The sequence below is a fragment of the Phaseolus vulgaris genome, chromosome 8 (assembly GCF_051622355.1).
Source record: "Phaseolus vulgaris cultivar YP4 chromosome 8, ASM5162235v1, whole genome shotgun sequence".
Lineage (NCBI taxonomy): Eukaryota > Viridiplantae > Streptophyta > Magnoliopsida > Fabales > Fabaceae > Phaseolus > Phaseolus vulgaris.
Window position 1 is genome coordinate 35,639,046 of NC_143505.1, and position 72,089 is coordinate 35,711,134.

The 72,089-nt window shown below is 38.0% G+C and overlaps 4 protein-coding genes and 1 pseudogene across 9 annotated transcripts; 3 read left to right on the forward strand and 2 right to left on the reverse strand.

Moving 5' to 3' along the window:
• Nucleotides 1-9,402: 9,402 nt before the first annotated feature.
• LOC150025569 (uncharacterized) lies at nt 9,403-10,008 on the reverse strand. Its single transcript, XM_090294105.1, has one exon. The coding sequence runs from the start codon at nt 10,006-10,008 to the stop codon at nt 9,403-9,405; it is 606 nt and encodes a 201-aa protein (XP_090150231.1).
• Nucleotides 10,009-12,278: 2,270 nt separating this feature from the next.
• UVH3 (5'-3' exonuclease family protein) lies at nt 12,279-24,273 on the forward strand. 6 transcript variants are annotated; one of them, XM_068629085.2, is made up of 19 exons: nt 12,279-12,432; nt 12,517-12,767; nt 13,438-13,589; nt 13,670-13,759; nt 13,914-14,028; nt 14,272-14,349; nt 14,592-14,770; nt 14,844-14,967; nt 15,624-15,701; nt 15,790-15,843; nt 16,139-16,323; nt 16,490-18,176; nt 19,971-20,165; nt 20,250-20,335; nt 20,781-21,072; nt 21,176-21,312; nt 21,919-22,003; nt 22,183-22,731; nt 23,429-24,214. In XM_068629085.2, exons 1-19 carry the CDS (start codon nt 12,345-12,347, stop codon nt 24,077-24,079), a joined length of 5,076 nt encoding a protein of 1,691 aa, XP_068485186.1. In that variant the 5' UTR covers nt 12,279-12,344; the 3' UTR covers nt 24,080-24,214. The 6 variants fall into 6 exon arrangements, 5 of the variants coding, with proteins under 5 accessions (XP_068485186.1, XP_090150079.1, XP_090150080.1 ...); XM_090293954.1 differs by having other exon boundaries at nt 12,307-12,432; nt 16,198-16,323; XM_068629086.2 differs by having other exon boundaries at nt 12,307-12,432; nt 13,678-13,759.
• A 6,652-nt stretch (nt 24,274-30,925) lies between these two features.
• On the forward strand, nt 30,926-33,344 carry LOC137825671 (putative inactive receptor kinase At2g26730). The gene is made up of 2 exons (XM_068631401.2): nt 30,926-32,462; nt 32,646-33,344. Exons 1-2 carry the CDS (start codon nt 31,139-31,141, stop codon nt 33,194-33,196), a joined length of 1,875 nt encoding a protein of 624 aa, XP_068487502.2. The 5' UTR covers nt 30,926-31,138; the 3' UTR covers nt 33,197-33,344.
• Nucleotides 33,345-42,541: 9,197 nt separating this feature from the next.
• On the forward strand, nt 42,542-44,879 carry LOC137825703 (RING-H2 finger protein ATL46). Its single transcript, XM_068631442.2, has 2 exons — nt 42,542-42,785; nt 43,077-44,879. Exon 2 carries the CDS (start codon nt 43,189-43,191, stop codon nt 44,359-44,361), a length of 1,173 nt encoding a protein of 390 aa, XP_068487543.1. The 5' UTR covers nt 42,542-42,785; nt 43,077-43,188; the 3' UTR covers nt 44,362-44,879.
• An 8,610-nt stretch (nt 44,880-53,489) lies between these two features.
• Nucleotides 53,490-54,828, reverse strand: LOC150025570 (uncharacterized; annotated as a pseudogene).
• Nucleotides 54,829-72,089: the final 17,261 nt, after the last annotated feature.

The following is a 72,089-nucleotide window of genomic DNA, read 5'->3' on the forward strand; positions in this document are numbered from 1 at the left end:
AAAATGATTGTAAACGAATTAAGAAACTTATATCACAATGGGCGATCTAATGTTTTAATGCACAGTCATAAACAAATTAAATAACTTATGTCATATTGGGTGATCTAACGTTTTCATGCACGACAATAAATCAATTAGGCAAAACTTACGTCATAATTTATTTTCGAGTTTTTCATTGGATAAACCTCTTCACCTATACAGTATGAGACCAAGGGTTGTGTACCGGTAGTTAGTCTGATCTCCTACTAAGAGGGAATGTAACTTATCTAAAGTCAGCTATATGGCCCATTAATCAATAAAAGAGAGATTCAATAAACACTACCCAAAATCTTAGCAAAAAATAAAGTGATACTTAGCTTAATGACTATTTTATGGCAAGTGTACCTTGTCAAAAGTAATAATTTGTCCCTAAGAATGGATATCGAACCCACAAGGAACGGTTGAATTCTCAAGTAAAATATTCACTAAGAAAACAATAATTAAAGTTTGTTGGATGTTTGTTGTCAGATTGCAAGAATTGTAAATAAAGCAAAGTAAAGAGTTGTTGATTCAATTGGGAAAATTGGGATTAGGGTTCATCCTTTTCACTCTTTTTTATTTTGAAAAGCGTAATAATGTTCTATAATTTGATTGATATTGATGCCCATATAAAATTCATTCATATCGATTTCTTGCATATAAAATTATTAAGATAGTCTCCTAAATATCGATTCCTCGTATATTTATAAAAACTCTTTATCCTTACGATTAGATGTTGATAGCAATTAGCATTTTAAATCTATTCCTAACATTCAAATATGTTAAGCATTATCATTTAGGTTAGAAACTTAGAAGTACTTTTCAGTCAAATCTAAGGATCAAAATCATGACAAACAAGCGTTACGGATAAAATGACCATGTCAATAATCAATCAAGAACAAAATATTATATTTAAATATCACCTTAATACATAAGAGTTTGAACAAATTACTCTAAATCCCAAAGGGTAGAATTAGCCACTCATGTTGGCCACTACAAGCATGAAAAATAAGAAAAAAAGATCTAGGATGTTTCTCCTTGATGACTGTCTCCTCTAGGGTTTTCTATCACCTTCTAATTTTCCAATGATGTCTAGGGTTGTGTCTCACGCCTCATATTTAGCCTAGTTGGGCTTGGGCTAAGTGACTTTTCGCCTGGGTGTAATTAGGCTCGTTTGGGCGAGTTTGACGAGAAAAAACCCAACTTCTCTGGAGTGATTTCGCTTGGGCGAGATTGAGTTCTCTTGGGCTAGTTCCTCTGGAGTGCTAATGGCCTAGGCGAGTTTTTGGGCGAGTTTTAAGTGTTCCAACCTTCCCTTCTAATCTTGTCTATTCTCTTTTAGCCATTTCCTCTCCATTTTCTACTAGAATCATGAATTAACACAAATTATGGAATAAACCGTTCTTATTCATATTATAATAACAAAATATGTAAACAGGTTTAAATTCATAAATTAGGAGTTAAATTATAGTTATTTTATCAACAAATCCATAAGTGCCTGTATTTTAATATGAAATATTTCTGAAATATGACACTTCTCACCTACATGGTTTGAGGCTAGGGGGTTGTGTACTGATTAGTCTAATCTCCTATTAAGAAGGAATGTAACTTATCTAAAGTCAATTATATGACCTATTAATCAATAACAGAGAGATTCAATAAAAACTACCTAAAATCTTAGCAAAAAATAAAGAGATACTTACTTGTGGTCCTTGAAAATAGTTGAGAAAGATACAAACTTTAAATATTAAATAACATCAATAAAGATTCAAAGGATAACAAACAACTAACTAAGACTTATAAAATATATCTCACACCATGAACAAGGAAAAACATTTTTTTTTAATTAGAAAACAATAAATAAATATAAATATAAAAGGAACACAAAAGGGTTTTCCAACCCTTATACATGAAGGAATCTGAACAACATTTCTAAGCATCCGAACAACCAAAAACCAAAGCAAGAACAAGAAACAGAACGCACACCTACCGGGTCGAGCAAAAGGAACAGAAGACCAACATCTCATTCCACACGACAATCAACGTTTTGCTGCCATAATAATACAAGTAGTTGGGATTTGGACCCAATCCGAAAAAGAGAAATACACCCTTAGAACCTTGTTTTTTAACCAAGTCCATGACTGTACTTGAACCAAAGAGAAGATTTCACTTGTGTCCATTTTTGCTTGGTTGAACAGTATCCCATTCCTATGTTTCCAAATGCACCAAATGATGGAAACCCACACTCCTTTCCACAACTTATTACCTTTTTTGCTAAACCAAGTACAATGAAATTGTTCCAAGTGTTCCTTCATAGCAAAATGGTTTACAGATTTGACCTCGATCTAGTTGTGACATAAATTCCAAACAGCATCCGCAATTGGAGAAGATATCAATAAGTGGGAAGTTGTTTCCTCCTCCCTTTCACATAAAACACACAAAGAATACTTTTCTTTGAAGTCATTTAAACTTTGAACCAAAACACTTTCTATGCATGTGTTGTACATACATGAAATTCATGTGACAACTTTCATATGGTTTTAGAGGAGGTTAAATATTGCTATGTGATAACTACTAATAGAAAATTTGATAAATGAAATAAATTGCGAGAAATGTAAAGAGTTGAAATGTAAACTACAGGAAACATAAATGAATGGAAAGTAAAGCGCGAAAACTTAAATTGCAAAAATTTAAAGACTAAAAATGTAAAACATAACATGACTGAAACTGTAAATTACAATTGAATTAGCATGAATTGAAAATGAATTAGATCTATAAATTGAAAATATAAATTGTAGAACTATAAATGAACACGAATTGAAAGGATTAATAGAGAAGAAAAGTGAAACTCAATTCAGGAACATAAAACAGATACCAAAACCATGGTTCAATAATCTTCCACTTTGAATGCAAGGGATCCAAATCCTTTTGTGTGTTATTAGAAACCCATTATCAATCGAAAATAGAATTCGAAAATAAATTTCGAAGTGGAAAACACTAAAACAAAGCATAATCTAACATGAGTTTTAATATAGTGTTACCTAATTCCATAATTAAATTAACTTCAAAGATAAAACACATAATGTAAATCAATACAAAATGTAAAGAGAAGAGGATCCGTGAGACAATGAGAAGAAGAACAAAGAACTTGGATAGAACTCGAAATGTCAAAAATAAAATAAACTAAAAATAGAGTAAACTAAAACTAACTAAACTATTGTCACAAAATGTCTAATCTACTTGTTGTCTCCTCTATATCTCTTTCGCTAATCTCTTTTTATAGAGTTTCGTAGATGTAGAAATGGGTAGGCCTTGAATCGGACCCACAAAACTAATTGAAACTAACTATTCCAGCTTATTCTTTCAGCACAAAGTTGATCGTCTAGTGTCTGTTGATAGCTTTTTACGACAAGTGCATCGCGCTGTCAGAAGTAATAATGTATCCCTAAGGACAGATATCGAACCCACGAGGAACAATTGAATAATCAAGTAAAAGATTCACTAAATATAAAACAAAATAATAAAAGTTTGTTGGAATTTGTTGTGATGGCAATGATTAAAAAGAAAACAAGTCAAAGAGTTTGTTGTTTCAATTGGAAAAATAGGGATTGAGTTTCATCTTTCTGACTCTTTTGTATTTTGATTAGCATGACAACATTGTGTCTTTTCATTGATATTAATTCCCGTATAAAAATCATTTATATCGATTCCTCGCATATAAAATTATTAAGATGCTTCCTAAATATCAATTCCTCACATATTTATAAAAACAACTTATCCTTAAGATCAAATGTTGATAGAAATTAACATATCAAATCTATTCCTAGCATCAAAATATGTTAAGTATTATCGTTTAGGTCAGAACCTTAAAAGTACTTTCCAGTCAAATTTAAGATTCCAGATCATGGTAAACTAAGCATTACAAACAAAAAAATAATATCAATCATCAATCAAGAACATAATATTGTGTTTAGATATCACCTCAATACATAAGAGTTTGAACAAATTACTCTTAGTCCCAAAGGGTAGAATTAGCCACACATGATGACTTTTACAAGTAGGGAGAGTAAGAAAAGAAGATCCAGGATATTTCTCCTTGACGACTGCCTCCTTTAATGATTCTCACACCTCCTATTCTCCCAATTGGGTTACAATTCACTCAATGGTCTTTTCCTCTCAATATTGCACACTAGGGTTGTGCCTCAAGCCCCCTATTTAACCTAAATTGTTTGGGCTTAACTGGATTCTCGCTCAAGCAAGAATGAGCTCGCTTGAGCGAGTAAAACGTCGAAATTAAACAATGTTGCTGGAGCATTCTCGCTCAAACGAGAATGAGTTGGCTTGAGTGAGATGCTCAGTGATGAGTTGGACTTTTGTGAACTTGGCAAATGTCGGGCCTTCCAGCTTTCCCTTTTTCGCTTATATTAATCTTTTTTTTTTCCAATCATCTCCATTCTCCCCTAAAATCCTAAAATTAACACAAAATTTGGGAATAAATTGTTCTTATTCAAATAAAAATCACAAAATATTTTAAAAAAGTATAAATTAATTAATTAGAGATTATTTTATACTTATTTTAGCAATTAATACTCATAAGTGCCTAAATTTTAATATGAAATATTACTGAAGTTTGACACTTATCAACTATCCCGAACTTAGATTCTTGCTTGACCTCAAGCAAAAGAAATGAATATATTTGAATTTAAATATCAAAACAACTTAATTCACTAAACAACAGATAAATTTAGAAACTTATGATGCTTCCAAATTCAAATATAGATACAATCAACTTCGAGGATCAAATCAGAACAAATAAATGACAATTCATCAAGGAATCTCTTCTCATATGCTCACAGGTAAGTGTTTCTCTGTATTTTCACTTAATCATAACAAATCACAATTGTTTTTCATTTCATCTTCATATCACAAACATATTAGAAACATGAATCTTGAGGTCCTTTCCAGGGTTATAATGAGGTTGAGCTTCCAAAAAGTATTGGTTTTTCAGATAAAAAATGCACATCTTAAAGAAGAAGAACATACCTACAATCCAATTATGGCACATATGAGTTATCTAATCACCATTTTTCTTTTGACTTCACACTTTTCCTCATTTTTCTTTTTTTTTCTATTTTTTTCTTATTCATGATTTTCAACATGAATTTTATTTTTCTTTGAGATTTTTTTTTCATCAATAGGAATAGATTCTTCCAATATTCAACTTTTTCAACTTTCAACAATTAGAACCTACCATTCCTTTTTCTATGCATATTGCATTTATGTTCTCCTTCCTTAAACATGGTACAGGGTAGAAAAATATATCATTAAAGGTTTAGGATGCAATAATAAAAAAAATTCTTGGCTCAAAGGGGATATATAAAAAATATGAATTCTAATAAGATAAAAATTGACTATTTGGCCATGGTTTCCTAGTTAACACAAATGCGTCAATCATCTTCATGCTCTTTTATGATGTAACAAAGAATAAAAATAGGCAACCTCAATCACCAGTAAAACTCTCAAAACTCTTTAAGGATCACACACTCACTTGGTTTAATTGGTCTCATTCCTTTTTATTTTGTCATTCTCTGTCCTAATCAATTATCATGTTAAATTTTCATGTATCACAATTTCAAATAAATTTATATAGGGATTCAATCATTTTTTCTTTTCTAACATGTGTCTAATTCATCTCACTATTTAATATTTAAACACACATATTTTTTTTTTCATAATTCAAAATTAATATTCTAATTCTTTTTTATTTCAGAAAAATAAACTAGAAAACAAATTAAATTAAAATTGACAATAATTCAAGAAAATAATTTAAGAAATAAAACTAAAAAAATAAAAAATAAACAAAAAATTATTCAAGAACATAATACAAAATAAGCAAATAAACAAACTAAGCAAATAAAACATAAATAAATAACTAAAAAACCGAAAAGAAATAAAACTAGAAAAATAAACCATATTAGTCCTCCCTTCCTAAGAAGTAATCCAACTCTGTGTTGAAATCATCATCTACAACTGTAGATGGTCCTGCTTCATTTGTTGGATTTGTCCCCCTGAATAATAGAACTTGTTCCCAGGCCAAAATACATAAGCTGCAAACTGATCGGGAGACATATAGGAAGTGGGTTACCTTTGAGATTTTAAAAAAAATAAAATAAAATTGGCAAATAAATTTTGCTCAAGCGAGATTCCCTACAAGAAAACTACATTTTTCGGTGTCAAACTCGCTTAAGCGAGATGACTCCAGAAAGCACCCCTTTTTCGTCGTCCAACTCGCTTAGGTGAGATTGGACTTGCCTGGGCAATAATCCCTGCAAGAAAACATGGTTTTTGAAATGTAAAATCAAAACAAAGATAACAAATCAACATAAAACTTAAATTTGTAATGGGTTGCCTCCTAGTAAATGCGCATTTAACGTCATCTAGCTTGACGCTTGTTTATCTCAAGGTGAACAATTTTCTTTGGAATATGATGATGTATAACTTCCTCAATTAAGTTTGAGAGGTCCAATTGCTCTTTAGTGTTAGGAAAGGCTTCCTTTGGTGTATCCTTTTGCAAACATTCCTTCCCTGCATTAGAAATTTTCAAATCATAATAAAGATTAAAAGTTACCTTATCATCTTGAGTTCTTACTTTAAGCTTTCCCTTATCAACATCAATTATAATTCTCGTAGTCTTCATGAAAGGTCTGCCAAGAATCAAGGGAACCTCCTCATCTTCATCCATGTCCATCACCACAAAATCCACAGAAAATATGAATTTATCCACCTTGACGAGAACATCTTCAACCACACCATATGGATACTTGGATACTCTATCAACACGAAGTGTTGGATCTTGTAGGTCGTGATCTGCGCCACTGGCTCAGCTTCTATCCACTTCGTGAAGTACTATATGGCGACCACGAGGTACTTCATCTGCCTTATCATCAAAGGAAAGGGCCCCAGGATATCGATTCCCCGTGTATGGAAAGGCCAAGGGCTGTAAATTGACCTGAACTCCTCTGGCGGCGCCTTGTGCTAGTCAGCATGCTGCTGACACTGCTTGCACTGTTGTCCGTACCTCGTGCAGTCTTCCCTTACGATTGGCCAATAGTATCCCGCACGAATGGCCTTTGATGCTAGAGATCGTACACCGATGTGACTCCCACATATCGCTTCGTGGAGCTCTACTATTATCCGTACGCATTGGTCTCCGCTTACACATACCAGGATTGGATGGGTGAACCCATGTCTGAACAACTCCCCGTTAATGATAGTGTACTTGGCAGAATTTTTCTTGATTTTCCTGGATTTTGTGGGTTCCAGCGAGAGTATCCCATCAGCCAAGTAGCGCTTGTAGGGCGTCATCTAGGTGTCTCCTCCTTCGACCAGGCAAATCTGCATTGATTCCTCCCCCAGGTTTGTATATAGGCTTACCTTGGGAGTCTGCAGTGTCTCCCTAGTCAATGACCGATGACTCCTCGCCCCTCCTCTTGTCGTACTGACCTGGTGCACCCCTACCCAGTTATCTGTGGTGAATGTTCGAGGTGTCTTCAGGGTTTCCTGTATGACCATCCTCTGTCTGTCCCCCTTGCATGAACTGGCGAGCTTAGCTAGCAAGTCAGCTCGAGCATTCTGCTCTCTTGGGACGTGCACCAGCTCGAACACTGCGAATGACCCCTTCAGAATCTGGACGTACCCTAGGTATGCGGCCATCTGGGGTCCTTGGCCTGATACTCTTCAGTCACCTGACTTGTGACTAATAGGGAGTCGCTCTTCGCCAACAGACTCTGCGCTCCCATCTCTTTTGCCAACAACATGCCTGCAATGAGAGCTTCATACTCCGCCTGATTGTTGTTGGCCTTGAAGGCAAACTGTAGGCCTTGCTCGATCAACAACCCGTTCAGTCCCTTCAAGATGACACCTGCCCCGCTGCCTTGTTGGTTAGAGGACCTGTCTACAGAGAGCACCCACCGGAAGTTGGCTTCCTCTTGGTGTGCATCTGCCGAGGAGAGCTCTACCACAAAGTCTGCATAGACTTGGCCTTCGATAGGACCTCGAGGCTCGTACTGGACATCAAACTCTGAAAGTTCCACTGCCCATCTTACCATCCTTCCCGCCACGTCCGGTTTCTGCAGGACCTTGCGGATAGGCAGGTCTGTCATCACCACCACTGTAAAGCTTTGGAAATAATGGTGAAGTCTCCTAGCTCAGAACACCACTGCTAGGGCCTCCTTCTCTAGGGTCTGGTATCTGACCTCAAGCCCTTGTAATACTTTGCTTACAAAGTATATAGATTTTGCAGTTGGTCTTGCTCCTGCACAAGGACTGAGCTGATCGCCCGCTCCGTCACAGCGAAGTACAGGCGGAGTGGAGTACCCAGTTGTGGTTTACACAACACTGGGGGACTGGCCAAATACTCCTTCAGCTTGAGGAACACCTCTTCGCACTCCCTGGTCAGATGAACCTATTGTTCCTCCTCAAACACTGGAAGTAAGGATGACCCTTGTCTTCTCTAGCTGATACAAATCTGGAAAGAGTGGCCATCCGCCCTGTTAACTGTTGCACCTTCTTCACTGAGATTGGGCTTCTCATTGCGAGGATTGCAACGCACTTCTCGGGGGTCAACTTCAATCTGTACTTAGCTATTATCGTAAATAGCTCTTCTAAGTCAACCATATGCTGATCTTTCACCTGCGAGGTCATCACCATGTCGTCCACATAGGCTTGCACGTTTCACCCTATCATGGGTGCAAGGACTTTGTTCATCAGCCTCTGGTAGGTGGCGCTTGCATTCTTCAGCCCAAAGGGCATCACTGTATAACAGTAGCAAGACAGCTATGTCATGAATGTTGTCTTGCACTTGTCCCTGGGATGCATCTTAATTTGGTTATACCCAGAAAAAGCGTCCAGGAAGCTGAGCATCTTGCAACCCGAGACACTGTCTACCAAGGCGTCGATGCTTGGTAGGGGATATGAGTCCTTCAGGCATGCTTTGTTGAGGTCAGTGAAGTCAACACACATTCTCCACTTCCCGCTGGCCTTCTTCACTAAGACCACGTTTGCCAACCACTCAGGGTATTAGATTTCCCTTATGTGGCTAGCGCTCAATAACTTATTCGTCTCTTCTTTTATGACCCGCCGTCTCTCTTCATTGAACTTCCTTCTTCTCTGGTGGACAGGCCTGACCTTGAGGTCCATGGTAAGGCAGTGGCACAGGAAGTTTGGGTCTATGCTTGGCATGTCCGAGGCGGACCACGCGAAGGCATCCAGATGTCGTGCAATGACCTCGACGATCTGGTCCTGTGCTGCTTGGCCTAGTGATTTGCCAAGCTTGAACGTCCTCCCCCCAATCTCCCTCTCTAGGACTTCTCCTGCTAGTTCGGGTCACCTCTCCCGGGCGAGCTCTGCAGGGGCGATCCCTTCTTCACTTGGTGCCCTGGTGGTGACCATGAACACCCCTCTCTTGGTTTTGAGGCTATTCTTGTAGCACCTCTTAGCCTCCTTCTGATCTGACTTGATGGTAATCACCTTTCCTCCCAAGTCAAGCAACTTCATCTTCATGTGCCTCGTCGACGCCACCGCCCTCAGCCTGTTCAGCATAGGTCTACCTAATAGTACGTTATATGCGGATGGGGAATTGACGACGAGGTACCTGATGTTCTTCGTACGGGACGCGACACCATCTGTTAAAGTGGTCCTCAGCTCCAAGTGCCCACGCACCTCCAACTGGTCTCCCACGAAACCGTACAAGTAGCCTGTATAAGGCCTCAGTTGATAAGGGGACACCTGCAACTTGTTGAAGGTCGTCCAGAACATCACGTCTGTCGAGCTTCCCTGATCCACCAATACACGGTGCACCTTCCTCCCAGTGGTTACTACTGAGATCACCACCGGGTCATTCTCGTGGGGGACGACATCTTGGAGGTCGGCCTTGGTGAAGACAAGGTCGACGTCAAGGGCCTCATCTGCCTCTTGCGCCTCTACCGACATCACTGCTCGGGCATACTTCTTTCGCTGAGAAGCGGTACACCCTCCACCCGAGAAACCCCCAACAATGGTGTGGATTTCGCCATGCACCGCTATCTCGTGTCCCTGATCTCCTCCTGGCGTGGTCACGTTCTGGTCTTCCTGTGACTCCACCAAGTAATCTTTCAGGAAACCGTTCTTCACCAGTTCATCCAACTGGTGTCCCAACGCCAAGCAGTTCCGTATTGGGAGGCCAAACGCTTGGTGGAACTCTCACCATGCGTTCTTGTTAGGCCCTAACTTCTTGTCGGACTTAGCGGGTATCTTCATTTTCTCCGCTATATTGGGAATGGCGATTAGGTCCTTCAATTCTACCACGAAGTTGTGCCTTGGCGGCACATTCTCCCTTGCGCGCCCCCTGGTCTAGGGCTTTCTGGGCTCGTAAGGCTGCTGCTTCGCTGGAGTCTTCTTCTCTGTCGTTGCCTCATGTACCCTTAGGGGTTGAGGTCGACCTGGTGCTCGTGGGCGCGTGGAAACAACGCACGTGCGCTTCTCGTTGACTTCTCCCTCCACGGCAATGTGAGCCACCGCTCGACGCCTTATCTCGCCGAAAGTTTTTTGGCGGTTCCTGATGAGTGACTCGCTGGAAGGTCCTGACACGATCCCCTTCCTGAACGCGTGCACCATCATTGTTTCATCCTTGGTGTTTAACCTCACCACATGTGCCCCAAAAGGTTGAGGAATTCCTTCAGGGACTCTCCTTAATACTGCCTTACGTCAAAGAGATCGTAAGAGATGGGTGGGGGGGCCCGATTTACGATGTACTGCTCTTTGAACAACTTAGAAAGCTGCGCGAATGACATTATGTGGCCATCAGGGAGGCTGATGAACCAATCCATCGTCGTGCCCACCAGCATGCTAATGAACAGCTTGCATCGTACCGCGTTAGACCCCCCAACCAGCATCATCTGCGCATGGAAGGCCGTGAGATGAGCCTCTGGGTCCTCTACACCTGTGAAGGTGGCTTTAGGGCCCAAAAACGTGGTTGGTATCACGACGTCCATGATCGCCTGCGAGAATGGCATTGGGAATTCCCTGGGTGGCGTCGTGGGTTCTTGATCTTCCACCTCGCGTTCCCTCCCTGATTGCGCAACCCCCTGCGCAATTCTTCATTGGTTCTTTGCAATTCCTCATTTCTCGCTAGCGACGCAGCCAGATCAATCTGGATGCGTTCTTGATCTGCTCTTGATGCAGCCACCGTTTCTTGGAGAGCCTGCATCGTTTCCATGATCTGCTGCAGGGTGAGGCTTTTGCCTCCATTCGGTGCAACGAATCCTTGCCTCGTGTTTCTCATCTTTCTCGTTCTTGCGAATGGGACAGTGTTTTAAATCGTGCCCCACAGTGGGCGCCAAATGTTCGTGCTGGTTGACTCGATTGCCTTCGTACGTCTACGACGATCACATACCCAATTGTCTCTGCCTTCGTTCGTGCCTTCCTTCGATCAGACACCTGAAATCACAAAGACAAAGGGCGCCCTAGAGGTCGTTTGCACTCCGACGCTCAAGTCACTATGGGCTAGAAAACACCAAAGTAAGCTGTAAAAAGCTCTCTGTGCGTACCTTATTAGGTTTGATACTACTTTTTATATACTCTAGGGTTTTCACTGTTTACGCTAACCATAATTAGGTTTACTGAGGGTGTGCCTTAGCGCCGCTATCACCAACTCTTAGGGCAATCTAGCGCGTAAGGCTCCCTTACTAGAGTGCAACCTCTGACAGGATGACCACCTAGGTACTAACTTGTGCACCTAATCTCTGGGGCTATCCGTCTTGGAATGCCCTAGTTATTCACGTGCCATGCATGCAGTTTACCCTTGAAACGTGACCCTCACATGTCGTATCTCTTTCAATGGCTCTTTACTCGTATTATGCCTGAACGCGTCATCCACACCACACGCATGGACCCCTGTGAACTAGGCTTTCTCCCTAACTGATAACTGGTGTGTGGTCTGTGATCCTCCTTTCGTGGCCCAGCTCTGCTGTTTGACTCGCCGATGTCCGACGTCTCATCGCCCTCACTATATTGTCGAGGACACATCAACGCATCATAGTAACCGATGTCTGACCACTCTTTGACACCTTGGCTCACGTGTCTTGCGAGACACTGACCCACACTGCTCGTGGGACTCAGCTTACGTGACCCCTCACCCGAGAACTGGTTAGTACAAAAATAATAAAATTTTTGAAATAAAATTTTTTTGTATGTTTTAATAAGAAAAATATAGACCGACTTAAATGCCGAACAATATTGATATTGAAGGCTGGCTGTTTGGCGCGGTAACGTAACTGACCAGAAGTACAATGGGAGTTCACGGTCTCTGGGAACTACTCTCCCCCGTCGGTCGCCGCGTCTCCGTCGAAACCCTCGCCGGGAAAACACTCGCCGTTGGTACTCCTCAAACCCTATCACTTTCTTTCTCTCTCTCCCCCGCATTAAGTAATACATCCTTTTTCTTTATTTCCCTAATTGCAGATGCGAGCATATGGATGGTGCAGTTTATGAAAGCGATGCGCGACGAGAAGGGCGAAGTGGTTCGCAACGCCCATTTGCTGGGCTTCTTCCGTCGCATTTGCAAGCTTCTCTTCCTCCGCACCAAACCGGTCTTCGTCTTCGACGGCGGGACCCCTGCCCTCAAGCGCCGCACCGTCGTTGCCCGCCGCCGCCAGCGCGAAAACGCCCAAGCCAAAGTCCGCAAAACTGCGGAGAAAATGCTGCTCAATCATGTATGATCTTTTGCTTTTCGTTGTCAACTGTGAAGCTATGATCACTTTTTTGTTCCTATTTTGTGATTTAATTGGTCGTTCGGTTCCAATTGAAAGAAAACAATTATCTCAATTCGCATTGAGGTATAAGAGTATTGGAGGGGTTAGAATTTTGTGCAGTTTATTTATTCAATTTTTGGGTATTTCTGTAGGAAGATAACGAGTAATAACTTGTAAATGATTTTGCATTCTTTGCTGTGCCTCGATGAGTGACGAAGAACAAAAACTTTTCATCCACTGAATTCTCACTCTCTTACATAATTGTCCATGTGATGTTGCTGGTGCAATGTGTTTATGTTTCTTTGTCTCTCTTGTTCTCTTGCATGTTGTGTTTATTGTAGTGTGGTAAAGTGTTTTGATTCTGTAATTTTGAGGGACGCTTGTGCTCATTTCTGTGTTACTTTCAAAGTGAAAAGAATTCAATTACATTAAACCTTAATGTTGGGGTGGTTAATTTGGATTGTCATTTTCCACTCTGTTTTTCTACTATACTACCAAACAAAGAATTGTTGTACCATTTATGCTAATGGGTATACAGGTATAGCATATTCGTACGTTAACATGGTGCGTTCTATCTTGATTTTGGTTACGTGTTGCAATCTTAATTTTTGTTTTTCTACTTCGTTTACAGTTGAAGACACTAAGGTTGAAGGAACTGGCTGATGATATTAAGAGCCAGAGGATGCAGACGAATAGTAATACTAAGGGTCAGAATAAATCTAATCAGAAGGACTTTGTTGGTAGTGATTCAAGAGGAAGTCACGTGAAAGAGCTAGATGAAATGTAATCTGTTTATGCTGTTGTAAATTATAGATGTCTTCTTCTATCAGAGTTATGTTCATTGTTTTGAATTATTTATTTAGGTGTGCAGCTAAATATGCAACTGAGGAGAACATAAATTGTTCACAGGCAACAGTATCAACAAGTTACAACCAGGAGGAACTTGATGAAATGTAATCAACCTTTATTTTTATTCCTAAATTAAAGGGACTAAAAGCTGTGAAGCGCTGAAGTATCTTTCATATAAGTTGCATAAAATATTATCTTAATGTATTTGATCTTGAATATGACTGATAGTTTGTCTATAATGTGGGTGAGTTCATTTAGGTTGGCAGCATCTATAGCTGCAGAGGAAAATGGAAAACATGCCGGAAAAGGAGTGCCTTCTATTGTAATTAATCCTTCAGAGGAAGAACATGATGCAGCAGAACAGATTCTACTGGTAAATTTGCAAATGTAGAAGAATGGAATAGTTGCAAGTAGCCATTACTATGATATGCTTTTCTATTATTTGTGTATATAATTTTGTTTCTTGATCAAACCCATGGATTTTTCCAGTAGTGTAACAATAGGCCATTGTTGGGGAATGAGGAAATATTTCATCTTTTGTTGTTGTTGCTACATCCTTATTTTCTTGTTGATTCTTCACCTCTCGTGGCTGTATCTATTTTTTTTTTCTCCTCAGCCATCAGTAAATTCCGAAGTTGATATAGCTGTATTAGCTGCTTTGCCACAGTCTATGCAACTCGATATTCTTGCACAGGTCAGATTTTAAATATAAATGATATTACCTGTTGCCGTGCATTTGGACATTTCTCTTTCTTGTCATTATAATGAAGTTTTCTCCCACTTCAAACTAATACATCAATGGCATGAAATAAAGGATCAGATAGAATGCTTTCAAGAGTATTTTCTCAATTTTTGGATGATATGTGTTAAGGCATCATATGATTTATTGGCCTGCTGAAAACTCATCTACATATGATACATTGTCTTTCGTATCAGCTAAAAGGAAAGAAAACAGAAGGGTTAGTAAAGGAAGCTTACAACCATGAAGAACCTGATGTCAATTACCGAGGCAAGGGTAAAGGGATTCTGCTCAGTGAAGCTGGCATGGCTGGTTGTAGCTCCAGACATGACAATGTTGCATCGAGGACTGACAATCAAGACTCAATTGACGAAATGTAGGCTTCATATAATGTCATAATTTTGCTTTTGTTATGGTATTTCTTATTTATTACTTTTGATGGATATTAGGTTGGCTGCATCTATTGCTCTGGAGGAAAATGACAAGTTAGTAAACAATGCATCAACTTCTGTTGCGGCTTCCACTGTCGAGGAAGAGGAAGTTGACTATGACGAAGATGAAGAGATGATACTGGTCAGTCTATATTTTGAGACATCTATAACTTTCAGACTCAGTTAGTTAATTTGGTTTGTGCTGAGAGTTTAGGTGACAGCTCTTTGTCATTTTCCGTCCTTATAATCTTAATAGAAACCACAATGATTCCTGACAGCACTAGTATCAATCCTTGTGTTAGACTTGAGTTTGAAAATACAATCTGCATGATTTAATTGAAAGAGTTCAAAAATTAATCCATATTTGTAGCACGGAACACTAACATAGGCATAAGCCGCAACAATGAGTCTCCTCTTTCGAACACATTTTATTAATTTTACACAATGAATTAGAAATCTATCACATGGCCCTTTTAAGAAATGCACACATAAGTGTCGGACAATACATGATATAACTGTCATACAATAAATATATAACTATCATACAATAAATTATATAACTGTCATACAATACATGATATAACTGTCATACAATAAATATATAACTGTCATACAATAAATTATATAACTTTCATACAATACATGATATAACTAACCTACAGCTACTGAACACACTTAACTGGCGTATTTCTTTCGCCTTGCTTCCCCAACTCCATACCTAAAAGGCGTGATTTGATTTTGTGTAATCTCTGCATAAAATATAAAAAAAAAATAGTTTATTTCGTTTTCTTTTTTCAGCCAGCTATGCATGGTGAAGTTGATCCACTTGTTCTAGCGTCATTACCTCCATCAATGCAACTGGACCTTCTTGTTCAGGTAGTTGAATTCTTAAAAAAAAAATTTTTTAGCTCAAGTGCCTCTTACATTTTATTCTGTCACCAGTGATTGAATAATTGTTCTGCAGATGAGAGAGCGTTTGATTGCAGAGAACAGACAAAAGTATCAGAAAGTCAAGAAGGTTTGTGGAAAGAATTCATATGCAATTTTGATCTGTTGAAATGTAAAACTTGTATCTTTTTAAAATTGATTTTTTTTTGGATAGTTGTGTATCTATTTAGAACTGCCATGGATAGTTAAAAATGTCAAATCTATGGTTCTTAATGTTCTTTAAGTTATTTAGTTTGGCATTATACTGATTCTTTATGACATTGATACTGTTATTTTATTTCATTTTGGCATGACAATTACTTTGCCTTTGTACTAGTTGTGATTGTACACTGAACTAAATATGTCATTCAATTGGCTCCTTCCAGGATCCCGCAAAATTCTCTGAGCTACAAATACAAGCTTACCTTAAAACTGTTGCTTTCAGACGCGAGATAAATGAAGTGCAGAAAGCTGCAGTTGGAGGAGGAGTAGAGGGTGTGCAGACTTCACGGATTGCATCTGAAGCCAACAGAGAATATATATTTTCGTCATCTTTTACCGGCGATAAACAGTGAGTAACCTTATTCTCAATTATTTTTTCCGTAGTTGAATAAATTGTCAGTCCTAATAAATATTAGTCTTAAAAATGGTTGGGTGCTTTTCCTGTGTATTTAGTATGATATTTTGTGAAATTTAATTGACAACTTCCTTGGCCTTTGCATTCCTAAATATGTCAGTGAACTTACCTCCACCAGCTTCGAGAAAAATAAAAGTACTCAACAGAAGGAACAGGGAGCACATCCTTCCCAGAATCTTGCAAATAGCATTGTGGCCGGAAATGGTTTTAATAAATCAAGTGAATTGGTTTGCAATGAACCTGGTGAGCCTGCTGAGGAAAGTATTCAGACATATCTTGATGAGAGGGGTCGATTTCGTGTCAGTAGATCGAGAGCAATGGGGATGCGTATGACCCGTGATATACAAAGAAATTTGGATTTGATGAAGGAGTTTGAGCAGGAAAAGGCACAAGTGAACAAGGCTTCAAATATTGGAACAATGAAAAATGTTGAAAATAAGGGTTCATCAGAAAGTTCTGGGATCCAGCTTGTTGGTAAATCACAAGAGGCGAATGTTGACTTAGTTCGAGAGAATGTGCAAAATGAACAAATTATGCTTGACCAGAATGCTTCTATAGATATATCTTTTGAATATGGATGCGAAAATAAGTTTGCAAACGGTGAAGATGATATATTTTCTAGTTTAGTAGGAGGAAATCCAGTGGCGATCTTTGGCACTAATGATACTGCAGCAACAGTGCAACCTTCTCATTCTGATTGGGAAGAAGGAATTGTTGAAGGTAAGAGTACTGTTTTTCCTGAACATGATAAGGTGGAATTGAAGTCTTCTGTTGCAGAGGAGGATAATAATAATGAAAGTGAAGTAGAATGGGAGGAAGGAGATTGTGATGGTGCTAACAGCAGCTTATTGTCAGAAAAATATGCATCTCGAGGGCAGTTGGAGGAGGAGTCCAATTTGCAAGAGGCAATAAGGAGAAGTCTTGAAATTGAAGTGGATGAAAAACGCAAATGTATGTCATTGGTAGATGGGCATTCAAATATGTATGAGAACAAATTGGATCATGATTTAGAACATGGTGATGACCCAATAGGTTTAAATGAAAACACTGGGTTCCGGAATAATAAAAATAATATGGAGGGATTCACTTTGTGTACGGAAGATGGTACTGAAAAAATCGAATTACATGAAATTGAAGATGGAGATAAAAAGGATGATTTTGTTTCTGTAAATAATGCACAAACTAACCATTTTCATGGAAGTTCGTCAAAGCCATCTGTGACTTTTAGTTCGAATAAAACTAAGATATTGATTGACACAACTTGCAGATGGGATAGTCAGTCTTGTTCTGAAGATTCAATTTCAGATACAAAGATAATGATGAAAGACCAGATCCCTGTGGTCGCAGAGAAGCTATTTGATAAACGTGATAATGGTAAAGTGTCTCTCAATCATAACAATACATCTGAGGCTGTTCCAGTTGGTGCAACTGAAGATGAGAAAAAGAACTATATTAATGAATCTGAACCATTTAGTAATTCTACTGACAATACCAAACCCACTATTCATTTGGTGGATTCATCCTTGAAAGAAGCAACAGAAGACCTTCTTATTGAGCCAAAATTTGCTTCAGATGACAATAATGGAAATTTCTTTGACAAAAGGAACAGGAGCCGTGGCAGTGATGTGTTTAATACCCCAGGGGATTTTCCTGCTCTAGCAACTGAGGTTAGCCTTGAGGAAGAAATTCAAATTCTTGGTCAAGAATATATTAACCTAGAGAATGAACAGCGGAAGCTAGAGCGGAATGCAGAATCTGTAAACAGTGAATTATTCACTGAATGTCAGGTGCTGAACTGAGTCTGATCTATAATACATCAGTGATATCATATTGTTACTAGTTATTAAATTTCTTAAAACCTATTACTTTGATTTTCATTCTTTTTCATCCATTTTAGGAGCTTATTTATTGTAGATTCTTGTTGAATTTATTCTAAATGAATTGATTTTGAAAAAAGTTTGTAAAAAACTGTGTTTGGGAAGGATATTTTAAAAGTGAGGTTAGAAGAATTGATGTTGTTTGGATAGTAACTAGAATCACTTTTAGTGGGTAAGTGCTGATGTATTTAGCGACCCACAATCAATTCTTTTATTTGAAAAAGTTAAACATTTCCAGTTCTCAATATCAATTTTACTTGCCTCAAAATTCGGTTTGAAATTTTGGAAGGCACCCAAACAAGAAATGTACTAAAGAAAGGAAGTTTACGTCCCACAACCAAGATTTTCAAGTGCTACCCTAACATACACTTAGTTTTCCCGTCAAATACTCACATCTGCTAAATTCTTGAAGATGTATATGGTAGTCAAAACATGAAATGTAGTATGTATTTTGCATTTTCGTGGTGCGTGATTGAATATGAAACTTTATCTTGTATTTGATTATTTATTTTTATTTCTACTTTCAAGAATAGAGCAGAAGTTAATCAACATAGATAGCATAAAGGATGGAACTTGTATTTTTCAGAGAATAACAGAGAGAAACGTTACCTGCACACATTGAACTAGAATTTTAGGATAGTTGTTATATGTGAAGGTTCTGCTAAAAATTATGTCTTGAAAGAAGGTAGACTTAAAAATACGAATACAAATATTTCTTACCTTAGAAGACTATTGGACTAAAGATAACTATTATGCTTATATATCTTATTTCAATCAGGAAGTAACATCTAGATGCTGCATAAATAGGCTCCACGAGGTTAAACTTATCTACAACATAAATGAACTTTAAGAATTTGGGTTTAGGTCCAGTTCTGTCCTATAAAATTGGTTTCTAGGTTAAGGGTTGATCCTACTTATATATTTTTAATTTTACAATATCATTGGATGATGTCGAATCTTTAATACTTCCACTCACATTGAGGATTAGACATTTCAAATGTGAATTTTCCAGAACTGAAACATCTATGGATGGTTCAATAATAGTCTAATAGCGGATGGTCCAATAAGTCTGATAACAATTGCTAGAATGTACTTTAATACTCGGAGAATTGGGTTTGTTTGTAACTCGGGATTATCCCCCTATGTATAAACTTTAATTTGGCCATATCATTAATCAATGTGAGATGTCCAACATGAGTACATTGCAAGAGCTTAAATTCTCATTTCAGTAGTTTGTTCTCCACCCTCTTCTTCACACATCAGTTGACAAGTAGTGGCCTGGATTCTTTAAAGAACATGACAAATTTACTTTGGCATCGTCCTTCATTTTACATTTTATTGTGATGGTATTGAAGTCTATAGCTCAGACTTGGCATTGTCCTTCAATTTTACATTTTAGTATGATGGTATTGAAATATTTAGTTTAGACTGATGTGTCAATTGGATGAAGTCAGGATCCTTGGAATGGATATTAATATTTTTTATTATTATTGTTATTTTTATTTCATTGTTATTATTATTATTATTATTATTATTATTATGATTACTACTACTACTACCTCACAAACCCATTTGCAAGCTTTTTGGATTACACAATGGCTTTATATATCATTTATCATTCACAAATGCCATTGATCAGTAGTGATTTTCCATGGATTAAGTATGTTGATCCCATATGTTTCTGGTGCATTTGACACTCTGTAGGAACTACTGCAAATGTTTGGCTTGCCATATATTATTGCTCCAATGGAAGCAGAAGCTCAATGTGCTTATTTGGAACTTGAGAAACTAGTTGATGGGGTTGTGACCGATGACTCTGATGTCCTTTTATTTGGGGCACGCAGTGTTTACAAAAATATATTCGATGACCGCAAATATGTAGAGACATACTTCATGGAGGTCTATATTTGCTAAATACTTTAGCTGTAAATAAATTTCAGTCGTTATAGCATTTTTGTTTTCATGCTTTTATGATTGGTTCAGGACATTGAAAAGGAGCTTGGACTGACCAGAGAAAAAATAATACGCATGGCTCTACTTCTTGGGAGTGATTATACTGAAGGTGTAAGGTGTGACAATTCTTACCTCGTTCTAGAGTATGCTTTTGGCTAGTAAGTGGTTATTCAATCTCATTTGATAGGAGATGTTGCTATACATCTATATCTGACATTATCTAACTCTTAATAATAAGACATTTGCTAGATGTCCTTCTATGTATTTCTTTCTTGTAGGGTTGTATATATTTTAGTTTCTGCATCTATGAACTTGATTAGTTAGTAGTGACCCAATCCCTTTGGGCTAAAGATGTTGCTATACATCTCTATCTTACTTTTCTTTTGTCCTACTCTTCATAATAAAATATTTAGTAGATGTCCTTGTATATATATATGTGTGTTTATGTGTGTATATACATATATATTCTGCATCTATTGGATTGGTATCTGGATTTGATGAGGGTTGAAATGGAAGTTGGTTAACTTGACTAGATATGCTTGTGTTGCTGCATGTATGTAGTGGGATTGGCATTGTTAATGCTATTGAGGTTTTGAATGCATTTCCTGAGGAAGATGGCCTCCTGAAATTCCGTGAGTGGGTTGAGTCACCGGATCCCACCATCCTTGGAACGTTGGATGCAAAAAATGGATCAATTACCAGAAAGAAATGGTCAAAAGTTAAAGAAAAGATAAATTCCATAAATTGTGATGCTAAAGAGTCTACATCAGAGCAGAACCTCCCCTGTGCTCCGGAGCAAAATGAGTTGCCAGATTACATCCAAGAAACAAAGCAAACTTTCTTCAATAAGCATGTAATTGATTTCAACCTTTTGTACTCTCCATTAAAATAACGCAGTATAGTTTTGCATTTATTAGAACATCTTTGCTTATGACTTCCTTTTTCTCATTTAATAGAGAAATATTAGCAAGAATTGGCACATTCCTTTTTCTTTTCCAAGTGAAACAGTTATATCTGCTTACTGTTCTCCACATGTTGATAAATCAACTGAGCCTTTCACATGGGGGAAGCCAGATCATCTTGTTCTTCGGAAGTGAGTTTACATGTTAATTTATTTTCCATAACTTATATGTTAAATCAACTGGCCAGTCTCTCATTTCTCTTCATCTTTTAACCTATTGGTGCTTCTGTTCCTCAACTGATCACTTTCCCATTTGTAAAATCCACCTTGCCTGATACAGTACCAGGGCCTTTTACAGGGTTGGGATTAGTTGAGAGTTTTAAGTTTCCTTTAAGGTATTTTGGTGCTTATTTGGATAGTTACTTTGTACATGAATTTGATTTGATTCTTTTAATGGGTTTGAAAGTTGAAACTTTACACCATGCGTGAGTGGTATGGCTTGATAAACTCAGTCTTCCCTGGTATTGGTCGATCTTTTCTTTGAAAGCTATTTTTGATTTTTTGAATGGGTTGATAATTTTTGTATGTAAGCACTATGGCTTGATAAACTTGCAGTCTTCCCCGATATTGGTCCATGCTTTTCTTTTGAAGTTATAAATCTAAATATGATTATAGTCTATATTGACCTTTGAGACACTATTGATCTCTCTTTTGGATTTTACTTAATCTTTTTCTATCAAACCTGTATTTAATATGTTTGTATATTCTTGGAAATTTTGAGTTACTTCCTGTCCACAGATTTTGCTGGGAGAAATTTGGCTGGATTGGCCAGAAATCAGATGAATTGCTATTACCTGTGTTAAAGGAGTATAATAAACGTGAGGTTAGAAATTTGTTTTAAGAATCTGCTCCCGGTTTTTATTGACAATTTTTATTGTACTAAAAGTTGAAATTAGTTTGATCACTAAATAAGCAAGCTTTCCAATTGTTGATTGTTTAGTGTCTTCTCAAACCTTCATATTATTATGAATATCCTGATATCACTTTAACCTTTTAATGCAGACCCAATTACGGATGGAAGCATTTTACAGTTTTAATGAGAGATTTGCGAAAATCCGTAGCAAAAGAATTAAGAAGGCAGTAAAAGGAATAACTGGTAAGCAGCCTTCAGATTTGATAGATAATTCTGCAGAGTTGTCCAAGAATAGGACGATTGGGAGACAACCCGAGGATAGCACGTTAGAGATTTCAGGGGGAACAGACGAAAGTCTTGAAAGTAGAAGGAAGTCAAAAATAAAACAGTCAACGAAAAGGAAGAATGATACTGTTGCCAAGGAACAGTCAAAGAAAAAGAAAGTCAATGATGATCCATCTTCAGCACCTAGTACATCAGAGATGGAGAATTTAAAGCCAAGCACGCAGACAGAAGAACAGTGTGATGGTAAGGCATTAACTCGGAATACAAGTGGCCGAGGAAGACATAGAGGTATGGGAATAAAAAGAGGAAGGGACAAAGAGCATCTCAGTTTTGAATCCTCATCAACTAGCAGTGACATTGATGATCAGGGGCCAAGAGTGCATGTGGATAAGGTTCCAAAAGACGTGAGAAAGGTAAACCTTCATCTTTTTTTTTCTTTCTAATTTATGAAATGAAAAGTATATAAGCTCTATTTGGATAAATTTATCCAGTACATGTAGGAGAAGTTAAATGAAAAGGACTTCTATAAAAGTTAAGCTTGCAACTTGATTTTAGCTTATATGAGAAGCTCTATTCGCTTTACATTATTCTCTTCTCTTACAAGTACTTGTCGAAAAGTATATTCAAACAGGACAGTATACGGTGATCAAGTTGTTTCGTATTGACAACCTTCCTTTATTCTCTTAATCACTAATAATAAAGTAATAAACATACAGCTGAGCTTTGGTGCTTGCAGTCATTTCAACTTTATGAAGTTCAAAATGTAAAAGAATAGGTCCACACTTTTGTTCGGTGGTAAATCAAATCAAAATAAACAAAAAGAAAGTAACCCTGATGAACTAGATTTAAACCTGTTGTTACTTGTCAGTTGTCAGTATGTAATCATAATTTGGTTAATTATATTATAAGTGTTTCGTTAAGAGAATGAGAATGAGAAATTTTTCAAGTAAAACAGAATCATCATCTTAACACTGTCAAAAAACAGGGAATGAGACAAATTCTATAGTATGTTGAGAACATTTTGAAGATGACTGAATGCGATCTCATTCGGAAAAAAATATATATGAAAAAGAATAAGAATGTTTCACTTACAATTTGTGTACTTTCCAGTCATTGAGATCTCGGAAACCTGTCAACTATTCATTTGAAGATCCTGAAGATGAAGATGCTGATGATGCATTTGACCAGAGTAATCAGACTGGTCCAATAGAAGAAAATTTATCTCAGATTCATGGTGCATCTGAAGATGGTGCAACATATTTTAGTGCAATGAATTTTCCTTTAAAGGATAACTTGCCACCAACCAGCTCTCTCAAGTCAGAAGGTTCGTTTCGCATGCATGCAGGTGAAACTAATCATCCTAGTACTGGCAATAATGACTCTTCTGATGTCTTTAAAATGGGAGGTGGATTCTGTTTAGATGATGGTGAGACAGACAAGCTGGATACAATTGATGATGTCAATACTTCCACAGTGGATTCTACTCCAGACTTTTCACAGTTTTCTGATTGTTTGGATGAATCTAACCGTGATAAAAATAGTTCAGATGTGTTATTTTCTGGCACTGAAAAGCCTGAAAATGGGATGGAAGGTGGAGGTGCCCATAATAAATTTGGTATAGAGCCAAATGACCTTGTAAATACTAGTAGTTATGATCATTCTGAAACCATTTTGAAACCAGAGAATGCTCATAACAATAGTGGAGCCTCCGCTGGAGCTTTTAGTGCTATGCCTTTTCTGAGGAAAAGAAGGAAAAAGTGAAACTTATCTGACTTAGAGTCTGACTTGTGCACATATTGGTCAACCCTCCAAATTGTTATCTTTTTAGAGATGTATAAACTTTTGCTTTTCATTCATGGTGCCTCTTATGTAATATATATTTTGCATATTCATTAACTTGTTTTCCAACCAAAACTATCAATACCTTAAATACTAAGATGTGTAAATGTGAGTAATGTATCTGTTTTAGATGACCACCAATCCTACCATTAAGAGCGTTTGGGTCTCAATTAGGGAGTTAAAAGAAGGAATTCATTGTAGTTTTTAATTCCATAAAAGTTGGTTTGGGTCTTCAAACACACTTAAAAGGTGTAGAGTATCAGCATATTTATGAAATTGTGCCAGAAATTTCGCAATTGAGATTTGGATTTGGGGATTTCTGTTTTGCATTCTCATAATTTTTGCCCGCACCACCGTAAATATGAAAATATTTTATTTTGTCATTTTATTTTTAAGTTTTTTTTTAATTGTAGAATCTGAACTTTTTTTATATATATAAAAAAGCTTCTAGATCGTGTAATTTGAAAATTAGTTCCGGTAATTTGGAATTAGGATTGTATAATTTGGAAATCATTGTTGAAAATAGGAAGGGTTTCTATCAGATTGTAATGTGATATTTAAAATATGATATTTTGTGCCCTCTTTTTAAATGGAGAAAGTAAGAGGTAGAAAATATAAGACTAGAATAAAACACAACAAGAGAGGCAATAAGGGCAATGGTGATGTAGAGACTATGAGTGCTTTTATATTTTTCACATTTCCATAAAAGTGATGTAGAAGGAGATAGTAGAGACTATGATGCTTTTATCTTGTTCACATTTCCATAAAAGTTCACAAAGAAACAATGGCGCACGAAAAAATTGTTTCGGATTTATTCTCATGACAAATTCTTTAACTTTGATCAAAGTCTTTCAGAACCAACAGTAATCTCATAAGAATTACTAAAACGAACACAAAAGTAGTAACAAACTGATAAAAAAAATCAATTTGAATCGATATTTTTTATTTTTTACATATTTTTATTTTTTATAAAATATTTAGAAAATATTATATTTAATAAATACTATAATTATTATTTTTTCTTATATAACACCAATTTTATCATTTATATTAATTTTAGTTTTTAATATCTTCACCATAGATTTTCTCTAATGGTTTTGAAATTTGTTTAAAAAGTTTCATGGACAAATTAATTAATCATCTCTTGTAATAATAATGTATTATATAATCCATTATCACAAGTTAAATATTCCATTATCATTAGTAATAATGGTTTAGTCAAATATAAATCCTCTTAAAACATAACTTTCGCTTATAATCAATTATTCTTTTGTGTCTTGATTACGTGCAAATACATATTTTGAATTTTATTTAGTTCTAATAAAAGTATCTTGCGTTATAGGACGTTTTGATGACATTATATAGATAAGACATAATAAAGGATTATGAATTAGGATATAAATTTTTTATATTGTTTTAATCTTTTGTATTTATCTTTTATTAGGTTTTATAATTGTTTTTTTTTCTTTTGTAATTAGAAACGTTTTAGAAATTAGTTTCTTCAAAAGATTTGTTAATATGAGACTTATTATTGATTGAGTACAAGCTTCATGGTATATAAGATTTTTTTTTAGATTATTGTATTTAAAATTATTCATCTTGGAACTTGAATAATTTTCTTGAGTAAAAATTCTTTTTTAAGTTTTTCATTAGAATTTTGGTTCATATTTTTAAATTTTCAACCATTCAAAGTGATGAGTCTTTCTTAACTCATTGGTATCTTTTGATTGTGACATTAATTAAGATAGATTAGAGTTTCTCTTCCATATTTTCAATTTTCTTGATTCTTCGGGTGAAATTTTTGAAAATAATCTTATTCGTTAGTAAGTCCTCTGGTTGATTTAACAAGGCAATAACTTTGTTTTCACATTTGTACTAACAAAAGTGGAACTTCATAAACCCAAGTCAAAGCCAAAACAACTCACTCCTTTTAGAGGGACATTGATAAAAAAAAAACTCACTAGTATTTGCAGACATCATAAACCACACACTGGGGATGGATCTCAATCTCATGAAGAGGAAAAATGAAAAATGTCCCATATGTGTTGCATATTTTTGTCTTAGGCTCATGAGTTGTTTGTTTTTGATAATGGTTGTTTTACAATTGTGGTTGTGAGTTGTTTAATATTTTTTAGTGCAAGCCTTTTTATTTGAAATAAAGTTTAGGGTTTAGGGTTTAATCCCACATGTGCAGTCCATACACATCATAGTTACGGTGGTTGTGGCATGCTGGTACATCTTTATGGGAGCTGCTCTGCAGCTACAGGGGGCTGTTTTTGAACAGGATTTTAAACCAGTAACTAGCTTTCTAATATCACGTGCTGCTACATATTCTATTTTGGCTGTGCTGAATCTGTGGTCTAGCTTAATATCCTTTGTTGTGTAGAGTGCATATGTTTAGGTTTTTTCCTAGGAATGTCTTTTCTCTTGTTCAGTAGGTTTTGTGAGTTTTGGTTCTTGTATACGGGTTGAGGACACCCTGAAGTGTCCCTGTAATTTCATTTAATTCTTTGCTGATAAAAAAAAATTTGGAATAAAGTTAATGAAATCTGGTTATACCTATCATAATCTTTTGCATATTTCTTTTTGCTAATGTCGGAGGTTCTCATATGCAGTTTTTTCACCAAGTACTCACATATGAAATCATAACACTATAAGAACAAATAGACATAAAAGAAACACAAAATTTGGTCGTCATAAAAAATGTATCATATGAAGATACTTGAAGATTTTGATGATGACGACTTAGTCATTGTGTTCTATGTTATAGGATTTCATGATTGAATGTGTGCTTCGTACATATAGCAAATGTTTGATCTATGGTTAAGAGGCACAAGTCATAACAACCTTTACACAATTTTTAACCATTTTTTGAAAACTATGTAAAAAGGTTTTATGAACAAATTAATTGATGATTTTTTGTAATAATATTATTATAAGTTGGATACTTGGTTGTCGTCATTAATAATAAATTGTGATTTGTTCAACACAAATATTTTACTAAACAAAATAATCATCTACTAACAACAGTGTGGTGGAAAAAAATTAAGACTTAAACTAGATCAAGAGTTGTGGTTGGTTTTTAAAACTTCATGGAAAGATTAATCCCTTCTTAATTTTTTTAAAAACAAGTTTAATTAAAAAACTTTAAGGTTAATAAAGGTTATATATAGAATATCAAAATCACGAGAACAAAATATAAAAAATGAGAAAGGATGAGAAAGATTACACAAAGTTCTATATTGTTCAAATAAAAAATGGATCCTACATCCACTCTTAGAACAATCAAAATTTGGTATCTTTATAAGTCTATTACAAGTACTCAACATGATGAAAACTCATTTAATCACAAAATTCATAAAATAAAAAGATTAAAGACCTAGAGTCTTGTTTAGGGACTTATTGGCCAAATGAACCTAATTGAGATTTTATCTATCTTTTGTAGGTCTAATAAAAGGACAATTCTAGTAAGAAAGTGTTGGACATCTCAGGGTCCAACCTATGTGTTTGATGATGCCTTGTTGAAGACATCTTATTATTTTTGTGTTTGTCTTGTGTATGTGGTTTATCTTTTTCTTTGTATGTGATTTATATTTTTCTTTAGATAATGAATCCAAGAACAAGTTTATTTTAACTGGTTAAATAGTTTTTGCAACTGGTTTTTAATTGATTTATGAAAAGATTATTATTAGCATGTAAGAAAAACTTGGATTAGACTAGTTATTTTACTTTAACTAAAATCAACAGGTTAATTAACTTATGTAGTTTTTCAAAAAGTTGATTTTCTTAATAACTAAATGCACTTTTAAATTTCTATAAAGAGGGACTTTAATGTTTAAGAAAAAGTGACATACATTTTTTCAAAACAATACTATGTGGAAAAGTTTATAAAACTGATCTTACAAGTTTTTGAAAATTATTGAGGTTCTTTGAAGTTCTTGGAGATTTATGTTCATCATCTTGCAAAGTGAAAGGTTTTTCACTGTTGTCGTGAGGATAAGAGACCTTGTTGTGTTTCTTAACTCTTTGCTTTAGGTTTATTCATTTCATTCTCTTAGTTTGACATTTCTTGTAGTGTATTTTTGTCCAAGATAGTGTTTCTTAGAGGTGTCTTGTGTTGTAGTAGGGTGTTACAATGGTGGTGTTTGTTCTTGTTGGCCTAAAACAAGAGGGGGAGTGAATTGTTTTTAAACATTTTTCGTAAACTTTGAAAGTATGGAGAAATCCAATGAAGAATCAAAGCTAAAGGAATGAAAATGCTCAAGTTATAAAATTGTTTTAGTTGATTTCCATAAAATCAATCAGTTGTTTTCGCGATTCAACCGGTTGTTTTTATCAGCAATTTATAAAAACAACTAAAAATAGATACAGTAGATACAATTGAGATTAGGGAAAGAGAGAATCACACAAACAAATTTATATTGGTTAACTCTTACACCAAGAGCTACATCCAGTCCCTAGAAACCACAAGGTATTCCACTATGCAATCAATCATAGACTACAATCACACACACACCAAAGAAGTGATCTTGAACCCCTCAAGGACACATACTTCCTTTCACAAAACAACTCACTACATATCATAACACCCTCTGACTCTGTGAGACACAGTTCTTTACAAATCAAGAGAGAAAACAACACACCTGATAAAGATTGAATCACAAAAGATTACACACAGTCATATTCCATTCTTAGCAAGTTCAACCAAAGCTTGATGTAAATCTTGGAGAAATATGTTTTTAAAAAAATTAATCTCTGATTCTCTTTCCCAGGAGCGTTAACACCACTTATATAAACTTTTGAATATGAAGGTTTGATGCCTCCAAATCTATGAAGAGAGCTTCATGTTTGTGCTGCTGAGTTTGGTGTTTAGTTCTAGGTGGTTTAGAATTTGTAAAATTCATTCTTAATCCAAAGCACATCTGAATCAATCTGGTTTTGAAAATGAAAAGTGTTTTTCTAAGCTAAGTGAAAAACAACCTATTGATTTCTCGGTTTAGTCGGTTGTTCTACACCCAACTTGTTTGGAGGGTTTTCAAAACTGATTTTGACTTGGTTGACTAACTATCAAAACCAATTCAACCGGTTAAAACGAAATTTCAACCGGTTGATTTTTGAATTTCTTAACAGTTTTTCAAAAACCTGTTAATTCTGTTTTCAGTTGATTTGAAACTGTTTTGGCTCGTGTTTAACTACCTAAAACAACTAGTTTAAAGAGCTATAAAACTGGGTTATCCTCCATATTTGTAAAAACAGAAAGAGAGATTAAGAAACTGTTTTGAGGAAGATTCAAGCTTTGTAAGATTTCCTAAGATTGTGAAATTGGTTCAAGAAGTGAATTAGGAGCTCTGTGATTTCTTGTACACTAGTTGTAATCTGTTCCTTTTATTCTTTTAATTGTTTTCAATTTGTATACTTGGAAAACAGTAAATCTATAAGGTCAGAGGATTGTTCTGACTGTGTTTGTATGAAAAAGCAAAGAGGGTGTGTTTTCTTGTGTGGTTAAGATCACCTCTTTGTGGTGTTGTGTGATTGTAACCTGTTGTTGGTTACGACAAAGTTATGGTGTTGAAATTTCTCACAAAATCTTAAATAAAATGTGTAAAGGAGATAAGATCCCAACTTATTAATGTTATCTTGGTTTCCATGGTTAGTCTTATAAAGTAGAAGCGGATTGAAAATCAAAAGAATAACTTTAAGTTTGTATATGTTGATCAACAATGAAAGCTATTTTTCAACATTGACGAGAAGAAAGGAAAAAAAAACCAACATGAAAGCCATAAAGTTACATATTTATTCTCAGTTTAAATGAAATGTTTACTCTACACTACACAAATAAAGGGATGTTACATAAAAAAAATAGAAGATAAACAAGTATAATAAATTATTATGTTACTTTATATAACGAATATAATCAATTTAATTGATTATGTTACGTTTACATAACGTAATACAGTTAATTATATTATGTAATACAATAAATTAATAAAAATCAAATATGAAAATAAAATCATAAATAATTATATAAAAGATATTAATGAAATAATAATATAATTTAAAATATTAGAATTATAAAATATTAAAATTATAAAATAATAATAAAAATATCATTATAAAATAATAATAATAATAATAATAATATAAAATAATAATTATAATAATAAAATTATAAAATAATAGTAAATTTATAATAATAATTATAATAATAATAATAGCAATAATAAAAATAAATTTATAAAATAATAATAAAATTTAATATTTAATTATAATTAATTTAAAATACTAAGGACAATTTAATCATTTTATAGTTTTTTTGAAATTCATCAAATCCCTCACATACCACCTATTTTTATTATTTTTTATTCTCTTTCTCTTTATTCAAACAACTTCAATGTTTAATCTTTTTTTTCTTTTCTTTTCTTTCTTGTGTACTCTCTCAAATTCACACTCTTATCTATATACATCCTAAAATATGTTTAGGGTTATTTTTATTCTTGAATAGAGGCAACTTAAAGTGAGAGGGTTTTGGCATGTGCCTACTTAGTCTTTCTACCAACATGGTGTAGAGAGTGATGACATGAGAAAGTAACTAGGTAGGTGGTGTGAATATTGTTGTTAGCATAGTATAGAATGCCACATGAATGAAATTAAGAAGGTAATGACAACACTAGTCGCAACTATTCATTCTGCCGGCCAATATTTGTCAAAAAAAAATTGAGGAAGGTGCAAATCAGTATTAAAATAGTTTTAAGGTAAGATCAACTAATCATGCAAACTACAAACAAAATGATCATTGAAGTATCAGCCACATGGACCAGTTCAATTTCCGGCCAAAATCCCTGAACAACTCAACTTTCTTTTGTGTTGAAATTAGAAGAAACTCTATTTTATTCATAAACCACTTCATTTTTACTCCACCCTCTTCAGCAACAAAGCTCCTGATCTCTCATAAACACTTCCATCAACCCCATTTCTGCCCAAATGAAAAGAGTTTCTACATGGATATCATTTGCCACATTCCTTTTCCTCCTAAACATCACCAGTTGTGTAGAGTATGAGGTCAAGAGAACACTGATACAATTTCTGGCACAAGTCTCTGGCAATGATGCACGACAGAACTCCACTTTGGTATGGAAACAAGACTCTGATCCCTGCAAGGGCCCCTGGCAAGGTGTACACTGTGATTCTCAAAACATCTTCATAAAGAAGTTGCTACTTGATAAGCTCAATTTCTCTGGAACACTTGATCTTGCTATGCTTTGCAACTTCGAACCACTGGCTGCATCTCTCACCTACCTTAGCCTTGATGGCAACAAAATTAGTGGGGGAATAGCATCTGAGGTAGGAAATTGCAAACAACTCACTCGCCTGCACCTAAGTGGAAACCAACTTGCTGGAGACCTTCCTAGTTCGCTTGCTATGCTCAACAATTTGAAGAGACTGGACATTTCAAATAACCATTTTTCTGGATCTTTACCAAACTTGTCTAGAATCTCAGGGCTGAACATGTTCCTTGCACAGAACAATTACCTTGGAGGAACTATACCTGCTTTTGAGTTCTCTAATTTTGACCAATTCAATGTTTCCTTTAACAATTTCCGTGGCCACATTCCAAACGTGCATGGCTATTTCTCCGCTGACAGCTTTCTTGGTAATCCTGAACTATGTGGAGATCCACTACCAAAGAATTGCTCCGATCAGCCTATGCCTTTTAGTGAGGCTCAGACATCGGAAAAATCAACGGGTCCTTCTAAGGACCAGATTCTTATGTACTCGGGCTATGCTGCATTGGTTGCCATCATTGTCCTTTTCGTAGTCTTCAAGCTGTGTAGAAGAAAGAAGGGAGAGAATAAAATTGAAGCATTGAATAATGGGGTAGGTGCCAGTGGTGGTGTTGTTCAAAAGCCGATCAATGTTTCAAGTGAATACAAAACTGAGGTAAGCAGATCTGAGTTTTCAGTCCCTTCTGAAAGTGGGATGGTTTCACAATCACTTGTAGTTCTTTCAAGCCAAGTGGCAATTGAATTGAGATTGGAAGACTTGTTGGGGGCACCTGCAGAACTGATTGGAAGAGGAAAAAATGGAAGTCTTTACAAGGTGATGCTTCACAATGGGATAATGGTAGTTGTGAAAAGGATCAAGGATTGGACTATTTCAAGCCACGATTTCATACAAAGAATGCGAATACTTAGCCAAGCAAAGCACCCTCATGTCCTGGCACCACTTGCTTTCTATTGTTCTAAACAAGAGAAGCTTTTGGTGTATGAATATCAGCAGAATGGCAGTTTGTTCAAGCTTCTACATGGTACCTATCACATTTTCCTTTTACTTTTCTACATGTTGTGTTGGTAACACTTCCTTTAATGAACAAGAAATGTGACATCAAATTTAATTTCCTTATGAATTTCACTCCTCCTTAGTAGTGCAAACCTTTCAACAAAATTCTGTATGAAGTAACATATACTAAAATGTAGCATGTGGTATTCAGGTACTACAAAAGCCTTAGACTGGAGCAGCAGACTTGGGATTGCAGCTACAATTGCTGAGGCATTAGCTTTCCTGCACCAAGAGCTAGGCCATCATGGTATAGTTCATGGTAATCTGAAATCCTCCAACATTTTGCTAAACAAGAATATGGAGGCATGCATAAGTGAATATGGTATTATGGATATGGATGATGAAAGAGGTTCACCTTTTGGCAGTTCTAGTGATGCTGGTGCATTAGATATGTTAAAAGGAGATGTTTATGGCTTTGGTGTGATTCTTCTTGAAGTTCTTACTGGTAAGTTAGTGAAGGGAAATGGGATTGACTTGACTGATTGGGTTCAGTCAGTTCTGAGGGAAGAATGGACAGGTGAAGTCTTTGACAAGTCCCTAATATCAGAGTATGCAAGCGAAGAGAGGATGGTGAATTTGCTTCAGGTGGCTATAAGATGTGTGAATCGTTCATCACAGGCTAGACCAACCATGAACCAAGTTGCACTCATGATTAACACTATCAAAGAGGACGAAGAAAAATCCTTGATCTATGAAGTCTGATTTACACTATCACATGTTTGGATAAACTTTTCCTTCATACTTGTAAGCCACAAATATAGTAAGATGAAAAAATAAAATTAAGTTTTCTGTAAATTAATTAAAATTACTATAGTAAGTTCAATATACCTAATCATTTTTCCATCTTCAACAATGGACTGTCTCATCCCATTCATTTTATTTTGAATTGAAGGTTTAATTAAATATTTAGTCCTTATTTTCATGTATATACTCATCAGAGAGCAAAAAGAGGTTTAATTAAATATTTAGTCCATATTTTCATGTATACACACCAGAGAGCAAAAAGATTTGTAGTAAGAAAATGATAATTTGACAATCTATGAAGTGAATATAATTTTTGATGTTATGAGTTTAAAAATAAATATATATAATAAAAAGTTTGAAATATTACCCTATTGTTTAGGGAAGAGACTTTAACATTGCCTTATTTAAGCAAGAGAGTTTAACATGTTCTTAGAGATCTTTATTTAAAGAGGCTTATATTAAAAAAATACTTAGATATTCATAGGAGAAGTGATTTAAAGAACGCTTCATGCAAGTCACTTGTAAAAAATTATTAGAAATATAGTTTACTTATTCAACTCTATATCTTTTATCAATTGGTTAATAGTCTAGTATTGAATTAAAAAATAAAGTTCGGCATAATCAAGTATTATTCAATAAACTTAATATATTTTGTTATTTAGTTTTATTATTGGGTTCATAAGGGCATAAATACTCAACAGTCTTAGAGGATTTATTCACTCAATTCTTCATTTATTCACTATTATTATCGTATCATATTAAACTTTTACTAATTTGAATCAATCTTGAACTTCTTTTTGGTATTTAGGAGTCCAGTTGGACCTCATATTCAAGGAGTTTACAAGCTTGAAAAGGAGATTTCTTTTTTTTCCAGACCTAATCCAACGACGTTCCATCTTCCATTAAGAACATCTGATTACGAAGGGGTTCGAGTAAAATTTTATCCTAAGTAACTTATTTATGGTTCTTACTTACACAAAGAGTATGATGGATCCATCAATATTGAATAACCAAAAACACACAGAGACCATTTTCCAAAATAAAAATGATCCGGGCATATGCTAAACAAAAATCCCCCATATGCAAATCAATGTTTCAAAAGCCGATCAATGTTTCAACCTTCCACCGAAGTGGATGTGTCCCAACATCGGGAAGTATGATGGGTCGTCCAATCCAGATGCTCAGTTAAAATCCTACATGATTTAGGTCAAAATATATATCTTTATTGCTTATTTGACGAGAGAGACTTTTAATCATGTTGATATTTATGTTCTCCTTAACACTAGAGTTGGGTATGTGGATGAGTCCTCCTATTTAAGCATGCACCCATGTAAACCTACACTATAAAAAACCTTATCTATATCTGGATTTTAAATTTACTTTAGTTTCTCTAAACTACCTCCACCTCCCACAAAACCCATGGGTTAAACGGGTCAGCCTATACCCACTAAAATACATTGAGATTTTTTAGCATTAATTTGCATAGCAACAATTTACTAAATCCACCAAACAATACACAACCAATATTAGCAAGAAAGATTTAATTTTGGATTGAATTGGGTTTGGTGATGTGGGGTGCAGGCAGTTTGCCTAGTTTACGAGTAAAACTTCTTTAACCACGGGTTGTACAAACTACATATAAAAACCTCATTAAAAATTTACCAAAACTACAAATCCTCACCCATGTGGGTTGTGAATTACGTGAGTGGTTTGTGAGCTTTCTCCAGAATACCCAACTCTACTTAACACTAAATATTGAGTGTTTGATTTAAATTTATTTGGCATCTACCAATAGAAAGGAAACCGACGTGTGTAGTCAAGATAAACTAAAAAGTTTTTTTTATATCTTTGGAAGAACACTTTCTCAATTGATATTTATCTGTTCAGCTGGTTTAATTAACAGATTAATAGTTCTAAAAATATATAAACCAATTGTTATATCGAAACAACTAATTGTTTAATGATGCAACAGAGTACACAAAATAATTTATATAGCAATTTATCAGAGTAAGGCAAGAGAGATTCACACAAAGAGATTTATACATTCAGTACTCAATTCACCAATAAGAATTCACTAAGTAATCAAAACCAAATTACAAACCATAGCCAAGAGTGTTGATCTTAAACCCCTCAAGAACACAACACTTTCACCTAACACCATAGTTTCTATAAACACTATCTGAAACTGTTTTACATACAATACAATATTGAAAGAAAGAAATAGAATACACTTGGGCTTTACAAAGCTATAGAACAATAGAACAGAAAAACCCAGATTCCTAGTTCGCACACAAGTAATGATCTAAGACTCCGAGAATGATCACTACAAGAAAAATTGGAATTACATACAACCAAAATCCGTATGTAATGCAATAAAATTTATTTTTAATTTTTTTCATTATTATTTATGCATAATTTTATTATTATTAATGTTAGAAGCAATTTGTCTGGGGTAGTTGTTAACGTTTCTTTGGTCACTGAAGGAACCTGGTTTCGAATTCCACCCACTGCAAATTTTATTTTATGGTGCCAAAGTTACATACAAATATAGTCCGTATGTAATTATTTGTCGTTTACATACGGAAAAATTTGTATGTAATATCTGTTTACATACAGAATTTAATTCTTGCTTCATGGCGCCAAAATTACATACAGATATAATCCGTATGTAAATTACCTTTGATTTACATACGGAAAAAATCCGTATGTAATATCTATTTACATACGGAATAGAATCCGTATGTAAAAATCTGTATGTATTGTTGACTTTACATACGGATTTTGATCCGTATGCAATAATCCGTATATAATTCGCGTTTTTCTTGTAGTGGATTAAAAGCTCTTTGATCTTCTCTTGCAAATGTTTTTATCAAAACTTTCCTCTTTTCTCTTTTTTAAATGATCATAAACTAGTCTTTATATAGACTTTAAAATGTGGTTAAAATTGTTTGATCATTAAATGAAATCTGTTAAAATCATTTAAAAACAGTTTGATAAAAATTAACAACTCAAAATTTACCTAACTACACACAGAGCAGATTCTTCAAGTCTTCAAAACTGGATTTGAAAATCATCAAAGCAACCTTGTTCAACACAGTTGATCTTAAAGAATGTATGCTTAAAGTTCTTAAAGGATGAGGTATAGATGGTTAAAAGGAACCATATTGGGAATCGTTCAAAGTTGTGCTTTGGTTGATAGAAAAACATGAATTTATTTATAGTTGGAATAATGGAAATATACTGACACAAAATTTGAAAGGCTTTCAGAAAAAGGCATTCGCGGCGATCAACATTCGACTTTCAAACTTGGAGAAAAGAAAAAGGCATAATGTTCTTTAAAGAACTCTTATACATACATAAAGTCAACACATTTAGGGAGGTTTCTTATATACCTTATCATCATAAACACATGTGATGGAAACCATCCAGCCACAATATAAGGAGGCTGAAGACATAGAGCTTTATTCAAGGATTTACAGGCACAAATGGGCCTAATTAGGCTTTTTGTCTATCATTTGTGGGACTAATAAAGAGAAAAAAAACTATAGGATAAAGAAATGCACAAAGTATCTCATAGAATACCTCCACACCATGAAACAACAACTAGAGCTTTCGTCAGGAGATTACATGAACATCACCATTTCAACATGGATAAGTCATCACCATTTTTAGGCCAGTTTTTAATTTGAAAAACTGTATAAATTATATTAGGATATCATGGGTCATGTATTGGGCTAAGTAGCATAGAATAATTAGGCCAAGTAGAATAGGTTTTTTGGCTTGTATTTGGGCCTAAGTTAGATTAGGGTTAGAATTGGGGTGTAGTAACATAGTTAGGATTTCAAAATTGCACTTCCAAAGGCATATGAGAAACCCTAATGTTTTTCAAAATTGAATTTTCCCTCACTTCTCCTATCTTTAGTTGAGCTTCATGGCTTCAATTAAGTGTGATACCTCTTTGTATTTTTCAACTTGGAATTAGTAATGAAATTTTGCCCAATTTTGGCCATTCTACTTGTAGAGTGATGGACCTGACGTATGGTATATGAATTGTGATCCAATCTTTAATGGCAGAGGACGTTCATACGTTAGGTATCCTATGTTAATTAGACTTAATCACCCTTAATGGCTCAATAAAGGCAGAATTGGATTGCATTACGTAGGATATGACCAATATATATCAGAGGGAACATCAACAAGGAGATCTATCTTTTACACACTTATCCTATACCACTTTTCAGGGAAAGACTATCCCTGAGCAGGTGTCTTCTTCGTCCTCGGTAGGTGCAAGGGCCTCAAGAGCTTTCAATGGCTTTTGGCTGGCCATTTTGGCTTTCCTCGCCATCTTCTCCAGTTCTTCTTTGCTAAATCTGGCCAACATCCTCCCTGTAGTAAGACATAGACAAGAGATTACAACTTATAAAGAAAAGAAGAGCTCGTTAAGTCTAGAAAAAAAGAAATGTATCGGTGTAACTCTTTAGAGCATCTGGATCGAATTCTCTGCTCAACAGGTAACCGATGTCAAAGACAACTTGTAAGCTCAATAAGAACTTACAAACTTCTTGGTCGGAGGATGGCAGGTCTTCCAAGCGTCGGGCCACAGTAAAACAAGGTTTTTCGGTCCAATATAAGGGGAACCCGTCCAGAAGGGTAGGATGATATTTATTAGCACGAAATTTTAAGAAGTGACCTTTGAAGTTCTTGGAAGAAGATTGAAAAAGGGTAAGCAAGCCCCTCCTAGGAGCGCCATTGAAGGATACCCAGAGTTGGCGGCCCAATTTTTTAGCCTAAAAAAGTATAGGAAAACCTCCACAAACAGCGTAAGGTCGAACTGCGTACAAAGAACAACAAAGGCTTGGACAAACGCTCAACTATTAGGATGTAGTTGAGCTGGAGCGATGTTTAACTTGGTTAAAAACTCTTTTTTGAAGTAAGTAAGAGGAAGACGTAGGTGGACCTTTTTGAATACTGTTACATAGAAAAAGAAAGAAGGTTTCCCAAGGTCAGAAGACTCATCACAACATATTGATTCATCTTCTCTACAGGGAACTACATGTATCCTATCGTTTTCCCTACCAAAGGGCAGCCATTTTTCCTAAGGGTTACTATTCGAGAAGAGGCAGTGAAGGAGGAGGTCTCTTCCAAAAAGTTTTGGGGAGCCCAAGGGTATAAGGCTTTGTAATCCATGACAGGGTTTATCTAAAAACACAACATACAGGCAGGTTGCAGAAAACAAAATTCAGACCAAACAGGGTAAATAATAACAAGCCAAATGCATGAACATTTAAAGTTGTGATGATACAAGCAACAAAGAAACAAGCATGATCACCGATGGAAAGTATGAAATTTGTATACAAACCCAGCTCAAGCAGTATAGATATAAGTACTCAAAGATATAGATAAATCGAAAAGAGAAAATACTTGTTGAAGTTAAAAAGAATCAACTCTGAAGAGGAGGGCGCAAGAAGAATAAAAGGCGAACTCGAGGGAGAAGAAGGGTTTCAAATTCAGATAAATGAGGTAGCGTGGCACGAATCAACGTTTGGCAACATATATACATAAAAAGGAATTCGAAACGTTAAGTTCATTTCCACCCTTGATGTTGCGCCATGTGTATGCTAGAGATTAATTAAGGTGAAACGTCGTGTCAATGATGCTTCGTGCACCGTGCCTACCTAACTTATGTGAAACTGTCTTATCAAATACTGATGCACTCAAACTCTTTGCTTAGCCTAGCTCAGCTTGAGCCTGGGGGGCTTGTACTGGGCAGGGACTCAGTCAATGGTTTATCTTGAGAATAGCTCGGTCCTCGGTGTGGGCTAGTGAGTGGTCAACACGGCTATTGGGCCTAGGCGGAGATTATGAGTTTTGGCCCAATGGAAAGAGTCTGTCGAAAACGAACACAATGTGATTGCCTCTACATAGGGGTGAGACCTTTTGTATGTATGCTCTTATAAATAATTGTGTATGTTTGTTTGTTGCGTGTGGGATACGTACAAAGTATTTTTATAGATGTTGATCCTAAAAGATAAGTATGTGCACTTATAACAGAATATTGAATAATTGATGCCCATGTCAGGTGGGTTTTCTGTTATTATTTTATGTGCTCATTTCTATTTTCAGTTAGGATTTATTCCCTTGAGCACGTGTTGTTGCAAAGGTGGTTATAAAAGAGGAGTGGGTTTCCAGGTAAAGGTACGTTTTCTAAGATACTTGACCTAGATGCTACTTTGATAAGCCCTAACTGACTTGATCTTCAGAGTGCAATCAACAGGTAGGGCACCCTCTGTCACAACGAAGTCACGTTTCAGTTCAACAGAGAGATACAAGTCAAAACTCAATTGTGGCAGATCCAAGAGAAGGCGTTCAACCTAGTCAACCGACGAGAACATAAATAATATCCTCAGTGGCTTCTAGGGAGTAAATGGAAATATTTGACAAAAAACTACGAAGAGCTGAAGACCAACGATACCGTGAAAAATACTCTCAGACTTTAAAATCCACCCATTCATAACCTTGTCTTAAACTCAAATTTTCTTCTGCCCTTTCGACCCGATGTTTAGCTTCTAAATCAGGCGAATCATCACTTAAAGGAAAACCAACAAAAGCTTTATTTCTTGCAATTGGTATAGTTGTGGATGAAGCGAAATGATTATTCATATCAATATCCTCAACCACTCTCCCAGCAACTTGATCACTTGTGCTCGAAAATCCCAAATCCCCATCAGAACTGGAAATAGAGCTTGAGGAAGACATAATACCTTCTTAAAACCTCGCAGAAATACTTCTCGTCCACAACAATGCAACAAAAGCAATGGGTCATTATCATGAAGGAAAAAACTATTTATAGAAGTTAATAACTTTTGGCAAACAAAACAACGCGATTTTCTAATTGTTAGATTCAAACATATCCTACAATCAAGGATGAGAGACGTTTCAAATCAATGCTAACATTAATCATCATGCACGCGAATCAATACAATCTTTCATACAGTCGCAATTAATGCAAAGAATATATAAATATGAAAATGGTAACATTATTAAAAGTAAAAAAGTTAAGAGCATTTTTATCGATATTTCATCACTTTACAAAATCCTCATGCTTAGGGAGGCTAGTGTACTGGTTAGGAGAATATATGACCGAAAGGTCGAGAGGTCGATAGCATAATAAAGGTCAGTTGTTCTCGCCGGTTGACTCGAACGACAATCTTTGACCTACCTGTCTTCGCTTGAGAATCAAACTTCCTTGGTCGAAGAATCTCTCACCTACAAAGACAAAGGACGCCTTAACGACCGTTTGCACTCCAATGCTCAAGTCAGTACTGGGGCAAAGAAACAATAAGTGTATAAAGTAGTTTTAGTCTTAGAAACCGTGTACCTTGCTAGGGTTCTTAGTTCCCTTTATATAGGTTGAAACTAGGGTTTACCTTTGTTCTGTTACCCGTATCTAGGGTTCCTCGGAGAATGTCCCTATGCCGCTATTACATAATCTTAACATAATCTGGCACATATGACTTCACTTAACTGGAGTGCAACGACTAACAGAATGGTCGCCTGGGTACCAACTTGTGCACCAAATCTCTGGCGCCATATGTTTTGTGGGTGTCCTAAGTATTCACGTGCCATGCATGCATCTTCCCTTGGAAACCCTAATTCTAACGGGCCTTAGCGCCTTCAAGGACTATTTACTCGTGTCGCGCCTGAATGCGCTATACACACCACCTGCATGGATCCCTCGTGTCTTAGGGCTTCCTCCCATATTTGATGTTTTAACTGGTAACTAGTGTAATCCTGGGGCCCACCTTACGTGGCCCACTATAGCAGTTCAGACCACCGATGTCCGATCTCTCCCTCTGTTGGCGAGGTTTGATGTCGATCCCTGACATCGATGTCCGAGGACTGGTCGATAGGTCGATAGCATAATAAAGGTCAGTAAAATTAGAAAAGATAAAGAAGTAATAAAACAGTTGTAACAATGTATCAAGACCCAATGAATAAGCCCAAAGTATTAAAAATACATTTGGTAATTATAAAGTGTAAAAAGTAAAAGCCCAATAAAGTTAATAAAAATTCAATGATGAGCACTATAAATAAATGATATAATTAACAGGTAAGTAGTGTTTTTTATAAAATTAGAGCTTAATCAAACTGATTCTAACTTTATCATTGGAACACCTTGCAGATACAACCACCCAATTAAGAGTGAGCCCAAGTTCACCTAATCGAGAGAAAACCTAAGTCTAGCAAGTGAAGAAAGTCCAAGTCCACCTAGATGAAAATAATCCAAGTCAACCAACCTAGTGACTAGAAGCCCAAAGTTGTCAAGTGAGGAGAATAATTATTTACTCCAAAGAACATATAAGAATATTTTAAATTGATATAAACTAATTTATAAAAACACATGAATTCTGATTTGAAATGGAATTAATTATAAAAATTCAAATCGCTTCCTTTAAAGGATAGAAATTTAGAATTAATTTCAACTCAATTATTTAAATTTAATTAGACTTGTTGAATTGGATTTTTAAAAATTCTATCCATCCATATCCCTAATCACCGATCATAACTAATAACTATATCATTGAAAAATAGATAAAAAAAGAACGGTAAAGTATACTATCATTACAATTTGTTTTGCATATTCTTTAAAATGATGGTTCTACTTTATAGAAAAATAATTGTCATCACTCATATTAATATTTCCCTGATAACATAAGAAATCACAACAAAAGAACTTAAACTTATTTTATTTTTTTATCAAGAAAAATCAATTAATTGCTTTACAATTTATGATCAAATGATTTTTCTATTTAATTTTACCTGTTAACTACTTATTTTAAAAGTTAATTTATATATATATATATATTTATTGTGATTTTTCATTTCTTTATTATAATATATTCTTTCTTATAAAGAGACACACGTCCAATACTCATATTTTTTAGCTAACTTTTAATTAGTTAGAAATTTAATTCTTGTAATATGTGTTTGACCTTTAACATAATTAAAAAACACCTACTTTTCGTAATATCATAATTTAAAAATAAATAAATTAACGTATGTTTTTAAATTTTGATTAAATTTAAAAATATGAATGAAATGGACCAATACTTGCCGCTTCTTTAAGATTTCATAATTCCCTGTGAAGTTAACCTGTCAACTCATTGTATCAGTACAAAATATTCAAAAGTCGGCAACAAATGGTGCTTAGAATATTTTGGGAACTGAAACCCACGCGGCAGTTGTGGCGAGTGGGATTAAAATTTGAGCATCTGTTTTTGTCATCATTTTACCTCGCACTTTGGAAACTATTGCTCTTTCTCTTTGGCCACTTTGTTGTTCTAACCCACAAACATGACAAGGACGAGACAGAGTTTGAGCCAAGAGAAAAGCGTTTCACAGTTCACTTTACTCTTCTCTCAGCCCTATTTGACTTGAGCAACTAAAAAAGACTGCACCCTAGGGTTCATTCAGCTACCTGAAAGCCTCAAGATAAATCACAGTTTCAATACACTTTTCAAACAATGTGCCCCTCACAAAGTAGTTGGTGAGTTAAGTTTCAGATATTCTTGTTATTATGTTTGGTTTTTTTTTTCTTTAAAACAAGACACATCACATGTTAGTTTTTGTTTCTCTCGTTGTTGGTCCATCACTGGTTTTACCTTTCATTCGAAATGATTAGCCAATATGAAAAATGAATAAATAATATGTAGTTGGTACTTGGTTGTGCTCAATGCTGAATTCATCGTTGCTTCGTTTTTCCACAACCATCTACCACATCTCGGTTGTGCATTTATTTATCTGAGTAACAAGTGTTCACTTTCTATGTTATTTGTAGTTTCGAAATGTTAATAGGGTTGTGTTGTATGTGGATGAGTTTGAGTTTGGGTTAGGCAAGAGCATGATTTATGGGTCCACGTTTATGACTTTTGGGATTTTAAAGAGAAAGCATGAATGGTAAGTGGTCCTTTGACCATACCCATTTGAAGATGGCTTGGATTCAGCATCAAATCCAACATAAAGATGGTTACATGAGCTATCCACCACCGGTTTTGCCTCCCCCTTCACCCCCAATTTGGGGTGCATTCCACAAAGAATCAATGTCTTCTTCATCATCATCATCTCCCTCACCACATTCACCTTCATCCTCTGGTGCTAGAATTAGTCCTGCTGTTCTTTTCATCATAGTGATTCTGGCTGTTCTATTTTTCATCTCTGGCCTGCTCCACCTGCTTGTTAGATTTCTCATAAAGAACCCTTCTTCCTCAGCATCTTCCGAATCCAATAGGAACCAGGAAAATGCAACCTCTGATGCTCTTCAAAGGCAGTTGCAACAACTTTTCCATCTACATGATTCTGGTCTGGACCAGGCTTTTATTGATGGACTTCCTGTTTTCCAATACAAGGAGATAAAGGGGTTGAAGGAGCCATTTGACTGTGCTGTTTGTCTCTGTGAGTTTTCTGAAAAGGATAAGCTCAGGTTGCTCCCTATGTGCAGCCATGCCTTCCATATAAGCTGTATAGACACCTGGCTTTTGTCCAACTCCTCATGCCCTCTTTGTAGGGGAACCCTCCTTACTCCTGGCTTTTCCCTTGAAAATCAAGTGTTTGATTTTGATGATTTGAGAGATGATGGGGGTTGGCCCTGCAATGGGGAAAATGAGTTCACAACCAGGCAGAAAACGGTTGAAATTGAAGAAACTGTGGTAGAGAAGGGGGTTTTCCCTGTGAGAATTGGAAAATTCAGAAGGCTTGATGTGGAGGCAGAGGAGGCTGCAGGAGGAGAGACTAGTAGCAATAATTTGGATGCCAGAAGATGTTACTCCATGGGATCTTATCAATACGTGCTTGGCAAGTCAGACCTCAGGGTAACCTTGAGCCATGATCCACAAGGTGTTGTACAATTCGTGAAAGGAACAGAAAACTTAGAGAGATTTTCAGTTGAGGGGGATATTGAAGGAAAGAAGATTACAAGTGTCTGTAAAGGTGAGAGTTATTCTGTTTCCAAAATCTGGCAGTGGTCAAAGAAGGGAAAATTTTCAGTTTCTTCTGATACCCATATGGGTATGCCATCTTCTCTTAACACCGATTTGCCTTGGATGAGAGAAACAGGAAGGACATGAAAGGTATATCCACAGCATACCCCCTTCTCTCTCTCTTACATGAATTCATTGATTAAAGCTTTTGCTTTCCCTTTAAATTTCTTCAAATATTTGGTATTCTGATCTTGAAGATGTGGCTATTGATGTACTACAATTCTGTGACATGAAGATGGAAGAAATATATGTTTCTACAAAAACAGATTTTAGGAATTAACTCATACAATTGCTATTGAAAACAATGACCCAATCATTGCGAGACAGCATCTCCAAAATTTCAGGAGATTCACAAATGGGAAGGAAATGTTTATAAAGGGGGAGAAAATATCTGCCAAAACTATGTAGCACGCTTATTTTTAGCGCACAAATACATTGGGTTATGAAATGAAACCGAAAATGTCACTAAACCCTAGTTGTTCAGATTCAGATATTGATAACATGAACATTTGATGTATCGTTGGTAGGAGAAGCAAGGGATTATGATGTCCTGCTATTCTTAAACTGGATTCCATTTTGAAATCCTAACCAGGTTTTAAATTGCAGTTATGGTCTTGTGGGTCTTTTATGATGCGGTGCGGTTACAAAAATCTCAAAAGCCTTAATATTCTAGTAGAAACAATTTGATAAAACTCAATTGATTTGTTATTTTCACTAATTAAAGTAGTTTGTTTCTAGGAGTCTATTCCCAAAACCTTATATGAAACCAATAAAAGAAAAACTAAAATTTGCTTTTCTATCACTTGAAATTACTCTATGCATATTAGTAAAAAAAGCTTTTATGTAGTTTCTAAATTTTTTAACAAACAAAAATACACTGTATTTTACTATCTTATTTTATTGAGTTAAAGTAATATTTGTTTTAATTTTAGTTTTATATTTATATTTATTTACATAAATATATTATTATTTTTTAAATTTGAAGTATAATTCTAAATTTGAATGAAAATAATATTAGAGACACGAAATACATTGTATAATTGGACTGAGTGGTTATTTTAAGTGGAATTTGGTGTCAGGTTATTTTAGGTGGAATGTAGGCAAAAGAGTAACATATATTTACATACATTCCACCTAAAAGAGTAATATGGTATACATCGTCATAGGTACATAACAGAGTAGTAGTAAAAAATATTGAAATTTTAGAATGTAATTAATAACATAATAAAATGTGTATACAAGATGGAGTGTTGATTTTATATTATTATAGATTATGTATTTAATTTAAATAAACTTGTTTTTCTTATTTTTCTTAATTTTTTATTATATGGCACATATGTACTGTGGTTGATTGAATTTGGATATGTAGCCTAGTCTTAGCCTGTTTCAAAGTTAGCATTGTCATTTTCTGCGTGATGGTACACATGATATATAGACGACCCATATTGGTTTTTGAGGTTGTCATTTAGTTTGGTCTCTTACATAATCTCTTTTATATGTAAAATCTCTTAATTTCTTGATTGTGGCTTTTCTTGTGTTATAACATTTAAAAAAATTAAAAATTTAATTCCAATGCAAAAAATATTGTGTTAAAACTGTATCTTAATTAATGTTTTATTTAATTATCTATTTTCACTATACCATTAGTCTTTACTTTAGGTCATGTTCACATGTCCAAGTGTTAAATTTATATTATATTCATATTATTTTATAGAGATCTTAAAATTATGATTTTGTCTATGATGTATCATTAAAGATTTCCTTATATTTTTTCATTATAGCGTGTGCTTTATGGGAGAGTGTGATTACAACCTTTATTGCATAGTCCTTTTAGGTTGGGCAGTGATTGTGGGGATCCATGAAAGCTTTGTATTTATGTGGCACCACCTCTCTCTTGTGATGAATTTGATTCAAACCTTTGCTGCAGTTGCAGTGCCGTTGGGTCAAATTTCTTACAGTTCCCACTTTTCATTTTTTCAATATAAAATTAAGGATAATAGAAGTTTAATAATGAGGAATCGACAAATTTCAACAAGTGACAAAGGGTGGTTCAACAAGAAAGAAAGTGACATTGGTTTAGCGTTTGCAAGACATCTTATTGGTGTTTATTCCTGCATCCTATCAAAAATCTAAGATTGATTGTTTTACCCTTTTCTTTAATGAATTTTAGTTTTTTTATGGAACATAGTTTCTAAAATTCATGAAATGTATTCTAGAAAATATTTTTTGGAATTTTCAGAAAATTTTTTTTGGAACATAATTCTTAAAATAAACTTTTCCGAATATATATAATACGTACTGGAATGTATTCTTTTCAAAATAATTGTCTAAAATGTATTATGAAAAGATTTTTCTGAAATGAAGACGAAGACGAATTAAATGGAACATTTAGTCATTTCATCTATTTGATGGAGTGTAAACACCCTATCTTATTTTGTAATGTTATTATCTTACCCAACCTCTAAGATTTCTACAATAGCAATGGAATGCTTATGGGGCATTGGCCAAGATTTGATGGACCGTCAACCATCCAAGTGTTATTTTACTTAATTTATGAAGCTATGTTCGAATGGATAAATAGTTTAAAGGCATTATGCTTATATCATCAATAAAAGAGGTCATTAAAATCTTGCAAAAAGGGTAGAAGGTGTAGATGTAATTTAAAAAGAAATCCAAATGATGTTGTTGTAATTTATTTTAAATTAATTTATACAAGTTGTCTTAAATTATTTTTCTAAAATTGTATTTTAAACATTTATGACTAGATATTTATGGGTAGTTCAACATATGTTCAATAGTGGTGACATGATAGACCCAACAAATCTTATTAGGATGAAGTGTAATATCTCATACATGAGTTTAAATATAACTCATTTTAAAAAAATTAATGTGTAAGAAGATAATAATTATCTATATTTATATAGTGTAAATTAGTCTTATTTATAGTTGTTCTAGAAAAAAATACATTGGTCTAATTCTCAGGACTTCTAGATAGAGTATCCAAAATTTTGTGTGTTTGTTCACAGGGTTTAGGATTTAGAGTTTAGAGTTTAGGGTTTAGGGTTTAAGGTTTAGGGTTTAGATGTATTTTATAAGTTCTAGTTAGTTATTATGTTGTTCTTTAAATCTTAGCTAATATTATCTAATCTTTAAATTTTTTATTTTCTCAATCCATTTCAAGTACCACAAAGCAAATATTCCTTTATTTTTTTTTGAGATTTTGGATAGTTTTATTGAATCTCTATGTTAATGATTAATAAGCATATTTTAGCAAAAAAAGGATTATTGGATCACACATTAGAACCAGAACACCAAGATCCTTTAGAGTTGTGTTGTAGTGAGTATGGGAAAAACAATGATCCTCACACCTAGAGGTTATAATGTATTTATAGAAAAATGCCTAACTGAACTTCCTACATTCCAAAATATTTGGAGTTTAGTACTTTTCTTTGTGGAATTATAGTTATGTTTCAACAATCTCGTAATTGATTTAGTTATTAAATTGGTTAACTTTTCCTATATTCACAACAATATTCACAGGTGTACTTGCATACATTTAGTTGTAGATCGCGATTGTTATGTCAAACATGCCTTTCAACCATGTTAACTATAATACCCAGTATTCATGTCATTCCAAACTCGATGGCGTATTATGTATGGTCCATAGGCTCCCAGGCTTGAAACAAGACGTTGTAAAGCCTAGTCGACCTCTTATCACAAAAATGAAATGCTATTTCCTTTGGTGGAAGAATCCCAACATTTTTTTAACCCATGTGATGTTTGAAGTGACCTTCGAAGAATCATATTTGGTCATTCAAATTTCATACCATGTTGGCGCCCTTAAATATTCTTTTAACACTTAATTAGGGTTTAACTACCCTTTCGAAGTTTTGCAAAGTTTGATTTTCGCTCTCTCTGCGCTACCCTCCTCCTTCGCTTCCTTTCGTTTCCAATCCTTTAAGTATATGTTATTTCTTATTATTGGTACTTCTATGTTCCACTTTTGTTTTTTTGTGACGTGCAACAAACTTCACTATTGCCTTCTTCATCCCAGACCACTAAACCATTTTCTTCAAGTCTTTATACATCTTTATTATACCCAAATGAATACTTAGGGTACTCTTATGAGCTTCCTCCATTATTAGTTTTCTATAGGTATGAAAATTCTATATTAATTACATTTGATGATGCCTAGAATCCTTGTGGAATTCAAATTCCTTTTCTTTTAATCCTACTGTAAACTTTTCTTGCAAAAGTTGGTCTGTTTCTTGAAATCCATTTGTTTCTTCCAAGAATCCACTTGAGATTTTTAACATTCCTAAGCATAGACTATTGGGTCTTAGTTCTACAACTAAGTGTTGATCAAGGATGATCTTGAAGTTTTGATGTCTCCAAATCCATGGTGTTTGATGGAAGGCTGAAGTTGCTGCTTGTGTGGGTGGGATCTGTGTAGATTAATGTGTAATCCACTCTTTGTCTGAATCTAAAACAGTTTGGAATCAAAATCTTTTTGAAAAAGATTGTTTTATAAAGAAGTGAAAAAACAACTAGTTGTTTTATCGGTTGTTTGACACTTAGTGGTTTTTGAAAAGGGTTTGAAGCTGTTTGACTTGGTTGACTTGGCTGTCAAATCAATTCAATCGATTGTTTCGTGAATTCAATTTCTGTTTTGTTTGCAAATCAGCTTTAAATGTTTTCTAACTGAATAGGCTCATGCTTTAAATGTTTTTAACAACTTTTGGAGTATTTAAAGAGGTTGTTATACTCTCTTAAAGATTGATACAATTTTGAGACATTTTTTGTGAAAGTGTGAAAACAGATTATAGTTTTAAAGATTTTGCATTCAAGCTTTTGGGGTTTTCTCAAAGAAGTGGAATAAGATTGCTGTAATCTTTTGATTTGATCTTCATCAGGTGTAATCCTTTTTGTATCTCTAGTATTTCTGAATACTGGTGTGTAGGTGCAGAATCAGAGGGTGTTATGATTTCTGTGGTGTTTGTGTGCCTAAGGAAGTGTGTGACTTGAGGTGTTCAAGGTAACTTCTTTGGTGGTGTGTTTGTAATCTGGATTTTGATTGCATACTAAATACCCAGTGGTTTTTGGGGATTGGATGTGTCTCTTGGTGTAAGAGTGAACCAATATAAATTTGTTTGTGTGATTCTCTCTTTTCCTGATCTCACATATATCTGTTTTAAGTTGTTTTTATTAACTACTGATAAAAACAACTGGTTGAATCGTAAAAACAACCGGTTGATTTTCTGGAAATAAACTAAAACAACATTGTGCATTGCTTTCCATAGTTTCCTTTTCTGTGATTCTTCATTGGCTTTCATTATACCTTCAAAGTTTGCGAAAATCTTTCATAAACAATTCACCCCCCTCTTGTTTAAGGCCATATATTCTAACACTAAGTTCATGTTTATTAATGATTCTATTAAATCTAATTTCTTCACCATTATCATAGATGCATGTATAGATTTTCAACTCAAAGCATCTGCCACAGTGTGTGCTTTCCCAGGGTGACACTATAGCTCAAAGTCGTAACCCTTAAGAAATTCCATCCATCCAAGTTGTCTCATATTTAGTTATTTTTTTTATCAAAAAAGTACTTAAGACTCTTATGAAATTGAATATGTGAAACCAAGGACTATCAAAACAGTGCCTTTAGATATTCAAGACAACATGATTACCATAATTTTCGTGTCATAAGAAGAGTAATTCTTCTCATGAACGTTTAGTTCCCTTCAAATATAATCCATCGCTTCTTTTCTTACATCCACACACGACCCAACCTATGATATGATATCTTATACTCAAGAAGTTTCTGTATGGAAGTAATTGTTAATACTAACTAATCAACCTCCACCTCAACTCTAGAAAATTATGCTCTTATTCATCCAAGCAAAAATATCAATCATTGAAATTTAGTCTATATCAAGTCGGAGTTCATATCGTCCACCCTAAAAAAATAAAATAGGAGGTGTGGACAACACTACTATCTGTACTAGACCAGAGCATTGGGCTCAGCGCTCGGGTGATCGGACATCGACACCTAGGTTAAGCAGGTCAGCTCGGCGGTCTGGTCGAGTTAATGGGTCACGTAAGTGGCCCTAGGAATGTGTGCGTTGAGGTTCATTCATATATTTAATGTATATAAGGCCTGATCAGCAAAAAAGTGCATGTGGTGTGTATAGTACATTCGGGTCTAGAACAATTAAATATTCCCTAAAGATGCCTAAGCCCAAAAAAGCTGTATGCATGATACGTGAAGGCTAGTACGCCTACAGTAAACAAATGGGCCTCATGATGCTGGTACATGAGTTGGTACCCTGACGGCCATGTTGTTAAGATTATACACTCCAAGGAGGAAGATTTTCTGCGGTTGTTGTACTAAGATTGTGCACATTGTAACAGACTCTCCTCCCATCAAACCTACTTTCACTCGAGATAAGGTTCTCGTGAGAGAAGGGTTGTTACAAAAAGTAACCTAAAAGTAGTCTATAAAAGGGACTTGAGATTCCTGGTAAAGGTACACTGTTTCTAAGACTGAAACTACTTTCTTACTTATTGTTTCTATAAGCCCTGTACTGACTTGATCGTCGGAGTGCAATCAACAGGTAGAGCTCCCTCTGTTTCAAACAGAGCCACGTTCCAACATCCAAGGAAAATAGCAAATTCCAGCATAGGCAGACAGAGTCACAACCTATTTCCAGAGTCAACCGGCGAGAACACTATCTTAGAAAACCTTACATAAACCTCTTGTAACAATCAATTAGTTTCAAATAATTATTGGTCCCCATGACATTCTTGTGACATTTCACATAAATATGTCATCTACATTGATTGAATTAACTAGATTTTTTGAGTTGATATGACATACCCTAAAATTTTCATATTCACCAACCAAAGCTTCCACTTATACTATTTTTCTTCAAGAATGTTGTCGTTACCCCTATGTGTTCCTCATGTGCTTCCCAAGTAGATAATAGATAAACATGTCATCTATGTAAACTATGATAAACTTGTCTAAGAAGATATGAAAGGTGTTATTCATGAATAAACATTCATCACACATAACAGTATTATTACATACTCATAAGGGTCATATATAAATCTATAAGTTTCCTTCTACATATTTTCACTCTTTACTTAAAGTTATGTCTATTTTAAAAACGTTGAGGCTTCACGTTACTTTATACATCAAACTAACAATCTCCTTTAACTTTTCACAATCTATACCTAATCTAGGTCACTCATTGATGGATTTGTGTCTCCTTTCTTGCGGTCTTTGTTGATGAATGCGGAAGCTCCATGGATTGAAGGTGGAACAAGGCTTTCCTAAGAGTGATGTTAGCCTTGGAGGTGCATGAGAAGTATGAAGAGTAGGAGTGGTTCGGCCAACTCCCTTTGTAGGTGAAGGTTTGAAGATTAAAAGCCTATTCCTAAGAGAGTTTAGGCAAGGAGTGAGAATGACACAATGTTGGCAGCATTTCACTATTCAATTAATCTTGTCAAAACATGAGGTAGGCTCCTCCTTTTATAGCCTAAGGAGGACCGAAAATGAATAGCCAAATGGGAAGGAAATTCAAACCAAATGAAATGAAGTGGACGCCTTGCAAGCACACATGACAAGCGTGACATGGTGTGTCTCATGTGATGCTATTAGGCCTAAAGTGACCGACCTTAGTTAGATTAGGAGTTTCTAGAAACCCTAATCTAACTTAGGTTGGTTTTTTAGGAGCCAAAATTCATCCTAATTACAAATTAAACAATTTTACAAAAGAAAATTCCTATACTACTTTGACAAGAATTAAAAGCTATTCCACACTAGAGTTTATGACATGTAAAAATGTGTTCTCTTGACCCCTCTTTGACCATGACTCTAGTGGTTGCCTCAAAGTGACATTTTGGTGGCCTCTCAAAGGATTGGTGTTGGGGCCTCTTCCATCATCCCCTCCCTCTTGAAAAGGATTTGTCCTCAAATCCAAGGCTTCGTCCTTGTCAAAAGTAGGTGGATGTGTATGGCTAGATGATGTCCATCATCTCCTCCATTTTTTGAGAAAATCTATCCTCAGATCCATAAGGTCGATCTCGGATAGCAGCCTCTTGCTTTGACAACTAGGCTCGTCCTCCCGGATCAAACGTCCATCTAGGGGAATTATCAAACAAAGCAAATGAGTTAGTTGAAGCAATTGTATAAATATCAACTTTATGAAGTTGCCATTCTTTTTGTTTTTCTATTGTTTTTGGCAACTTTTTACAATATTTCTCTTTTGGTTGTTGTATGTGTTCTTTAATCCTCTTATGCATTTTAACATTTTCAGTTTTTGTTACTTTTTCCTTAGGCACAAATCCTTGTGGATTAGGAAATGGTAACAAATCAAAAAGAGAAAGAGAAAGAGGATTAAGCCCACATACAACCTCAAATGTAGAAATATAAGTAGTTTTGTGAACTACTCTATTGTATGCATACTCATCTCTAGAGTTGTGTTTGCCTTTCATGATTACTCCAGGCATAGTAGGAAGAGCTATGTTTTCAATTTCATTTTGACCATTCGTTTGAGGATGATAAGAATACAACTTAGTTCCAAGTTTTTCCAAAAGAATCCTCAAAACATGGTTTTCAAATTGTGGAGCTCTATCCAATACTATGCTTGGAGATAAACCATGAAGTCTTATTACTTCTCTAGAGAAGAACTTATCCATAAAAATTTTATCAAAACCTTTTGTTGTCCAAGGAAGCTTTAATATAAAATCTAGGCTTATATCTTCCCATGGAACATTTGCAAAAGGTGAAGGAGTATAGAGTTCATGAGACATTGCCTTAGTTTTAGTTTTAAAACAAGAAATGCATCTAGGGTAATGTCTTTGAACATCGTTTCTCATGGGTGACCAAAAGAAATTTCCTTTTAAAATCTCTAGAGTTTTATCAACTCTAATTTGGTCCATGAGTTCTCCTTCATGAAGAAATTCTCTTTTATGTATGAAGGTAGTCTCGTGGATACAACCATTGTTCATGAAAATTTTAATACTTTGCAATGATTGTCTCAATAAGACATGACAAGTTTCTTTAGGCACTACCTCACATAAAAATTTATCTTTGTAGATGCCTATAGATAACTTGACCTTCACTTGTTGGTGATATCTTAGTACATATTCAAAATAATTTACTACCTTTTTGTCTAGGCAATCCTCCACTAAGGATTCCTTTTTCATTAGACTTGCAAGTGTTCCTTTACAAAAGATAAGGCTAGGTTTTTCAACAATAAGCATATTTTCAAAGGTATTTTTAAATGGATTGCCTTGTTGAATGACCTTGTGGGAAGGAACACTCTTCTCCCACGCCTTTTGTTCCTTAAGGGTTCTCTCTTTTTCTATTTTGATTTTTCTTTTCTCTTCATCCCTCTTTTATTTCATTTGTATTTGATCTCTTACCACTTGGGAATGTGGTAAAGGATTAAGTACAAACTTCTTTTTCTTGTGGGTGAAGGAAATCTCGTTGGTTAGACCATTGTGCAAGGTTTTCTTATCAAATTGCCATGGTCTACCCAATAAGATGTGGCAAACTTCCATAGGTACTACATCACATAAAACATTATGTTGGTAGTTACCTATAGAAAACTCGACTTTCACTTGTTTATCTACAATTAGTTCCCCATCTTCATTTATCCATTGAAGCTTGTAAGGTTTAGGATGAGGGACTACTTGTAGATTTAATTTTTCAACCAATCTAGTGCTACAACAATTGCAACATGAACCACTATCCACAATGAGAAAACATACGTTTTCTAAAACTTTGCATCTTGTGTGAAAGATGTTCTCTCTTTGTGTTTCCATGGTTACACTAGTTTGGTTGTTGAGGGTTCTTCTAATCATCAATAATCCCCCCTCTAAAGGATACACTCTTTCTTCATCTCCCCTTTTTTCTTTCTCACTAGGTTCCTCGTCACAACTAGTATATTCATCTATTCCTTTTAAAAAAAAGGTTCTTTGGTTTGGACATTGTGCTTGCACATGTCCTCTTCCAAAGCATTTAAAACATTTAACATCCCTAGTGCGAATGGGTGGAGTGAGCATATCTTTACTTATATTTTTGGGAGTCTCTTTTGGTGTTTCCTTAGATGTACTCTCCTCCCTTTTAATTTCTCTTTTTGGATAAGAGTTGGAGTATGAACCTTCCTTATGACTTGAAGTTTTCCTTAAATTTTGTTGTTCAACTTTGATACAAAGTTGAACCAAGTCATTCAAGTCTTGATAAGGTAGAAGTTCAACCCTATCTCTTATCTCAAGATTTAGCCCACTTAAGAATCTAGCTATGGTGGTGGACTCATTCTCCCTAATGGAGGCTCTCATCATATAAAGCTCCATATTTTGCCTATACTCCTCTACACTCATTGTTCTTTGTTGGAGTCTTTGGAGCTTGTCCATCAACTCCCTATTATAGTAGGAGGGAATATGGCGGTGCCTTAGGGCTCCCCTAAGGTCATTCCAATACTCTATGGGAGGCTCCCTATGAAGACGCCTATCTCTTTCTAAAGATGTCCACCAATACATAGCGTTCCCTTGGAAACTAAGAATGGCCAGGGGTATTTTTCTTTCTTCACTCACTCTATGGCAAGCAAATAATTGTTGATGGAAGAGGGCCAAGCACATCTAACCATGAAAGCCAAAGCCCAACACTAGACGGTCTAGACCATGATGAGCGTCTAGCTAGAAGGATGGAGCGTCTAGGACGTAAAGAGGAAAGGCTACCCATGGAGCGTCTAGGAGGAGACCTAGACCGTCTAGGACCTATCACAAGGTCAATGGCTAAGCATATTCAAGCCCAATTGAATGAAGCCACGGATGGTAGAGAGAAAGCTTTGTACATGTTGCATAAAGGCCCATTAGGGGTGCTTAGTAATTAGAGTAGTGTAGAAAGCATATTTGAGTGAAACATGCTAGAAACTCTCTAGGTGTGGCCGGTCATGAGCACATGGCACTTGGCTTTGTGAATTGCATTTAATTTGGTTTTCATTTCATTAGGCATTAGCTTAAAACTTACGGCCAAGTAGCTTATAAATAGGGAGGCCTACACCTTGTATTTGCAAGTTTATTGTGAGTAAAGTTATGCTGCCATTTTGTGCCAAGCTTTGCTTCTCCCTAGAATTCTAGGCTCTAAACTTCATCTCCTTCACCTCTCCTTGGGTTGGCCGAACCTCCCTAGCTTCATACACATCATGCACCTTCAAGATCAACACCACTCTTAGGAGGATCTTGCTCACACACCTTCATAGCTTCCGCACCCCTTTTCATTACATGATTCAAGAAGACCTTCATGAAATGCCATCAATTGTTCTACCTTCATTTCCCAATCTAAATATACTTCTACGTTTTATTTTCCATGGAAATGGGGTAGGTCTACCCTAACCTCTCTTGGGCTCTCTTGTTCTCTTCTATCTCTTATAGTTCTTCTAGGGGGTGGTTGATAATACTCATTTATCCTAAGGCTTTCCTCCCCAAAAGAATCATGATCTTTAGAGTTAGATGCATAAGAGCGTATTTTTATTTTTATTTTTGAGAAATATCATCCTTTTCTTTAGTCATTCTCAACTCCTTGATTTGGGCCTCATGCTCCAATTGTCTATATGAGAGTGATTGAAAGTCCTTGGCTAATTGTTTTATAAGAGATTTGATGGACTTTATATCACTTTCATTAGATTTAGAAGAGTGAGTTGACATGACTAAAGATTTGTGTTTAAAAGTATTTTACTTCAAGAAAGAAGAGGAAAGTAGTGAAGGTAGCTTTCCAGGAAAGAGAGGTGAGTCACTAGGACTTCTTAGGTACCAAGTCTTTCCTTGCCAAAACCTATCCCTCAAAAACTTCACACAATTCTTTTTCTAAGTAAATTACTTAGATCACAATGAGGAATGAAAAGTCAAATTTTATGCAAAGGAAAACAATGCAAAGCAATTAACAAACAAAACAATTAAGAAAAGCTATACAAGTAATTAACGTAAACAATTAAGCTAAGCTATACAAGTAATTAACATAAAGCAAACTAGCTAAGCACAATTAAAGATTGTTAATCTACAAAGCTTTAAACTAGGTGTTTCCTAGGTCAGGCTTCTAGACACTTTGAGCCTTTGAAGACACACTCACCGTCTACACGTAATTAATCCGCTAATTAAACAAAGGTTAAATGTAATTACAACTCAAAGAAATACAAAGAAATTGAATTGCACAAATTAAATTTCAGCTTTCTATACTATGCACTCCTTTGGCTTGTAGTTGCTCTTCTTTGTTGTGTCCTTCAAAGTGTATGTGTTTGGTATTTGTATTTGTGTTTGTTGCTGCTCCTTGCCTTAACCTCTTATGAATAGTTAATTAAATTCTCCAAAACAGTACCTACTAAGTAGAGCTAGACTCACCACAAAGTCAATTCCACTTAACAAACACCAATTGAATTTATCCACCAACAATTTAGAGGTCAAGAAAAGAAAGCAAAAAACAAATTAAATTTTAAAACAGCACCGCAGCAAATGGATTTGAATTATGTGACACAACTTAGAAAGAGTTTAGAATGATATTGGACAAGCAAATAAAAATAGGCACTCAATAAAGGATGACACACAAAAGGTACCTAAAGAAAGACACTAGAATTGATTTGATAAACCAAAACAGCACTACTGGAAAAATTTAGGTTCAGAAAGCGTGACTTAAAATATTTATGCTGAGCTGGCTATTTTGAATTTGCTTCTGAAAATTTAACCACAAACGATTCAATGTCTTAGCAAGCTTTTGGTGCTGGAATCACACCAAAAACATGCACCAAATAATTGTGATAAATTGTTCAAAATCACTGTCCAACTACCGTATATTTTGGTGCCAGAATGCACTTTTTTTTTATTATTTATCAAATTTTTTTCTATTTTGTCTTTTCATCTGATTATTTTTTTCTTGATTTTCTAACACATCAAACTGTATTAATCCAGATTTTCAAAATTTTTATTCAACGTATTTAAATTTCATAACAAAAAACAGCCAGTGCAGAATTTGAAAAACAGAGGAGTACTAATTCTGGAATTTTAAAAAAAGAATAAGAAACTTCAAAAACACACTGGAGTAGATGTATATGAATTTGTATGGAACTAGCATACAAATATGAACTCAAACTAAAATAAAATTGCACCAAAGGATCAACAAACACAAAAATATAATTCTGGACTCAAATTAAATCAAGAAACCAAAATTGTCAACAAATTCAGCACAACAAGGATTTGATGACAAATTAGGAAATACATGACTAGACAAACATAATAGGATTCAGAAAATAAAATGACTTAAGACAAATCATATGAACCGAACAAAATTTCAAACAAGACTCAAACAACCTAAAATTAAAACAGCAACACAATTTCATATAGATTCCTACATAAAATATAAAAATAAGAAGCTCAAGAACAATTTGAACATTTTGCACCAATTGAATTGCTTAAAACAACAACTAAATCAAATTAAAAAGCAAAAAATAGCAAGACAACATGAACAAGTGATGAACAACACAGAAATAAGAAAAACACAAACACAAAAATGAGAGAAGACACTTAGCTCTTGTAGAACCTATGCTCATGATACCAAATGATGGATTTGTGTCCCCTTTCTTGCGGTTTTTGTTGATGAATAAGGAAGCTCCATGGATTGATGGTGGAACCAGACTCTCCTAAGAGTGATGTTAGCCTTGGAGGTGCATGAGAAGTATGAAGAGTAGGAGTGGTTCGGCCAACTCCCTTTGTAGGTGAAGGTTTGAAGATTAAAAGCCTATTCCTAAGAGAGTTTAGGCAAAGAGTGAGAATGGCACAATTTTGGCAGCATTTCACTATTCAATTAATCTTGTCAAAACATGAGGTAGGCTCCTCCTTTTATAGCCTAAGGAAGACGGGAAATGAATATCCAAATGGGAATGAAATTCAAACCAAATGAAATGAAGTTGGCGCCTAATTCAAGCACAAATGACAAGCGTAACATGGTGTGTCTCATGTGAGGCTATTAGGCCTAAAGTGACTGGCCTTAGTTAGATTAGGAGTTTCTAGAAACCGTAATCTAACTTAGGCTGGTTTTTTAGGAGCCAAAATTCATCCTAATTACAAATTAAACAATTTTACAAAAGAAAATTCCTATACTACTTTGACAAGAATTAAAAAGCTATTCCAAACTAGAGTTTATGACATGTAAAAATGTGTCCTCTTAACCCCTCTTTGACCATGACTCTAGTGGTTGTCACAAAGTGACATTTTGGTGGCCTCTTAAAGGATTGGTGTTGGGGCCTCTTCCATCACTCATCTTTCTTATTTACCAACATCATTGATGCTCCTCATAAAAACATACACTACAAGAAAAAATGGTTTTAACGGGGTTTATTTTTAAATTATCTAGGGTTAAAACCTCTACTAAGTGGTTTACTCAGGGTTACAGTTTCCCCTTGATCCTGCCGGCAACTCGAACGTGGAGAAATCGCTTCGTAGCACTCTCTGCCCTGTCTACGCGACTGCGTCTTCTGCAGAATCACCCTCAGAACGTTCTCTTGGATCTCCAAATGTGACCTGCAAAACACACAGACGGCGCCTCTGGCGGCCGTTTGCACTCCGACGATCAAGTTAGTCCACAGAACCACCAAATCAGAAAACTAGTAGTGTGTGTGAAAAACTCTTGCTCTCTGTTTTTCGTATCCTCCACTTCTCTCCCTGATTCCTCCTTTTATCTCTCTGTCTCTGTTTCTGGGCATAACAGAATTCTGTTATGCTTTTCTGGCATGTGTCAGAAACCTGTTACGCTTTTCAGAGACAGTGGACCTGCAGAATCAGAGAGTGTGGGTGTCTATGCGTGTCCGCGCGTCTCTGCGCTGGGCTGCGCCTGTCTGTACCCTTAATGGTACGGAGTGCACTTTTGTCTGGACCGCACCCCTCTCAGATGGTGACACGTGGAGGCCTGCAACTCACATCTAACCACACACGTGTCATTTATTGGAAGGGCTCTAGCGCTTCTCTTTGTGTGCCTAAGTTACGCCCTTGCGGAGTAGCTTAGGATATTTCTCTTATCTGGGTAAATCGCATACTCTTAGGAGAACGTCGGGTGTGGCTGGTCTAGGCACACTCACCAAATGTTGCTCTCTGCGTAGGCGACTTACCCTTCACGATGCCACGCACGTAATGGGTTGAGGGAATCACCAATCACTGACTGGTTTACTAGTTCCCTCAGGCCACTCTCGTGCATGATTCCCTGAGGTGTGCTCATGCGAAATCCATGCGTAACGCTCTCGCTGGGAACCTCAGTCCCAGTTTAACTGCGTGTAACACGAGACCCCGATGAAAATACACCCGATGACTGATCAGTCAGTGTTTATTCGCTTCTCGCGCTCTGCCTCCAGGCGCGAGTCTGAGAACTGGTCCGTTGGTGGCCACTTGGCTACTGACCACCGATCACCATTCTGGATGATCTGTCCCCCAACCTCTCTGCCGCCTGATCTGTCGGTGGTCGCTTGGTTACTGACCACCGATCACCGCTCTTGACGATCGTCTCCCTGACCTCTTTGCCACCTGGTCCACGTGTCACCCTGCGAGTGGTCCACGTGGTTCTCTGCTGCTGACGTCATCGACTACCGATGACCGATCGGATCACAAGCCCCCCAGTCTCGAGTCGAGAACTCGTTCTCAGCGAAGAGACTAAGTGGTCGTGCCCTCAGTCCACGTGGCAAGTGGGGCCGCCTCACGTGCCACCTCACGTGCTGCTTCTTTAACGTTTGGATTTCTTCTCTTGATCTCGCGACACGTGGCCCCATCGACGGCCAGCGCTGTGCGTCGCTAGCGCTTCTCTTATTCAAATTGGCGCGCTCCTTTACTGTTCCTTCATCTTCTTCATTCGACTCCCAGACTCTCTGCGAACTTTCCTCTGCGCACCTTTCTTTCCTCAAATTCTCTGCTGCCAAATCTCTTGCGATCATCCAAAGGTATGGTTTTTCTTCTCCCTGGCCCCTTTTTGGTCATCTTTACCGATTGCATTTATCATTCTGGTTATCATGCATTCATTTTCTCTGTTTCCCTCTCTCGAACCCGCGCTAGGGTTTTTCTCCCCCTCACTCTGGCTTCTGCTTCTTCTTCTTCTCTTTTCACCTGGGCATCTCCTTCTCCTTTCCTCTTTCTGTTTTCACCGGAACATTCATCATTCCCTCTTCTTCCATTCATTCTGACTTTTGTTTTTCCTCCATTTGCAGCTATCTCGCGATGGCTCGCTTGAAACAAACTGCGCGTTTAGTTGCCTCGTCCTCTGGTGCACAGCCTTCCGCGAGTGCGCCAGCTTCACCACCGCCTGTTGCTACCTCCTTCCATGACAACGCCAGGGTCTACGAATGGGCCTCCCTGGCGTTGCTCGCTGAAACCTTCACTCTATTGCCCCAGGGCCACCTCACGTCCTTGCTGAGCCACAATCCTGATGAGCCTTCCTGCGCCATCGACAGGGAGAATGACTTCAATATCCGAATTCGCATTCCTCCTCGAGGAATGCCCATCTGCGCGGATGACAGGGCCACCAATGGGGTGCCCTTTGTCTTCATCTACTCCGCTATCTTCAAGAGGTTGAAGTTGCGCCTCCCTTTTACCTTCTTCAAAAAGGAGCTGATGATGGAGTTAAACGTCGCGCCTTGTCAACTCCACCCAAATGCCTGGGCCTTCATCCGGGCATTTCAAATCCTTTGCAGTCATTTCGGGCACAACGCCTCCGTGGACGTGTTCCTCTACTTTTTCGAAGCGAAGAACCCTGGGGACAGGTCCTGGGTTAGCCTGAACGGGGTTACTGGGCGGGTGCTCCTGGGCTTGTACCAGCAATCCTTCAAAGACTGGAAGGGCAGATTCTACATGATATCTGCTACCCCTCAAAGTCCAAATCTGCTCGAGGGATACCCCCTCTACTGGGTTCCTGGAGTTGAATTCAAGAAGTCCAGGGACCTCGAAGCTATGGCCCCCTACGAGCGCGAGCTATGTGGGCTGCTCCTGGGGGCCAAGTACAACTCCGCCCGCCTCATCAAGGATGAATTTGATGTGGTGGCTCTGAAAAAATATATAGGTAGCTCTTCTTGCACCTTTTAGGATACTTGTCCCTTCTCATGCATGTTTCTATGTGCTTTTTGACTTACTTGCATAACTTGACCAACTAACCCTTCCTTTTCTCGTCTATGCAGACTCAATGACGGGGAAAGACAGGAAGCTGGCCTTGCTGGAGCTTGCCAAGCGTCGGGGAACCAAAGGCACTGGGTCCTCCTCTTCTACAACTGAGCCCATCGCAGCCCCTCCCCTCTCGGTCGCGCCAGCTGAAGGCCCCGAGCAAGGAAAGAAGAGGAAGAGGCTGGTGAAGGCTTCCACCTCACTTGCTGCTGCTGCTACCGTCGCCTCAACTGAAGAGAAGAGCTCAGGCTCTCCTCTTGTACACCGCCAGAGGAAGAGGCCAGCAGTCGAGGGGGCCTCATCTCTCCAGCCTGGAGAGATTGAGGTGGTGGAAGTAGAGGAAGGGTCTTCCCCTCCTCCCTGCGCTCAACCTGCCTCAGAGCCCGCCAACCTTCCTTCTCCAGGCCAGCAGTTGCCTCCAACTACCACACTTCCATTTTCCCCCCCAGCAGGCCAATCACCTGGTCCATCCGCTCATCCTGCTGGGGGCGCTTCTGCCCAAACTGGGGGTGCACCACCACCACTGCTGCCAATTCCTACCGCCACTGCTGAATGTGGTGGGTCTAGCTCGCGCCCAAGCGCTTCTGGGGCCACCCACGAGAATTTCAGCAGGGTCATCACCCTGGTTCGACAGCTCATAAGCAACCGGGAGCTCGTCGAGTGGAATGGTGATGAGGTGGACATGCACCTGGCAAGGCAGGTAGTGCTCTCTCTGGAGTTCTCCACCCAGCATCGCAAGCAAATAGCCCTGGAGAAGAGGGTGAAGGAGCTTGAGCACGACAAGGAGTCACTGCGAAGTGACTTCGAAGCTGCTCAAGGGTCCGTTGAACTGATGCGAGGCATGGTGGAGAAGGCTAGGAGGGAATACCTAGCGCAGGTCCAAGAGACCATCAAGACGGAGATCTTGATGGGGCAGACGGTGAGCTCTTTGGACTGCGCGGTGGTGGAGCTTAGGGCCGAGACTTCCTCCCTGCGCCAACTGAACACTCAACTAGTGGGGGAGCTCGAGTCCACCAAAGAAGCAGCTGCTGCTGGGGAGAAGAGACTTGAGGAGGTGGTGGGCAAACTGTCTGAAACTGCCTCCTCCCTTGCTGCCGTCACCACTGAGAGAGATGCTGCGGAGGCTTCAAAGCAAAAACTGGAGGTGGAGAAGGCTGATTTGATGAACGTGGGTGCTGATGCCCTTACAGATGGATTCGAGCTAGCACTCGAGCAAATCAGATGCGTTCTCCCAGACCTGGACCTCTCGCAGTTCAGCATCTATCATGAAGTGGTGGATGGAAAGCTCATCCCTCCTACCCCTTAAACTTTTCTCTTCTCTGTAAATGTAACTTTTGCACAATTTTTCTTAATGCTCCGAAATTTGTATAAGACTTGACTGTAAATACAAACTCTCAATGCTTCTTTTATTGCATAAGTTTTTTCCCTTGTATTTTCTTTGAGCTTCACTTATCTTTATGCGCGCGACTAACGGTTAGTTAGCTTAGGTTCAGCGCGATCTTGGGCTTTATCTTTCCTTTCGCACACGACTAAGTGTTAATCAGCTTAGGCTTAGCGCGATCTTGAGCTTTGTCTTTCACTTTGCGCACGACTAAGTGTTAACCAGCTTAGGCTTAGCGCGATCTGCTTCTCTTATTCTTTCGCTTCTACTTGATCACGACTGGCTATTCCCTTAGCTTGGTGTTTGACAGTCCTCGTGCGCTGCTTCACACCACTAACCAATCACTGACGACTCATCAGTGATCGTTCTTCGATCTTCACCTAGCTTCCCCGTTGCTCTAGCGCTAAGTGCATGGAGAACCTTGACATCGATCGCTCGAGGTGATGCCTTGTTTTGGGGAAATAAAAGTGTTTCTCGCTAACCCCTCTTACTTTCCCCAAGGTCATCACCCTTCGGGGCGTTGAGTCGTTCATTCCCTGCCTCACTCCTGGGGTGAGAAGGGTTTCGGACTAAGAGCTTTACTGGGCCAGTACTGGTGCATGCCAAGCGGGTAAGGACGTTTTGTCAAAACCTTTCCTTTCCCTCCCTTGGTTTTACTAGCATCCCTGGCTTTTCAAACCTTTGACTGCTTGCGCTCACTCCTGGGGTGAGGAAGACTTGGATTGGTGCCAGTACTTGCGCCTAGGGCAAGTAGGGCCTAACCAATCGCCTGCACTTGCACTTGGGGCAAGGAGGACTTTAACTTTAATACTTGAGCACACTTGATATGCTAGAAATTTTTCTTTAATTTGGTGGCCTCGTTAAAAACCCTCCTTAGGGAAAAGAGTGCCCCCTTGTCTGTTCAACTGTTTCCAACACATACAAGGCATGTATCTTTTAGCGCGAGAACTCCATTACTGTACAATTTTAACTGAAATAAAATTTTAAATGGGTGGCGTTCCACGTTCTGGGGATTGCTCCTCCCTCCAGAGTCTCTAGGCGATAGGCTCCGTTCTCCAATGTCTCCACTACTCTGTACGGGCCTGTCCACTTTGGGGACAACTTGTTCTGCATGTCGTTCTGGTGCGCCTTTCTCATCACCAGATCACCTTCCTGGAAGCGCCTGGGCCTCACTTTAGAGTTGTGCCTCCGCTCTACTCTTCTCTTCACAGCTTCAGCACTGACTCTGGCCTCTTCTCGCACTTCGTCTAGCAGGTCCAAGTTCACCCTACGCTCTTCATTGGACTCTTCAGCAACGAAGTTCAAGAATCTGGGGGAGCTCTCCTGTATCTCTACAGGAATCATGGCGTCTGTTCCATAGACAAGGCTGAAGGGTGTCTCATGGGTGCTGGACTGTGGGGTGGTGTGATAAGACCATACAATTTTGGGGACCTCCTCTGCCCAGCCTCCTTTGGCCTTGTCTAGTCTTCGCTTCAGCCCCCTGAGCAGTACTCGATTTGCTGACTCCACCTGCCCATTGGTTTGTGGGTGTTCCACTGAAGCGAAAACCTGTTGTATCTTTAACTCTTCACACATCTTCCTCAGCTGATGACTTGTGAACTGGGTGCCATTGTCGGAGACCAGCCTCTTGGGTATCCCGAAGCGGCAGACAATGTTCTTCCAGACGAAGTGCTCGACTTTCTGTGCGGTGATGTGTGCGACTGGCTCTGCCTCCACCCACTTGGTGAAATACTCGATGGCCACGATGAGGAACTTCATCTGCCTCACCGCCAAGGGAAAGGGTCCTAGGATGTCAATCCCCCATGTATGGAATGGCCACGGGCTATGGATGGACCTCAACTCCTCAGGTGGTGCCTTGTGCCAGTCTGCATGCAGCTGACATTGTTTGCAACGCTAAGCAAACCTTATGCAGTCTTCCTTTAACTTTGGCCAGTAGTACCCCGCGCGGAGTACTCTACTTGCTAAAGCGCGACCACCTACGTGGCTTCCGCACACCCCCTCGTGCAGCTCAGTCATGAGTCTGGTGCATTGCTCGCCGTGCACACAGATCTGCACAGGGTGAGAAAATCCAAATCTAAAGAGGTTTCCATCTATAAGAGTGAACTTACTTGAACTCCTCTTTATCTTTTTGGTCTTTGCCGCATCGAGCGGGAGTACACCATCTTCTAAGTATAGCTGGTATGGCGTCATCCAGGTGTCGGGTTCCTTCCCCGCGTGGACCTCCATCGACTCATCGGTCTTTGACGGTCGCGATCTCACCCTCGGTGCTCTCAGCGTTTCTTGGGTCAACGACCGATGACCGATCGTTAGACGCTCCATTGATTTGTATATATGAAGTACCTGGTTGTCCGACACGAACGCGCGTGGCACCTTCAGGGTCTCCTGAATGACGGTCCTCTGCTTCCCCCCTTTGCCTGAGCTAGCCAGCTTGGCAAGCAGGTCTGCTCTGGCATTTTGCTCTCTTGGCACGTGCACTAATTCAAACTCAGCGAAAGACGTCTTCAGGAGCCGCACATACTCCAGGTAGGCTGCCATCTGGGGATCTTTTGCTTGGAACTCCCCTGTAACCTGCCCGGTGACCAGCAAAGAGTCGCTTTTGGCCAGCAGATTTCTTGCTCCCATTTCTCTTGCTAGCAACATTCCTGCGATCAGGGTTTCATACTCCGCCTGATTGTTGCTAGCTTTGAAGGCGAAGCGAAGGGACTGCTCGATCAGTACCCCGTTTGGTCCCTCCAGGATGACTCCCACGCCGCTCCCCTGCTGATTAGAGGAGCCATCCACCGATAATACCCATCGGAAGTCTAATCCTTCTGCAGGTGTCGCGATTGACGACAGCTCGACGACAAAGTCCGCGAACACCTGCCCCTTGATCGGTCCTCGGGGCTCGTACTGGATGTCAAATTCTGACAATTCCACCGCCCATTTGACCATCCTTCCTGCTACATCAGGTTTCTTCAATACGTTCTGGATAGGCAGATCAGTCATCACCACCACTGTGAAGCTGTGGAAGTAATGCCTGAGTCTTCTGGCTGAAAACACCACCGCCAGAGCAGCCTTCTTGAGGGCCTGGTACCTTGTTTCAGGGCCTTGCAGCACCTTACTCACAAAGTAAACAGGCCTCTGGGTCTGATCTTGTTCTTGCACCAAGACTGAGCTGACTGCTCTCTCCGTCACAGCAAAGTATAGACGAAGAGGGATGCCTACCTGAGGTTTTCGCAAGACTGGTGGGCTCGCCAGATACCCCTTTAACTTGATGAAGGCATCCTCGCACTCCTGCGTCCAGAGAAATCTGCTGTTGCGTTTGAGACACTGGAAGTATGGGTGACCTTTCTCCCCTCCAGCGGACATAAACCGGGACAAGGCCGCCAAGCGACCGGTGAGCTGCTGCACTTCCTTCACCGTCGTTGGGCTCCTCATCGCCACGATCGCCACACACTTCTCTGGGTTGGCTTCGATTCCCCGCTCTGTTAAGAGGAAACCCAAGAACTTCCCAGCCTCTACACCAAAAATGCATTTCTCAGGGTTGAGCTTCAGCCTGTACTTGGCAATGGTGGTGAATAGCTCTTCCAGATCAGCTGCATGATGCTTCTTCTCTTGGGACGTAACCACCATGTCATCTACATAGGCGTGTACGTTCCTTCCCAGCATGGGCAAGAGCACCCTATCCATGAGCCGCTGGTAGGTAGCCCCCGCATTCTTTAACCCAAATGGCATGACCTTGTAGCAATAGCAAGACCGTTCCGTCATAAACGCAGTCTTGCACTCATCCATGGGGTGCATCCTGATCTGGTTGTACCCCGAGAAAGCGTCCAAAAAGCTGAGTAGCTTTCCCCCCGATGCGCTATTAACTAGGGCATCTATACTGGGTAAAGGGTAAGAATCCTTGGGGCACGCCTTGTTGAGGTCAGTGAAGTCCACGCACATTCTCCACTTGCCGCTTGCCTTCTGAACCAGCACCACATTCGCTAGCCACTCGGGGTACTGGATCTCTCTGATGTGCCCTGCAGCAAGGAGCTTCTGCGCTTCGTCGTGGATCACCTTCCTCTTCTCCTCGTTGAATTTCCTTCGCCTCTGTCGCACAGGTCGAACCATAGGGTCCATCGACAGGCGATGGCAGAGGAAATCGGGGTCGATACCTGGCATGTCGGATGCTGACCATGCAAAGGCATTCATGTGCTTCTCAATCACACCCATGATCAGCCTTCGCTCTTCTTCGACGAGGGATCCCCCTAACTTGAACTTTCTTCCCCCGATGTCCACTTCAACCCACCCTTCAGCTGGGTGGGGCCTTTTCTCATTGGCGATAACCGCCCTCGCGATCCCTGACTCGCGAGGAGTGATCGCGCCTCCCTCTTCTTCTTCAACTTGGGCTACCTAGGAGCCCCCCACCGCAGTATCCTCCATCCTCTGAGCGCCATGTATCTCCCTGACCACCGATCGCTCTTCGCGCACGCCTGGTGGTGGTTTCGTGGTGACGTGGCACACACTTCTCTTTTGCTTCAAGCTGTTCTCATAACAGCGTCTTGCCTCAGCCTGATCCGACTTGATGGTTATCACGGTCCCCTCCATCGACGGCAGCTTCAACTTCATGTGCCTCGTCGATGGTATTGCGCCCAACCTATTGAGTGTTGGTCTCCCCAACAAGACGTTGTACGCAGAAGGGGCGTTCACCACCAGGTACTTTATCTTTTCAGTGCGGGCTGTCGTTCCGTCAGTGAACGTTGTCCTCAGCTCGATGTATCCCCGCACCTCTACCTGATCTCCTGCAAAACCGTAGAGGCACCCGATATACGGCCTTAGCTGATCAGGGGACAACTGTAACTTGTTGAATGTTGGCCAGAACATGACGTCTGCCGAGCTTCCTTGATCTACGAGTACTCTATGCACTCGTCTTCCCGCTGTGATGAGAGAAATGACCACAGGGTCGTTGTCGTGCGGGACAACGTCCCGTAGATCAGCTTTCCTGAAGATAATGTCCACTTCAGGGTAGTGACTTTCATTTACCGCATCTACCGCCATCACCGATCGAGCGTATCTCCTTCTTTGTTAAGCTGTGCATCCCCCACCAGAGAAGCCTCCTGCGATCGTCTGCACTTCCCCATGTACAGGGACTTCATGCTGCTGTTCTCCAGTCTGGGATCCTGACGCGCGATCACCCTGTGGCTCACGCAGGTAATCTGCTAGGAACCCAGACTTCACCAACTCTGCCAGTTGGTGTCCCAGCGCCAAACAGGAATGAAGTGTATGGCCAAAGGCCTGGTGAAACTCGCACCATTCATTCTTCTTCCTTCCCAGTACCTTATCTGTCTTCTCTGGTACTCGTAGCCTTGCTGCTACAGCAGGAAGGGCGATGAGATCCGCCAATCCTACCATGAAGTTGTATCTCGGGTGCGTTATTCTCCCTTGCACGCCCCCTGCTCTGATCTTTGCCTGGTGCATAGGGACGAGGTTTTTCCCGCACCTTCTTCCCCTCTTTGGCCTCATGCACCCTTGCTTGTTGTGGCTTTCCTTGTCCTCCACGCGGTCTTGGTGGTGTAGCACTGCCCCTCTTCTCAGAAACCTCTGTTTCTGCCACTATGTGCGCCACCGCCCGTCGTCGGATCTCTGCAAAGGTGCTGGGATGGCTCCTGATGAGAGACTCGCTGAAGGGGCCAGGCAACACTCCCTTCTTAAACGCGTGCACCAGCATATCTTCATCTTTGCTGGGCAATCTAACCACTTGTGCCCCAAAGCGGTTGAGGTAGTCTTTCAGCGACTCACCTTGGTATTGACGCACGTCAAACAAGTCGTATGACACCACTGCAGGTGCCTTGTTGACGATATATTGCTCAGTGAAGAGTTTTGAAAACTGAGAGAAAGACGTGATATGTCCTTCTGGTAAACTCACGAACCACTCCATGGCGATTCCGCTCAACGTGCTCATGAACATCTTGCAGTACACAGCGTCTGAGCCCCCAGACAACATCATCTGGGTGTGGAACGCCGTCAGATGCGCCTCCGGGTCTTCTACCCTCTTGAACGCTGCCTTCACCCCCACCAGGTTGGGAGGCACCATGGTTCCCATGATCTCAGGGGAGAATGGCATGGGGAATGCTCTTGGAGGTGAGGGCTGCCTAGACACCCTTTCGTCAACAATGTGTTCCCTCTGCGCCTGCAGCGTCCTTCTCAACTCTTCGTTGACGCGATTCAGCTCGTCGTTCCTGCTTTGCGACGCAGCCAACTCCGTCTGCATCCTTTCTTGTTCAACTTTCGACGCTGCGGCGTTATCCTGCAGCGTGCGCACCATTTCCAGGACTTGCGCCATTGTCACAGCCCCTTCGTCAGCAGATGGCGCAGGTGATGGTTGTCTGTTTCTAGGCATCTTTCTCTATCAAAGAGACTGATCAAACTCTGGTGAACTTCAAAAACTGTGGTGTATATGGGACAACGATTCACTCGAGCCCCACGGTGGGCGCCAAATGATCCTGCCGGCAACTCGAACGTGGAGGAATCGCTTCGTAGCACTCTCTGCCCTGTCTACGCGATTGCGTCTTCTGCAGAATCACCCTCAAAACCTTCTCTTGGATCTCCAAATGTGACCTGCAAAACACACAGACGGCGCCTCTGGCGGCCGTTTGCACTCCGACGATCAAGTTAGTCCACAGAACCACCAAATCAGAAAACTAGTAGTGTGTGTGAAAAACTCTTGCTCTCTGTTTTTCGTATCCTCCACTTCTCTCCCTGATTCCTCCTTTTATCTCTCTGTCTCTGTTTCTGGGCATAACAGAATTCTGTTATGCTTTTCTGGCATGTGTCAGAAACCTGTTATGCTTTTCAGAGACAGTGTACCTGCAGAATCAGAGAGTGTGGGTGTCTGTGCGTGTCCGCGCGTCTCTGCGCTAGGCTGCGCCTGTCTGTACCCTTAATGGTACGGAGTGCACTTTTGTCTGGACCGCACCCCTCTCAGATGGTGACACGTGGAGGCCTGCAACTCACATCTAACCACACACGTGTCATTTACTGGAAGGGCTCTAGCGCTTCTCTTTGTGTGCCTAAGTTACGCCCTTGCGGAGTAGCTTAGGATATTTCTCTTATCTGGGTAAATCGCATACTCTTAGGAGAACGTCGGGTGTGGCTGGTCTAGGCACACTCACCAAACGTTGCTCTCTGCGTAGGCGACTTACCCTTCACGATGCCACGCACGTAATGGGTTGAGGGAATCACCAATCACTGACTAGTTTACTAGTTCCCTCAGGCCACTCTCGTGCATGATTCCTTGAGGTGTGCTCATGCGAAATCCATGCGTAACGCTCTCGCTGGGAACCTCAGTCCCAGTTTAACTACGTGTAACACGAGACCCCGATGACAATACACCCGATGACTGATCAGTCAGTGTTTATTCGCTTCTCGCGCTCTGCCTCCAGGCGCGAGTCTGAGAACTGGTCCGTTGGTGGCCACTTGGCTACTGACCACCGATCACCATTCTGGATGATCTGTCCCTCGACCTCTCTGCCGCCTGATCTGTCGGTGGTCGCTTGGTTACTGACCACCGATCACCGCTCTTGGCGATCGTCTCCCTGACCTCTCTGCCACCTGGTCCACGTGTCACCCTGCGAGTGGTCCACGTGGTTCTCTGCTGCTGATGTCATCGACTACCGATGACCGATCGGATCACCCCTACTAAACCATCATTGGGGAACGTGTTCCTTGGGGTTTTTTTAAACCTCAGGAAAAGTCATTCAGAATCCTTGTTAAATATCGTGGGTTTAAGAACCTCCATAAAATACCGTGGGTTTCAAAACCTCCGTTAAATACCATGGGTTTTAAAACCTCCATAAATTATCACGGGTTTAAAAACCTCTGTAAAATACCACCAGTTTCAAAATTTCCATAAAATGACTTGTCATTTGAAATAACCTTCAATCCTATTTTTCACCATCTCTAATAATCCTCCTGACTTCTCTCTTCCACCATAGACACATTGTTCTCCGGCACAGGCTTAATGGCCGCCAACGACATTCCTAACAAGGAATTACAATTCAGTCAGACTTATGTCTATTATATCTAAGGAGAAGAAATACACTACAAAAAATGATGTATACGGTGACGGTTATTTTCGTATAAAACTGACGTTTATAAACGTCACAATATACGTGTGTGAAGGTTTACCAAACCGCCATAGAACTAGCCGTCATAAAGTTTAATGAGGCAGTCTAACGCTAATCGTCGCAACACCCACCACTTTAACACTTTATTTAAAGTGACGGTTTCTATATGTAAGTAATGTTAGTCATAATTGTCGTAGTTTAATTCATTGAAAAGAATTTCAACTTCATTATATAGGGTATAATGTGAGGTTTTTAACTGTCAGTACTATAATGAAATCGTATAAATAATACGTCAGTTTCAACTGACGTAATTTTAATTCTAAATAAATGGAATTTAGCCACCACTTTTTATAATCTGGTTTGCACAATTAAACTAAACATAATATATTTTCATAATAAAAAACTAAAATATTAATAAAATGAAATATTTTATAAAGTTACAAGCATCCATTATTTGCATTGAAAATTAAACATAATATTGTTCAAAAGTTGATACATAATTGAAAATTAAAACACATTGTTCAAAAGTTGATACATAATTTAAAATTAAAACACATAATTGTTCAAAAGTTGATACATAATTTAAAATTAAAACACATAATTGTTCATCCCTAATCAGTTTTGCTTCCAAAACTTGATCCTATTACTTGATTAGGTAATAAAGCACCACTTCCAACATCTGATGTCTGAAATAAATAATTTTATAAGTTAATAATTTTCAATATTTATAATTATAAAATAAAAGACATCAATAAATATTTAATTGACGTGTAAAAAATATTATTCAAACAAGTAAGTAATAAATAGTTAAATAAAAAGAAAACTTATGGTTGTCAAAACTAAATCAACTCCTAAATGATTGTCAATCTGAAAAAATATCCATTAGACACACCAAGTATAGATATTATCATTAGATTATTTCACCAATAATAAAAATAAACATACACATTATAAAACTGTTTAGAACTATCAACTCATTCGGAAGTGTAAAACTGTTTTGCAAACATAAAACTCTTTTGAATCAACATCATCAACCCAAAAACAGTGGGTAAGTGGAGGTTTAAATACAAAAAGCTGCCCTTGCTGAGAAGTAGGTTATGTGTCTTCCTAGGTAACTAAACTATACATGACCAAATATCAATACTGTAATG

What these genes read in the sequence shown, in the direction of transcription:
- LOC150025569 (XM_090294105.1), bottom strand. Translation starts at nt 10,008, where the DNA reads ATGTCGGTAGAGGCGCAAGAGGCAGATGAGGCCCTTGACGTCGACCTT.
- UVH3 (XM_090293953.1), top strand. Translation starts at nt 12,345, where the DNA reads ATGGGAGTTCACGGTCTCTGGGAACTACTCTCCCCCGTCGGTCGCCGC. An exon ending in GTGAAAGAGCTAGATGAAAT is followed by an intron (nt 13,590 to 13,669) that starts GTAATCTGTTTA and finishes TTATTTATTTAG; the next exon opens with GTGTGCAGCTAAATATGCAA. An exon ending in GATCATCTTGTTCTTCGGAA is followed by an intron (nt 21,313 to 21,918) that starts GTGAGTTTACAT and finishes TCCTGTCCACAG; the next exon opens with ATTTTGCTGGGAGAAATTTG.
- LOC137825671 (XM_068631401.2), top strand. Translation starts at nt 31,139, where the DNA reads ATGAAAAGAGTTTCTACATGGATATCATTTGCCACATTCCTTTTCCTC. An exon ending in TTTGTTCAAGCTTCTACATG is followed by an intron (nt 32,463 to 32,645) that starts GTACCTATCACA and finishes TGTGGTATTCAG; the next exon opens with GTACTACAAAAGCCTTAGAC.
- LOC137825703 (XM_068631442.2), top strand. Translation starts at nt 43,189, where the DNA reads ATGAATGGTAAGTGGTCCTTTGACCATACCCATTTGAAGATGGCTTGG.